This window comes from Euleptes europaea, chromosome 5 (assembly GCF_029931775.1).
Source record: "Euleptes europaea isolate rEulEur1 chromosome 5, rEulEur1.hap1, whole genome shotgun sequence".
Taxonomy (NCBI): Eukaryota; Metazoa; Chordata; class Lepidosauria; order Squamata; family Sphaerodactylidae; genus Euleptes; species Euleptes europaea.
In genome coordinates, this window is record NC_079316.1 from 91,767,241 (window position 1) to 91,828,188 (window position 60,948).

A 60,948-nucleotide genomic window follows, 5' to 3' on the forward strand; every position below is an offset into this window, starting at 1 on the left:
CTTGCACCAAATGAATTCTACCACGGTTTCCCTTTAGACTGCAGCTTACTGGCATGCTACTGAAGGAGCTAGAAAAGATTCTTGAATGTAAGGATGTGTCACTGGCAACCAAGATCAGGTTAATTCATGCCACTGTATTCCCTATTACTATGTATGGGTGTGACAGCTGGACAATGAAGAAGGTTGATAGGAAGAAAGTAGATTCTTTTGAAATGTGGTGTTGGAGGAGAGTGTTGAGGATACCCTGGACTGCCAAAAAAACAAACCAGTGGGTTTTAGATCAAATCAAGCCTGAACTGACCCTAGAAGCTAAAATGATTAAACTCAGGCTATCATACTTTGGACATATTATGAGAAGACAAGAGTCACTGGAAAAGACAATCATGCTAGGAAAAGTTGAAGGCAGCAGGAAAAGAGGAAGATCCAACAAGAGATGGATTGACTCTATAAAGGAAGTCGCGACCCTCAATTTGCAAGATCTGAGCAAGGCTGTTAAGGATAGGACACTTTCACAAGTTCACAAGGTTGGAAGAGACCACAAGGGCCACCCAGTCCAACCCCCTGCCATGCAGGATCCCACAATCAAAGCATGGCCATCCAGCCTCTGCTTAAAACCTCCAAAGACGGGGAATCCACCACCCTCTGAGGCATCGCATTCCACCGTCGAACACCCCTCACCGTCAGAAAGTTCTTCCTAATGTTTAGGTGGAATCGCTTTTCTCTTAGTTTAAATCCATTACTCTGTGTCCTAGTCTCTAGAGCAACAGAGAACAAGCTAGTTCCCTCAGGAGGACACTGATTCATAGGGTCGCCATGAGTCGGAAACGACTTGACGGCACTTAACACGCACAAATACGCACACACAAAATGGGACTGGTGCACTATCGGAAAACATTTTAAATGAGACAATGGGCCTGTGAAGCCCCATGCCGTGCATCTTGCATAAATAAAACTAGCTTTTGGAGTACTGCATCCAGAATCCATTCACCAAGCTAGGAGTCAAGATCTATTCTTCCTAATGTAGGAAAGCTATTTTGCAATATTAAGTAACGATCTAGCTTAATAAACTGGATGGGATGTAGAGGACCCTGGCCCAAGATTCTAAGTTCCATTTAATTATTTTGCTACATCTCTCGAGCTCTACGAGAGTTGACTTTACAAAACTGCTCTGCATCGACGTGTCTCGCTTACTGCCTAATTTGCAAAGGCACTTTAATAGCCCACTGTCAGGACCTTGGGGTTGGTAAACATAGTTAGGCCTTAGGCGTTTGCTTCCCAAGTTTTTTTTTTTAAACTCTTTTCTTTTTAGATCCAATCACCTTCCCCTCCCCACAACAGACACCCCGTGAGGTTGGTGAGGCTGAGAGAGCATGACTTGCCCAAGGTCACCCAGCTGGCTCCGTGTGTAGGAGTGGGGAAACAAATCCAGTTCACTAGATTAGCCTCCGCGGCTCATGTGGAGGAGTGGGGAAATCAAACCCTGCTCTCCAGATCAGACTCCGCCGCTCCAAACCACCTCTTTTAACCACTACACCACACTGGCTCTTTAAGATCAATAGAAACCTGAAGAAAAACGGAGTTTCACTTGCCTGTAACTGTTGTTCATCTGATGGATCTTCTATGCAGTAACACATTGGGACTGCGCAGACCAGCCACGGATAAGATTTGTTAGCTTCTAGCAAATTCTAAAGAGAGTGCTCCCCCTCCCCTCGGGGCATGCAATCTCCCCACCCCTCGGTCACATGTCCCAAGGGGGAGGGGGCACTCTTCCCTCCAGTTCTCCAACCGGTCGCCATGGAACCATAACTAGGACTAGCCTAACGGTCCCACAGCGGGGAAGGAGGGAGGGAATGTGTTACTGCATAGAAGATCCATCAGATGAACAACAGTTACAGGTAAGTGAAACTCTGTTTTTCAACTGAATGGCTTCTATGCGGTCCCACAGTGGGAGAGTAGCGAGCTCGGTTACCAGGACGGTGGGTGTGGGACAATCACCGAACAATGACCGTAATACGGCACGTCCCACTACTGCCTCTCTCGCTGAATCCACATCGACCGCATAGTTAATGAAAGTAGAAGGGGTCAACGACGACAGCGTTGAGCAGCTGTCTCAGGGATCAATATTAGACGAAAAGACGACGGAGGCAGTGTAAGCTCTTGTGGAGTGCGCCGAGATCATGTCCAGGCCATCCACGCATGCCCTCCTTAAGACAGTTAAATGGTTGAGGTAATTCACCTGGACAGGGTCTACTGGGAGGCTCGGTGGCCCTTATGGTGGTCATTACAGCAATAACATATTAACGTTTTTCCTGCAAACAAGGTTCTTTGTGATAAGAAGGGAGGGCCCTCCATACATTAAAAGTATAGAGTCCTCTCCGCATCAGAAGAAGAGGTCGGCAATAACACTGTTAAAACGATACCTTGTGTAGAAGAAAGCTCAGGTTTCAACACCACTTAACAGCGTGAAACTTAGTAAATGGTGAGGAACGAAAAAGAGCCGCTAAATCTCTGACATGACTGGCCGATGTGATTGTGACCAGACAGACAGTCTCATAGGTATAGCAAAGAGAGGCCCAAAGTGGCCAAAGGCTCAACGGTGTTTCGTGAGTCGGGACAACATGAAGGGAAAGCTCCACTGAGGAACAGGTGGAGATATCCTGGGATAGAGGTTGATATGTCCCCGTAAAAAAAGTTCTGTGAGTCTGGGTGTGAAAAAAAGAACACAGAAAGAGAGTCCAACTCAGCATGAAGGGCCGAATTGTAGTTGAGGTAGCCAAAAGTGACAACAGGAAAGAAGTAGCTCTGGACAAACCATTGCCAGTAGCCCACAGAGACAAATGTCTCCGTTAGTCCTCAATAAAAAAACGCCTCATGGACAACTTAATGGGGTGCAGCAGCACTTGAGTCACCCTATCTGACTATAGATTACATAGAATTCTCCATGCTGCCAGCTTAATTCTGGAAGGAATGTGAGAAAAATCTTGGGGAGGAACAGTACTCCCTTGAGTCAGGGGCATTAGAATCGTGGACTGGGATATCCTGAGCCAGATGGTGCTACCAGGACATCATTTGTCTTTTCCGACCAAATCTTGACCAGAACCTTGGTCAGCAAGGGGAAAAAAGGGGGGCGGCCAAGTACTTGGAAGCATCCCCCATGGAGCGTAGGCTCACCCCCGCTCGGGAGCACCATGAGGAAACACTGAATTGTGCTGAGTCTCAAGAGATACATTTGCGTGGTGCCCCAGATTAGAACTAGATAATGGAGACAACGAGAGTCTACAAGTGAGCTTGCGACAATCGTCAGGGTGATAACTTACGAAGTGTACAAGAACGTAACTCGTGCCTGTGAATGGTAGTGACAGTGGAGCCGCGTGTTATGGCCAGTCCCAGACTGCAGTGGCTTCTGTGCACAGCAAAAGGACCTTATGCCGCCCAGTTATTGCTGGGTGGTGCTGTCCATTGTGACCTGAACACTTCGATACTGGAGGACCCTTGTAAAGGAACAGAGAGCAAGCCTAATAGAATAAGGCTTAAGAAAGTTAATGTACAGGGTAAATTCTAGAGCAGGCCATACACCATGGGCCTTAAGAGCCTACAATGAGCTCTCCATCCTGATAAGGAGGCGTCAGGAACAATGGGCTTGTGGAGAAAGCCATGATCCTCAAGTAATGAATTTAGTGGTCGTTTGGAACCTTTCCTAGAACAGGTTAACTAATTGACAAATGGAGCGTATTTCCTGTATTAGAAGGTAAGTTCTAGCTGTGGCCAAGTGCAGGTGGATACCATGAATCTATGACCTTAGAAGAGGTCAATGGAGACTTTTATAGTTGACCAGGAGACCAGGTCGGTTAGGACAGAAATTAAGAACCTCCACCTGACAAGCAAAGGCAGGCTCTGAGTAACCGACTATCGACCCATCATATAGATATGGAAAATGACACATCCCTGCAGGGTCATGTGTGTAAGTCCTACAGATAAGCATGACATGAAGGTGCGAGGTGCCGCCGCACCAGGGGCAAAGTGCATATCCATAGTTCCTGCCCTTGCAGAGAAAACGCGACAGAGTCCACAGTCTTTGAGGATTGCAATGTGCAATATGCATCACGCAAGCCCAACGGCAAATGCGCTCATTTGGGAGTGGCAGGACCTTGGGTATTTAACATATAAGCAACATATGAATTTGTGGAACTTGACTGTGTCGTCCAGTCCCCAGGTCTAGAGAGGGGTACTCCCCCTCTCTTTGTTAACTAGGTAGAAACGGGAATAGTACCCATAGACTCGATCCTCAGAGGGGAACACCCAGATGGCCCTTTTCCGTGGAAGTTCCCGTGGGCGGGAGCCGGCGACGTAGAGCAAGCCGGAAAGAGGTAGGGAAGCAGCATCTCGAACTCAATAAAGCATCCGGGCTTATCATTTTGAGAATCCAATTATCATCCGTGATGGACATCATATACTGCAACAATCAGACAACCGGTCTGTGAAACGCACTTGAGCGTTTAGGCACGCCTGCTTGGGCTTGAGAGATGGGCTAGGACCCTTGCTGTGTCTAGGAGTGCCCAAAAAAACTCCCTATCCTGCTGGGCAGAAATGAGATTGGGGGTGGAAGGTACCCTGGTACCTGTATAGGCGAGATGTTTGGATTCCATGGCTAGAGCACTAGCTAACACGTTCTCTGTCCGTGGAGGCAGAAAGAGAACTGGAGGGAAGAGTGCCCTCTCCCCCTTGGGACATGTGACCGAGGGGCGGGGAGATTGCATGTCCCAAGGGGAGGGGGAGCACTCTCTTTAGAATTTGCTAGAAGCGAACAAATCTTATCCGTGGCTGGCCTGCGCCTGCACAGTCCCCAATGTGGGACTGCATAGAAGCCATTCAGATGAACTGTCCTTGTTAATTCAGCCTTACAATATTCTGAGGCTTTTCTGCCAGCATTGTCAAGGCGAGGGGAATCTCATCTTCCCTGCACTCCAATGTAGCAACTCCCTTTGTGGACTCCACTGAGACTTTTAGCAATGAGACTGTTAAAAGGTCAGGCTGCTGGGACCTAGCTACCTCCACAGCTATTCTGCCCACCCTGGTCTATAGCGTCCTCAACTCTCAGGCACCTTCCAAGTCCTAAGGGATTTCTTTGCTGCAGGTATCTGGATTTCTGGTCTGTCCCTGTTTTCTCAAGTCCTGTAGAGTTCTTCCTCTGTCTCCTCTTCTGAGTCTCTCTGCCATTTATTCATGGAAGGTTTTGCATTGGATTTGCCACTCTTTAGATGCACTTTTCCCCCCGTTCATATTCTCAAAACTCAACAATAAGTTGCCATGCAGAGTTTTGAAAATTCAGATGGGGAAAATGTGCATCTATAGAGAGGCAAATCCAATGCAAAACCTTCCATGAATAAATGTCCTCTGTGTTTTTTGTATCTGAGTGCTCAGTTTACTTGTACATTGAAGGGGGACTGAAACCTCTACCTTTGGATTGGCTCTTATCCAAGTCTGCTAAAAGGTCCAATAAGCTTGCTACATTGTCCTTGCTGCCTGATTGGTTCTCTTCTTACCCAGCTAAGGACCAATACCACAGCTCTATTTTTCCCTCCTTCTTTGATAGGTTAACTTTACAAGCCCTGATTAGCATGATTGTGCAAGCTTCCCACTATACAGAAAGACCTTACATTCATTCTAATACACCTACATGGCTATTTACAACTACAAATTTACAAATATATGCATGGGATTTTTGATTTCCCCCCACCCACCTTGCAAAATAACTGCAAAATTACCGCCACAGTTGTTTCCTGGACAGTTACTGCAGATGGAGATACTGGATGGCTATGTATAGTTGTCAGGCTCTGATAGAGTGTCTAAGGTATGGGGTGGGGTTTCCCAGATCCTAGTCTGACGCCTTAACCACTACACCATGCCGGCTCTCACTGTGGTCCACTTACCAATCCTAAATCCTGGCAGAGAAGAGTACAAGACCAGTGGGTTCCTTGTACTTTTCGAATGCTCTTTTTCCTATCTCTTCCAGCGCTGTAAAATCCCTTGAGCCTTGTTTTTCTGTGTCAATAGCAGGTAGATACCATTCAAAGTGCTTTGGGCTGCCGGTGGTGCGGAAATAAACAAGCTCAAACCTGCACCCAGTTATCGGGATGCTGCAGAAGACGTTTGGCTGCTGGGCAATCACTGGCTAGCAAGAATGGCAAGTATAGGCAAGTATATGCCTCCAGTTTCAGCCCACTCTTTTTTCTCCCACAGAAAGTCAGTAGTTGCCATTGACGTTCACTCCCTTTAACTTCCACTGACTCCATCATTGTACAGTGCAAGTATTCAACAGGGTCAGAATTTTTTTTCCTGGCCCTGTAAGTTGCAGTACTGCAGTCCAAGCTCTGCTCACGACCTGAGTTCTACCCCAATGGAAGTTGGTTTCAGGTAGCCGGCTCAAGGTTGACTCAGCTTTCCATCCTTCCGAGGTTGGTAAAATAAGTACCCAGTTTGCTGGGGGTAACGGGAAGATGACTGGGGAAGGCACTGGCAAACCACCCTGTAAAAAACAGAGTCTGCCTAGGAAAAGTCGAGATGGGATGTCACCCCATGGGTCAGGAATGACCTGGTGCTTGCACAGGGTACCTTTACCTTTTATTCTGGGCAGCAGCTTGAGTTACAGAAATTAAACAGGTGATGCTTGTCCTACTATGTAGCAGTAATTTCTGTTGTGATATTAATACTAAAACATTCCATCAAATCTCATTTACATTTCTGTATTACATCATCTTGTAATAATAGAGAATCATTTAATCTCCATCTTCTTTCTTTCTTAATTCTGTTTCCCCATCTTATTTCTATTGAGTTATGATCTGCCAACATCTTTGGCAAGATTTCTGCTTTTTCAACTGTAGTCATTAGTTTTTTGCGAGATCCAGCACATGTCTAGTCTTGAATATGACTGATGTATATCCAACAAAATACGTGCAGTCTTTCCCATCTGGATGAAGGGCTCGCCAAACATCTTCCAATTCCAGGATTCCCATGTACTTAAACACATGTTTAGGAAGTTTTCTTCCAAAATGCCTCCATCTATCTTAAAAAAAAACACAACTCTATTCATATCACCCAAGATTAAAATCTCTCCTTGAAAATCCAGTGAAAATTGCACTTGAAAAAAAAACTTTTCAAAAAAATTCAGTTTTGGTGTCATTTGGTGCATATTCCGGTAGTCTTATCTGCAAACCAAATATCTTCCATTTTGATCTTTAAATTCTTGAAATACTTCCAAGCTTGGATTATTGGAACATATTGTGATCTTTTTTGTTTTAGTCTGTGCTGAAGCTGTATATATATTTCCCCTTTTTTTTTTTTTGCAATTTAACATATATTCTTGTTTTCTTTTGATATGGGTTTCTTGAACATATATCAATGCTTTGTTTCTTTAGTAGAAAAGGGCAAGAGTCCAGTAGCACCTTAAAGACTAACAAAAATATTTTCTGGTAGGGTATGAGCTTTCGTGAGCCACCGCTCACTTCTTCAGATTCAGATCTGAAGAAGTGAGCTGCGGCTCACGAAAGCTCACACTCTACCAGAAAATATTTTTGTTAGTCTTTAAGGTGCTACTGGACTCTTGCCCTTTTCTACTACTGCAGACAGACTAACATGGCTACCCACTGTGAATTATCCACAATAGCCATGCGGATTAGCCTTGGATTCCACGTTAACAGATCACGTTAACAGATCACAGCTCACGCTGCGGCTCACGAAAGCTCATACCCTGCCAGAAAATATTTTTGTTAGTCTTTAAGGTGCTACTGGACTCTTGCCCTTTTCTACTACTGCAGACAGACTAACACGGCTACCCACTGTGAATTATCCACAATAGCCATGCGGATTAGCCTTGGATTCCACATGTTAACAGATCACGTTAACAGATCACAGCTCACGCTGCGGCTCACGAAAGCTCATACCCTACCAGAAAATATTTTTGTTAGTCTTTAAGGTGCTACTGGACTCTTGCCCTTTTCTACTAAGGTGCTACTTTAAGGTGCTACTGGACTCTTGCCCTTTTCTACTACTGCAGACAGACTAACACGGCTACCCACTGTGAATTATCCACAATAGCCATGCGGATTAGCCTTGGATTCCACGTTAACAGATCACAGCTCACGCTGCGGCTCACGAAAGCTCATACCCTAGCACAAAATATTTTTGTTAGTCTTTAAGGTGCTACTTGGCTCTTGCCCTTTTCTACTAAGGTGCTACTTTAAGGTGCTCCTGGACTCTTGCCCTTTTCTACTACCGCAGACAGACTAACACGGCTACCCACTGTGAATTTTGTTTCTTTAACTGACTAAAGCGCCTTGAACAATTTAGAAGGTGAATTTAATCCATTCGAATCTGCAGAAGTTATCCCGAACCCCTCCATTGTCAATCGGGCACAAACCCAACGGAGATCTGCCAAGAAAGCCAAACAGAAACGAGCGCCCACCAAGCGCACCCGCCTCTTCAGGGGGTCGATCTCGACCTCCTCCGGTTCCCACGCCCCGGGCCGCCTGCGCCTTTCCCGAGGCGTCGCTAGGTGGCAGCCGAGAGCAGAGGCGAAGCGCGTTCCTCGTCCTTTTGCAACGAAGTTTCCGGGGCGTTAAATCCCTTGCAAACTTCTTCTTGCTGAGTCATTGGTGGCGAGCAAGTCCCGGGCAGGCGGATCGAGTTAAGGCTGTTGACGGTGTGGAAAGACCCAGGATCGATCCCGCGCCCTGTTATCGGGAAGTTGCAGAAGAGCGTGGCCTTTGGCCGCCGTGCAGCCGCCAGCTAGCGAGGAGGACGGCGAGCCGCCCACTGCAGGCGAGGTGAACATTTTGGATTTCAGCTCCTTTTATAGGCAGCAGCCTTTTGGGGTCTGGGTGTTTGCAAACCCCTGCCCACTTTCCGGTGCCAGCTTCGGTTCTGGGGGTGGACAATCGTGTGCTTTGTTTCCAGGGGGAAGGAGCTGCGGATTAATCCCTGGAGTTTGCAAACTTTAAAAAGGTAAAGGTCCCCTGTGCAAACGCCGGGTCATTCCTGACCCATGGGGGGACGCCCCATCCTGATTTTTCCTAGGCAGACTTTGTTTGCGGGGTGGTTTGCCAGTGCCTTCCCCAGTCATCTCCCCTTTACCCCCAGCAAGCTGGGTGCTACTAGGCTCTGATTTAGTTAGGGCGAGACAGTTTGTGCAGGGTATTTGTGCAGTATACTATGCAATATTCTAACATCTGTGTACATGAATCCTTCACATAATATTAAGCCCTGGAACGGAAATAAGTGTTCCGGTGTTGAACCCTGGCTCAAATTAAGCCCCATTAAAAAAAGGTAAAGGTCCTCTGTGCAAGCACCGGGTCATTCCTGACCCATGGGGTGACGGCACATCCTGACATTTCCAAGGCAGACTTTGTTTGCGGGGTGGTTTGCCAGTGCCTTCCCCAGTCATCTTCCCTTTAACCCAGCAAGATGGGTACTCATTTGACTGGCCTCGGAAGGATGGAAGGCTGAGTCAACCTTGAGCTGGCTACCTGAAACCGACTTCCGTCAGGATCGAACTCAGGTCGTGAGCAGAGTTTGGATTGCAGTACTGCAGCTTTACCACCCTGCGCCACAGGGCTCCTTTACAAACTTAACCGCAGTATTTTAAGCAGCAACTGCGGGAAGAATCGCGGCAGGCACATTCCTCTGCTTTTTGAAGGCTTGCTGTTAGCATGATGGGTTGGTGCGACCCACTTGTTAGAAGCTTAATTACGGTAGACTGTGTAACCTATCCTAAGTGTGTGTGTGTAAAGTGCCCTCAAGTCGCAGCCAACTTATGGTGACCCCTTATGGGGTTTTCATGGCAAGAGACGAACAGAGGTGGTTTGCCAGTGCCTTCCTCTGCACAGCAACCCTGGTATTCCTTGGTGGTCTCCCATCCAAATACTAACCAGGGCCGACCCTGCTTAGCTTCTGAGATCTGACGAGATCAGGCTAGCCTGGGCCATCCAGGTCATAAGTAGCCAGTACCAAATAATTCCAGTTTCTCCTCCAGTTGAACAAGTCACAGCATTCATTATTTTCCTCTTTCTCCTCAGCTGTGGTTTGCTGAAGAAGCTTTGCAGTTTGCAATGGGATCCAAGCTGTCAGTAGATGATTCGATTCGCGTTGTGATAGTTGGAGGGGGTTTTGGTGGCGTGGCAGCTGCCAATCATCTGAAATCTTGGGGGGTCCCATTTATTCTCGTGGACATGAGAGATGCTTTCCACCACAATGTCGCTGCCCTCCGGGCCGCCGTTGACAGCGGTAATTTCTCACCTGATCTTCCTTCATCCTATCTGGTCGCTGTTTTAGTCTTTGTTAGGCTTGGGCTGGCAAGCTGAGATGGGGTGGGTGTGGGGGAAAGAGGAATGCAAAATCCCATTGGCCCAATTTGCCTTGGAGGCCTGGGGGACCAAGCCAGGTGTTGCTGGGAGAAGATAGCAGCATAGCTGTTCTGAATAAGCATCTCCAGTGTGTTTCTGAATGAAACCTTGACTGCTCTCCGCAGCCGTGCTGGGAGGTCACAGATTTAGAATGAATAGTATACAAATGGAGTTCCTGGTTCCTGCCTTGCAAGCCCAGTTTTGTCATTTAAAGGACAGACATGCATGCTAACAAAATAAATGCTGGCTCCATTGTCCCCTTCCCACATCCTTTGAAAACACCGTACAATTTTTTGTATATATCTCTTCATGTGCTGTCCATTTTTAAAAGGGATTTTTTTAAAAAAAGTATAAACTGTTTTCAAGAATTGGGGAGTTCTTTGGTGAAATCATGCAGGATGGCCAATAACAGCTATGCATAACCTGTTTGTCCTTAAGACTTGTAATAATAGTAATAATAATAATTGGCCATTACTATTACTATTATTACAAGTTAATAATAATTACTATTATTATTATTATTTACGGTCATAGACCATCAAATAAAACAGAATTACAGAATTGCTTGATGAATAGTAGAGCATGTAGACAAAATATGGCTAAAATTACAATACTTAAAATGACACAAACATTACAAAAATAATCCAGTCATATATATTCATAAGATTGATATAAAACTAGTCTGAAAGGTTCCGGGCAACTTGAGACTTGTAGAATCCCCCCCCCCCCAAAGCCTACCCCTGGAAAGGAATAACTATGTTTGGCTTGAACATGGTAAGAGCATCAGTTCTTGTAGGTTATCCGGGCTGTGTGACCGTGGTCTTGGTATTTTCTTTCCTGACGTTTCGCCAGCAGCTGCCACAGCTGCTGGCGAAACGTCAGGAAAGAAAATACCAAGACCACGGTCACACAGCCCGGATAACCTACAAGAACTGATGAACTCTGACCGTGAAAGCCTTCGACAATACTATGATAAGAGCAGTTCCAGATTGGCCTCACCGTTCTAAAAGCGTGCCTTTGCCCACAACCAAGGTCAATTTTTGGGGAGGGGACCCCTTTCTGTGTCACAAAGGCCCCCCTTCATTCTTGAACTCTTCTCAGCCACAGTTATTTCTCTCCAGTCAAAGGGCATGCTGTTCCACCTCACCAGTATCCATTGTTCAGGTAGGTAAATCTTGAGTCACTGAGACCTCCCCTGATAGTAGAATAACTTCAGCCATTTTGTATTAAACTAGCTCAGTACACTGGGGTATAACATCTGAGAAATCCAAGCAGATAAACAGCACCTTCTTCCCCAACAGTACGAATTCTTTTCAGTTAAGATGTGGTTTTGTGAACCTGAATGTGGGCTTATTGTTATAACTATAATTTACACATGTATTCAGTTCTTGACATGTAACTCCCTGTATTCTTACCAATAGGTACCATTAATTGTTTAAATGTTTTATTTTTCAGGGTTTGCACCAAAAACATTCATCTCCTATTCAGTAACGTTTGGAGACAGTTTCCGGCAAGCCAAAGTGCTTAGCATTGACTTGGCAAAACAGCACGTACTGCTGCATGATGGTGAAGTGAGTTGGTGATAACGTGGAAGCACCCTTTGCTTGAGAGAGAAACTGTAATCCTAAGTAAAGTTATACTCTTTCTTTTTCTCTCTGCTCCTCTGAGTAGTATTGATCAATCCCAACTAGGAATAAGAGGAAGAAAGGAAGAATTCAAGCCAGAGAGGGCAGGACATACCATATTAGAGAAGATGTCTTGTCACAGGCTGCCCAAACTCTCATGGCCTGAACAAGGAATTTAGCAGAAAAAGGAGTATTTCCTGGGCTAGAATCCATGAAAAATGTAGTAACTAACGTATCTGGGGAAAGCTCATTTCACTGGCACAAAAGTGGTTTGATCCAGTCCTATGTAGGCTGCTTATACCATGGACATACAAACAAAACATGCTTCACAGATTCTATGATACCTAAACCACAACTGCAATATTTTGGGATTGTAAAAGAACAGAGGAATACCCATATGGAGAGTAGAGCAAACACGCCTAGCCTGGCAAATGGTACTATAGTCTTACCTAATGGTACCTAGTCTTACAGGCTAGGGGGCACCCTAGTGCAGAAATGTCTTTCTCTGGGCATTTTATTATATTCAGTTTTTCTGTTACAGCCAGATTCCATGAACTGGAGAAATTATCTTGTTTCATGTAATATAATAAGCTATTATCCTCAGATAACATTATTTTAAGTTTCAGATTTAATGCCTGTGTCCGAGCTCTAGGTTCAACAGAATGCTGGCCAAGTTCCAGTCCATGGGCAGCACCAGCCACATATTTTGGGATCCCACAAATTTGACATTAAAAAACTGTATTAGCGGCTGATCTATAGTCTGATTTATCTTGTGAACCCAGATTGCTGCTCCATATAGTAATTGAGACCGTACCTTAGCGTTGAAAACTGTGATCGCTGCAGGAAGGTATTGCCCACCTTTCCTGTAGAAAAAGCGCTTTGTTGCGTAGAAGAATGTACACGCTACTTGGGATTGCGCTGAAAGCATCTGAGTCCTTTTTTTTAATACTCTCTTTAGGAACTCTCCTTTTCTCATCTTATCCTTGCCACGGGGAGTGACGGACCTTTCCCTGGGAAATTTAACCATATTGTTGACAGGCAATCAGCTATTCAGACCTACGAGGACATGGTCAAGGAGGTAAATTGCTTTGCTTCTGCTTTTGTATCATGAATGTGGTCTTAGATAGGTCCAATAAAGGGCTACAGGATGTCTGCAGCAAAAGAGAACCAGCATGATTGAACAGTCAGCCTTGAAGCTCACTGGGTGTTTTTAGGCTAGTTACCCTCTCTCAGCCTAAGCTACCTCGCAGGATTGCTGTAAGGTAAAATGGAACACGAGGGCATTATGTATGCTGTTCTGAACTCAATGGAAGAAATGTAATATATACTTAGGCCTTGAAACCACTTGAATTGTAGGTAAAATGTCTCGATGAGAATCTTTATCATTCCAGAAGGATGGTCTTTGTATTATTAAACACAGTATAGAAGATATACTAGCTGGTCCAAATGCCTTGCTTTCTTTAGGTATCAGTCCTCAATTTAGGGAAAAACAGTGTTGCTTACCTGTAAGTGTTGTTCATCGAGTGGTTCTCCTTGCGGGCACCCATGGGAATTGCGCCCCGAAGATGAAGAATGGGTTACTGCCTTGGGACACTTTTAGTAGGGAAGCTAGTTCCCCTCAGAGATGTGAACATTGGGCTGCTGAAGACTGAAATTCTTTGTCTCCATCTGAAGCCTCTGAATTTATGAAGGAAAGTTTACAAGTTTGCAAGGTTGGAAGAGACCACAATGGCCATCCAGTCCAACCCCCCGCCATGCAGGATCCCACAATCAAAGCACTCCGGACAGATGGCCATCCAGCCTCTGCTTAAAGACCTCCAAAGACGGGGACTCCACCACCCTCCAAGGCAACACATTCCACCGTCGAACAGCCCTCACCGTCAGAAAGTTCTTCCTAATGTTTAGGTGGATGCATAAGTCCTATGCATCAGTGCCAGAATTCTAATCTTGTTTCTCCCTTTGATCATGAAAGATTCAGAAAGCTCCTCGCTTAGTCGTTGTGGGTGGTGGTTCAGCTGGTGTCGAGATGGCAGCAGAGATTAAGACGGAGTATCCCGCCAAAGAGGTACAAGGCTCGAGTCGCGTGACAGTCTGTCCACGCATTAATTGTTCTTAAATTCATAGTTGATCCCAAAGGAGGGACTAAAGTGACTGCATTTTTAGGAGTATGTACACTACACAGTTGAGTCTATTTTATACTGGTATAACTGTCATAGCTTCCCCCAAAGAATCCTGAGAGTATTCATTTATTTGGGATTCTGTTAGCTCCCCTCACCAAACAATAGTTCTGTAGGGAGGGACCATGTCAGTTGATAGTGTAGACATGCCCTTTTATTCTCATGACCTTGGTTCTCTCCCCCCCCCCGCCCCCAGTGACTCACAACAAGTGAATCAGTTCAGTTCTCATAGCTCATGGTTTCCTTCTATTCATTTGGATGGCACAGCTTTGCCTAATTTCTTCTTCTTCTTCTCCTTCTCCTCCTCCTTCCCCCTTATTAATTGGAGAGAAAATGGAACTTACCTTGCTTTCATGAACAGATTTTGATCTAACTATCCTAAGGCCAGTTCACATGTAATGCATCATCAGGCTGGACTCCATTCTCTCTGTGACTCCAGGGAATCCCACTCGAGAGCATTTATTAGTTCTAAGGCCTTATGGTTTCTCGGGGACATCTGGATATAATCTCCAGAGAGAAAGCTCTTTTTCCACTCTGGTCACTTTCATTTAACTTAATGCACTGGTGGAGCCAACATTAATCTGAAAAGTTGCATGATTTCTGAACTATAGAGATGTACAGGTCTCCATGTTGTAATAAATGCATAGTTATTTTTATTAAGGGCTGCTAATATGGAAGGACCCTGATCTGGATGGCCCAAGCTAACCTGATCTCATCAGGCCTCAGAAGCTAAGCAGGGTCGGCCCTGGTCAGTATTTGGATGGGAGACCGCCAAGGAAGTCCAGGGTCGCTACAGAGAGGCAGGCCGTGGCAAATCACCTCTGAACATTTCTTGCCTTGAAAACCCTCTGGGGTCACCATAAGTTGGTTGTGACTTGATAGGACTTCACAGACACAATATGGAAAGTCTTAACTGATGCTTTTTCACAAGCTGAACTTATTTTGCTTGGTATTCGTGCTTTCAGGTCACACTCATTCATTCAAAAATTGCATTGGCGGATGTAGAACTCCTCCCCAGCGTTCGGCAGAAGGTGAAGGAGATTCTTATCCAGAAGGGAGTACATATCTTGTTGAGTAGGTACATAGCTAGGTTTGTTATACATATGTAGGATTCTGCTGGGTATCTTGGGTTCTCCTCTCGCTGAAGGGAGCTTTTCTAGGGCATTTTCATGTATTTATTTTTAGAGTGGCAGACTCTAATCTGGAGAACTGGGTTTGACTCCCCACTCCTCCACATGAAGCCTGCTGGGTGACCTTGGGCCAATCACAGTTCTCTCAGCCCCACCTGCTTTACAAGGTGCCTGTTGTGGGGAGACCAAAGACCACTAAGCAGACTTCATAGTCATGGGATAAGAGGACAAGCCCTTTTATGGATTGAGAGCTGGCTGAAAAATAGGAAGTAGAGGGTAGGAATAAATGGTCAGTTCTCACTGTGGAAGGATGTGAGCTGTGGGGTCCCTCAGGGATCTGTGTTGGGATCGGTGCTTTTCAAACTGTGCTTCAATGACCTGGAGCTGGGGTGAACAGTGAGATCGCCAGGTTTACAGCTGATACCAAATTATTTAGGGTGGTTAAAACAAAAACGGGCTGTGAAGAGCTCCAAAAGGATCTCCCCAAACTGGAGGAGTGGGCATTACAATGGCAAATGTGATTCAATGTGAGCAAGTGTAAAGTGATGCATATTGGGGCAAAAAATCCCAACTTCACATTTACACTGATGGGATCTGTGCTGGCAGTGACAGACCAAGAAAGGGATCTTGGGGTGATAGTGGATGGCTCAATGAAGACTCAACCCAGTGTGCGGTTGCTGTGAAAAATTCCGTGCTGGCCATAATTAGACGAATAGAGAAGAAAACTGCTGCTATCATACTGCCCTTGTACAAATCTGTGGTGAGACCACACTTGGCATACTGTGTACAGTACTGGTCACCACACCTAAAAATGGATATTGCAGAGCTTGAGAAGGTGCAGAAAAGAGCAACCAAAATGATCAAGGGGCTAGAGCAACTGCCCTATGAGGAGTGGTTAAAACTATTAGGGCAGTTCAGCTTTGAAAGAAGGCTGTTAAGGGGAGACATGATAGAGGTCTATAAAATTATGTGTGGTATGGACAGGGAGAAGCTTTTCTCCCTCTCTCATAATACTAGGACATGGGGTCATCTGCTGAAGCTGGAGGGTGAGAGATTCAAAACATGTAAAAGGAAGTATTTCTTCACATAACACATTGTTAAATTGTGGAACTCCCTGCCCCAGGATGTGGTGGTGGCTACCAACTTGGAAGGCTTTAAACGAGAATGGACATAGAATCATAGAGTTGGAAGGGACCACCAGGGTCATCTAGTTCAACCCCCTGCACAATGCAGGAAATTCACAACTACCTCCCCCATGTTCATGGAGGATAGGCTATCCATGGCTACTAGTCAAAATGAATACTAGTCATGATGCATGCCTATTCTCTCCAGGATCAGAGGAGCATGCCTGTTATTAATTAGGTGCTGTGGAGCACAGGCAGGATGGTGCTGCTGCAGTCATCTCGTTTGTCGGCTTCCTTGAGGCACCTGGTTGGCCACTGTGTGAACAGACTGCTGGACTTGATGGGCCTTGGTGTGATCCAGCATGACGCTTTTTATGTTCTTATGTCTCTTTAAAATACATGTGAATAATGACTGGAAAAGGATTGAGGTGCAGCTGGCATGTATTTTAATGTAATGTGCCTAAAAATGCATGTTGAGATATACACACTTCAAACTGAAACATACAATGTGTGTAATTTTCCTGTATTTTGGAATGATAGAATACAAAAAAAGTCCTCTTTGGAGCTGCCTTTTGTGGAAGAGGTTAGATGTAATGGGAAGTTCAATTCATCCTGCTTTTCTCTTTATTTCCAGTTGTTCAGCAAGAGAGCAGTGTATTTATTTTGACAGAATGTTTTCTCAAGAGCTGTGCACTGTGTATGTAGCCCTCCTCTTGGCTACAGGAAACCCCACCCAACTTTACTTTCTAAATTTTAATCCCATATGCTCACTTAAGATATTTTCAAAATATTCCATTTAACTTGGATAACTAGTAATAATCACGCCCCATTACTGAAGTGGAAGCTGAGTTTTTCAACAGGATAACCAGAGTGTTGCAAGTGCACTCCTACGCAGACTTACACCCTTTGAGGTCCACTGAAGTCAGTGCCCTTAGAAGGATGCAACTTTGTTTAGAGTTGCACTTGCACTTTCATTGTGTTAAAAATAACATCTCAATTAGACTCAGTGGGTATCCTTCGGCGTAGTGTCTGAAAATACCAGAACCTAGTGGTATCATGGCCTCAGAGGTTCAATGAAGTGTGAAGTTTGGTTTTGTGTATTTGACTATAACAGGTGAGAGAGTTTCCAATCTGCCTTTGCTGACTTTAAACCAATTCAGGGAGAATATGACCGTGAAGACTGATAAAGGGACAGAGATTGCTACTGACATGGTGATTCTCTGCACTGGAATAAAGGTCAATTCATCAGCATACAGCAGCGTATTCCGTAAGTGATTTTCCCACCTTGCTTTTTAGCTTGGGGAATCAAACCTATTTCCTGTAGCTCAGTACTGGAATTTGGAATCTTACTTGTATAGTTTCTGCAGTGCTTTTTAAAAAGAGAGGTAGATTATTGGTTCTTGAGGGTTATCCGGGCTGTGTGACCGTGGTCTTGGTATTTTCTTTCCTGACGTTTCGCCGGCAGCTGTGGCAGGCATCTTCAGAGGAGTAACACTGAAGGACAGTGTCTCTCAGTGTCAAGTGTGTAGGAAGAGTAATATATAGTCAGAAAGGGGTTGGGTTGAGCTGAATCATTGTCCTGCAAAAAGTATCACAGGTAATGTGCTAATCATTGTCCTGTAAGTATCAAGATAATGTGCTAATGAGGGTGTGGTATGTTAATATGGAACCATTGTATCCTGAAGTGATCTGTATGTGTGAAATCCAAAGCTAATCTGCATGGCTATTGTTGATACATTTACTATTTGGAGCCATGGTGAAGAAAAATTAATGGACTTTCTAAACCATCTTAATAATATCCATCCAAACATTCAGTTTACCATGGAAAAGGAAATTGAGGGTAAACTCCCATTTCTTGATACTCTTGTCATCCGTAAAACAAACTTTCAGTTAGGTCACAAGGTCTACTGGAAACCAACTCACACAGATCGCTACTTACACAAAAACTCCAACCACCACCCCGGGCATAAAAGAGGAATAATCAAAACATTAATGGACCGTGCAAGACGGATCTGTGAACCACAGTTTCTCAAGGAAGAACGGAGCCTTGTTTACTCACCGTGAAGGCTCCTTCTTTTCTGGATTGGAGGTCATCTTGAAACTCGCGGGTATTACCATCACGTGCCCAGGGTAGGCAGGACCAAAAAATCTTTACTCTACTTCCTGCCGCCTGGGCGGGAACTTCCAGTTTACGGACTCGCCGAGCTAAGGAGACAGGTAAGTACAAAAGGCTAACCAGGCAACAACAGTGTACCTTATAAACAAAGAACATGAACTCCTATAAACACTTAACATACTGGGGGAAAAACAGGTAAGTAGAATATACTTGATTCAGGTAAGATGGTGAACATAAAGACCACTCTTTATTATGCCTCTAATATTAGGTAACAACACCCCTTAGGTACTGCAATGAACAATAGGAGCTAAGTCTTGGATAACTTGATACCCTTATGATTTTGGGCGGGCAAGATGTCCTCCAATCCAGAAAAGAAGGAGCCTTCACGGTGAGTAAACAAGGCTCCGTTCTCGTTCTGGTTGGAGGTCATCTTGAAACTCGCGGGATATCCAAGAGCTGTTTGACCGGGTGGGACTATGGTGTATCCAAGACGTGCTGCAGGACCCTTCTACCGAAGGCTGCATCAGCAGAGCCCCTGGCATCAATCTTGTAATGTTTTATGAATGTAGATGCCGTAAACCAAGTGGCCGCCCTACGTATCTCGTCTGAGGAGGAGTGCCTATCAAAGGTCGCCTAGGCGGCTGTACTGCGTACCAAATGTGCGGTGATGCCGGCAGAAGGAGGCATCTTACTGGCCTTATACGCCTCAGTAATGTACTGTCTCACCACGCAACTGATGGCGGCGTTAGACATTTTCTGACCTTTAGATGGATTGGTTAATGAGATAAATAAGGCATCTGAATGTCTGTTAGGTTCTGTACGACTAAGGTAAACCTTGAGTAGTCGTCTCACGTCTAAATGATGCCACTCTTTTTTCCTGGGATGAACCGGATTGGGGGCAGAATGACGGCAAAAGAATCCTCTGTGAACGGTGAAAGATGGAATTCACCTTTGGCATGAAGGTGGGGTCCGGTCTGAGGACCACCTTGTCACTGTGAAAGATAGAGTCCTTCATGCGCTGAGAGCGCCCTAAGCTCGGAGATACGCCAGGCTGAAGACACTGCTATGAGGAAGGTGGTTTTCATCCTCAGCATCCTTAGGGGATACCCTTAATGGGATCAAAGGGAGTGCGCATCAATGCTGTGGGAACCGCATTGAGGCACCACGTGGGGAAGCGATGGACTACTGGAGGCTTCATTTGAACCACTCCCTTTAGAAATGTCAGAATGTGGGGATGCCTGGAAGGAGGGAAAACCTTCAAAGACCGTAAGAACGGTGGATATGGCTGCCCCCTGTCTGCGCAATGTGGAAGCCTTGAGACCCTGTTCAACTCCATAATGGAAGAACTCTAGGATCTTGGGAATCCCTGGTAACAGTGGATCGATGTGCTTGCGCCTACACCACAGAACAAAGACTCTCCAGGACGTGTTAAAAATCCTTCTAGTGGAAAGTCTCCTCGCTTCTATCATGTTAGCAACCACCACCTTGCTGTATCCCTCCTCTGAGAGGGACTTCTTTTCATTTTCCAGGTGGTTAAGTGAAGCCATTGGGGTTCTGGGTGAAATAAGGGACCCTGATGAAGCAGGTCTGGGATCTGGACGGATAACTCCTTCAGGCTGGGAAACCTGGGTCTTCTCGGCCAACAAGGAGCAATGAGAATGACGTTTGCATCCTCCTTCCTGATCTTATTACCCTTGGTAGAATGGGAATGGGCGGAAAGGTGAACAGTAGTTCCTTCTGCCATGGGGACAGGAGGGCATCCATGTTCTCTGCCTCTTGGTGGAAATAACGCGTAAAGAATCGCGGGAGAAGGTGAATGCTCGCCGAGGCAAACAGGTACACCTTGGGCTAGCCGAATCTCTCAGCGATCTGATTGAAAACTATCCAGTTGAGAGACCATTTCCCTTCGTCCAGAACCTGACGGCTCAGCCAGTCGGCCTGGAGATTGATAACACCCCTGACATGTTCCGTTGAAAGGGACAGAAGATACATTTCTGCCCAGGAGAGAATGATCTCGGCTTCCTGATGGAGCCTGGGAGACTTTGACCCCTCCTGTTTGTTAAGGTACGTTTTCGCGGACACATTGTCCGTGCGGATCAGAATGTGTCTGCAACGTAGGAGGCTCCTAAAGTGCTGTAGAGGCAGTTGAGTGGCTCTTAGTTGTAGTATGCTTATGTGTAATCTCTTTCCCTTAGAGACCACTGGCCCTGAGCCATTTGGTCCTGGCAGGTAGCTCCCGTACCCTCTAGACTGGTGTCTGTGTATACCTGTATCTGGACCCCTATGACGAAATGTACCCCTCTGTTGAGATTGCTGTTTTGGTACCACCACAGGAGGGATTGGCACAATTCCGGGGTAGGGGGAAGGACTTGACCCCGCTGTGTGTGATCAAATCCTGATAGGGTTATAGGATTCCCTGCAGCAGTCTCGAGTGGAACCTGGCCCACGGGACTCAGGTGAGACAGGCTACCGTCTTCCCCAGCAATTTGGCAAGGAACATGATCCTGCAGTGGCTGAAGCTGATTACTGACTGAGTCATGGAATGGATTTTGATGATCTTGTCCTGTGGAAGACATATCAGGTTCCTGTGAGTGTCTATGATGACCCCCAGGTGTTCTAATCTCTGTGTTGGCCTCAGTAGATTCTTTTCTAGATTGACAAGAGACCCGTGGTCGTCTAGATGTGGGAATATTGTAATTCACTCCTGTCGGAGTAACGCCACCAGCATCACAAGTATTTTGGTGAGGAAGTGGGGAGCAGAAGCCAGACAGAAGGGAAGTGCCCTGAATTGGTAGTGTCTCTTGGCATAGCAAAATCTGAGAACCTCCTGTGGAAGGGGGAATAGAGACGTGAAGGTATGCCTTCTTCAGGTCCAAGGAGGTTAGGACCTGGCCCACCTGTAGGTCTTCCATAGTGGAACGGAGGGTCTCCATATGGAATTTCCTGTATCTGACCCTTTGTTTAGATGATTCATGTCCAAGATAGCCCTCCAGTCCCCATTTTTCTTGGGGACTGTAGAGAAGATGGAATATACCCCGTTGCCAATTTTGGGGTGAGGAACTAGTTCTACGGCTTGAATTTGATGTAGGTGGGATATGGCGTTCAGGGTTCATTGATGCTTTGTCCCTGCTGAGAGATTTTGGGGAGTTCACAAATTTGTCTCTTGGGAGAGACGTGAATTCCTGTTGATAACACCTGAGAAACCCATGCATCTGTGTAAGACCTTTCCCACTTGTGGCGGAATCGTAGGGGTCTTCCCCCACACACACCGGCTGTGACTAGGCGTCACTGTTTAGGGGCTATGGAGAACTTGTCTCCATTGTTGCCCGAGAATTGATGTTGTCCCTGGGGGAAACGACAAAATTTGTTTCCCCTTCTGCGAAAGGAGCCCTTATTATTATTATTCCAGGAACCCCTGCATTGTTCTGGCCTGAAGGGGGCCAGAGAGTGGAAAGTTCTGAAACTGGAGTAGGCAGAGGACTGTCTTCCCTCCTTGTTGTAGGATATTGGAAGAACCTTTTTCTTATCCTTGTTCTCCACAAGGATTTTATCTAGTCTTTCCCCGAAGAGTCTTCCCCAGTGTAGGGGTATGACATGGTCAGTGTTTCGGTTTTTGAGTTCATTTGCCAGGGACGAACCCATAGTGCTCCTCCGATAGCAATGTTGGAAGAAGTGGCTTGAGCTGTGAGGGACATGGCATCAAGAGATGCGTCTGCCATGAATGCGGATGCCTTCAGAAGTCTCTTAAGGTCTTCCGCAATCTAACGATTTTCTCCTGCACAGAGCTGAATAATTTACCTGAGCCACACGATGGAGGCTCTGGTCATAACGGAGGCTGCTGCCGAGGTTTGTATTGCCAGGGCGGAGGCCTCATGAACCTTTTTGGAAAGAATCTCCGCTTTCCTATCTAGTGGGTCTCTAACTGACCCCATTCCATCTTCAGATGGTAAATCAGGTGAGTGAACTGCCGCTACCGGGGCGTCAATCAGGGGAAGTTGAAAGAGACATGGCCTGTGGAACCATGGTGTACAGTCTCTTGTATTGGTAGGGGATTGTCTATTGGCCAAGGGTTTGTCAAATTCAGCTTGTACCTGGGTTTCAAAAAATTCTGGGAATGGGATCTCCCAGATGCGAGGTTTGGTACTTGGGAAGAACTCCTTGGCTCCCTTTTTCCTGGGTTTAGGAATGGAGTCGGCTACAGGGTTTGGATTCTCATTGAGGTCTAGGGCTACCAGAGCCTTGCTTAAGAGTCCCTGAAAATCCTCCGCTGAAAATAGACGGGGATGTTGTTCTTTAAGGAGAATGAGAGTGTCCTCATCGGAATCAATCCCCTTTTTTCTCTGCCTTCTAAATGTGGGGCCACTGAAGAGGTATCCTCCAGGGCTTGAAGGGATTGAGAGTGGGGGAAGGGGCCTTGAGTGCAGCTTTAGTGCACCACTGCGGATTAGATTGGTCTCCCTGTCCCTGATGGGAGCGTTGTGAGGTGATTAGAGCAGGATCTGAACCCGTGCCCTGCATGAGAGGGGAAATGGATTCCTTGAGGGCCATCATCACTTGAGCCTGCGTATCCAAACACCCCGTTAAACAAATCCACAATTTCCCGCCGAGTTAGAGAAGTCTCTGCCTCGGTACGCATTACATTACCCCCTGGTGGAGACTTCGGAATGAGTTGAGAGCTTTCTTCTAAGGCGCTCCTAGCTGCAGTCTCTCTCCTCTCACTGTGATTCGCGCCATTTTGAGGCGGCTCAACAGAGCGCGCCTCTTTGGGGGCAGTCGGCCCTTCCGCACCTTTCACGGCGTCGCCGCCGCGGCTGTTAGAATGCTCTCTGTGACATTGCCCTGTCGAAGCGACGAGGGCTGAGTCATGGACCCCCTCAGACAGGAGGTCTGAGTCAGAGTCTCTCTTAGCGTCCGCCATCTTGCCCAACGGGGCGAAGTGGGGAGCGGGAGGAGGGGGAAATCGAAAGTAGCGGGGGAAAGGGACGTTTGCGGCTAAAGCCGACGAACGGTAAAGGAGGTGAGGGAAGGAAAACAGACTCACTGAAAACTAGACAAAGGTTAAAACGAATGGAGTACACACGAAGGAAAAGTCTTTGAAAACGAGTCGGAGTTCAAGAACGAAGCTGCTACCCTGATCAAGGCAGGACGGAAACTGGAAGTTCCCGCCCAGGCGGCAGGAAGTAGAATAAAGATTTTTTGGTCCTGCCTACCCTGGGCACGTGATGGTAATACCCGCGAGTTTCAAGATGACCTCCAACCAGAACGAGAAACTAATCATCTAAATCACGCACTGCTAGCAAACAGCTATTCCAGAAATGAAATCAGAAGGGCCATTAAACCAAACAAAGCTCAGAAAACTCAGGAAAAACAGTCTCCCATAGGAAAGGTATTCTTGCCATTTATTAAAGGAGTCACTGATAGGATGGAGAAACATAACCTACAAACAGTGTTTAAACCCACCAAGAAAATACAGATGCTACGATCAGCAAAAGACAAAAGAGATCCCCTCACCTCTGCAGGAGTATATCGTATACCTTGCAGCTGTGGACATCGGGACAACAAAACACAGCATACAAACAAGGATAAAAGAACATGAAAGATACTGCAGACTTGGCCAACCTGAGAAATCAGCAGTGGCTGAACATGGACTGACACAAACAGGACACAGGGTCTTATTCCAAGACACTGAAAGACTGGACAATTCTACCAACTATTTTGTCAGATTGCACAGAGAAGCCATTGAAATTCATAAACATCAGCACAACTTTAACAGAAAAGAGGAGAGTTTAAGAATGAATAAGGCTTGGCTTCCTGTCCTGAAAACCTCCAGACTAACAAAGACTACAGTCAACAATAGCCATGCGGATTAGCTTTGGATTTCACACATTAACAGATCACTTCAGGATACATTGGTTCCATATTAACATACCACACCCTCATTAGCACATTATCTTGATACTTACAGGGCAATGATTAGCACATTTCTTTTGCAGGACAGTACTCAGCTCAAACCCAAGCTCTTTCTGACTATATGTTACTCTTCCTACACACTTGACACTGAGAGACACTGTCCTTCAGTGTTACTACTCTGAAGATGCCTGCCACAGCTGCTGGCGAAACGTCAGGAAAGAAAATACCAAGACCACGGTTACACAGCCCGGATAACCCACAAGAACCAATGAACTCTGACCGTGAAAGCCTTCGACAATATAGAGGTAGATTAGTTGGTTAATGGTGATTGCCTTTCGTGAGAGAATTATGTTGATCACAGGGCTGGCCCCTTCTTGGGATGTGCTGAAGTGGTCCTGGGATGTGTTCAACTTAAATGCATTGTCAGTAAGTTTTTGTAATTTCTTTTGTAAGTCAAGCTTTGCTGTGAAAGTGGAGGAAAGACCATGTGCTCTTTTTTGATATTTTTCTTTACAAAATGAAATTGCTGAAACTGGCACACCTTAACGTATCATTATAGCTCGTACATTAACTTCTTGTTTGGGGGTGTGTGAGTCAAATTGCCCCCTTGTGCCCAGGGTTTTGTAACACGGGAAAAGTTGGTCCTTTCTTTTGCGATTGTCAACATTGTTGTTAGCATTGTTCAGAACAGATAGCAGATAGACTTTTTTTCAGGGCCAAGATGCAATTTAAACAAGGATACTGTGAGGATATAATGAAAATACCCCATGTGCTTTCTTGAAGTGCTTTGGTCTACAGTGGTAGATCAAAAAGGAGGGGCAGTGGCTCAGTGGTAGAGCATCTGCTTTGCATGCAGAAGGTCCCAGGTTCAATCCCCGACATCTCCAGTTAAAGTAACTAGGCAGGTAGTTGATGTGAAAGACCCCTGGAGAGCTGCTGCACCAAAGAGGTCTGCCTTTCAGATGGACATCAACAACTAAAGCCACCAACGCCATCTCCATCCCATAGCCCTGCCTGAAACCAGACTGTAAAGGCTCCATTGCAGATGAGTTATTCAGGACCCAGAGTTGGTCCTCTACTTCTTTCTCAATCACCTTGCCCACAGAGAGCAGATTAGAGACTGGACAAAAATTGGCCACGTTATTTTTCTGGAGGGATGGTTTTTTAAGTAGTGAACAGATAACTGCCTCTTTCAGTGGCAAAAGGAAGGTGCCTGGAATGAGCAATTGATTCATGATGGACATCAAGGACTCATTAACATGGTCCTTCCATGGTGTCATCCACATTTACAGGACCATTTTATGTGCATCCCACATACCACCACTTGGCTTTTGTCAAAGTCTCAAGTAATGTAATTACTTGTTCCACAAATTAAGCATAGAAGGCTATCACAGATAACAGACAACAGTGCTTTGCTTCCCCCCCCCCCTTGTGGCATTCTCATTGCCTTGGCTATTAATTGCTGGTCAGTTCATTGGACCACTAAATTATTCCTTGTTTTCCTTCTCAGATGACAAGCTGGCAAGTGATGGAGCTTTGGAAGTTAATGAACACCTCCAGGTGAAAGGATATGATAACATCTATGCCATTGGTGACTGTGCTCATGTCAGGGAACCAAAGTTGGCATACCATGCTGGGCTTCATGCAAACATTGTGGTGACCAACATCATCAACAGCCTGACACAAAAACCTCTGAAAACCTACAAGCCAGGTAAAATGAGCTGCAAAGGCATGTGATAAATCTCTGTTTTTCTTTTTAGTAGTTACTAGGTGCAAAGAATAAATGGACATGATTTTGATGTGACCATGTTTAGCTTCTTTAAGGAATCCTTACCCAATTTGCACTTGACCCTATAAACTTTGCAGTATTTTCCAAAATTACATCAGAGTTGTTTTGGGGCTGCTATAATTGCAAGGATTTCCCAGGAGTCATACTATACTTTTGTACTGCTGCTTCAAACAGTACTTTCTTGACATGATCCCTTATGTGGTGATAGGTCAGTTGCCTGGGAAAAAAGCCATAACTATGTGTACATCCTAGATTGGTCATATATGCAGGAAATATGAGCTTGGAATGAAACGTGTTTCATCTAATACCCTGAGCTTTTTTTTTTATCAAAGCCAGATCATAGTTCTAGTGGGTTTTGTAAATAATCTTTCTTCACATTTCCCATTTAGGATCACTTACCTTCCTGCTTTCAATGGGAAGGAATGATGGAGTGGGTCAGATTAATGGCTACTACGTGGGATGTTTCATAGTGACTGTCATCAAAAGCAGGGATCTTTTCGTCTCAAAGAGTTGGAAGGAGATGGGACAAAGAATGCCTTGCTAAGATGCAAACGATGAAATGCTGTGGCGAGAAAAATGAGAGGTGCCAATATTCTTGAAGAATTAATAGAACACCGAAGGGATGAGGTTGTGGTATTGTTGGCTGTTTAGTAGGTCTCTGTTATTTGTTTGATTGGTCTTAGAAGTTGCATTTTCTTTGAGGCTCTGGGTTTTATTTTTACAATGGAGTTAATGAGGCAACAGGAATTTTGTAAAAGTGGGTTGAAATCTTTTAGTGATTTAAAAGCAGCAGCAAGCGATGTGCTACATGGGAATGATACGCATCCAACACAGGGTTTGTATTGTTGAATATTTTGTGACACATTTGTACTGTGTTCCCTTTTTCTTGTGTTGGCCTGAATCTAGCTTTACTCAATGGAAATGGTTTGCCATGATATAATGCACTTCTATCATTAGCCCTTCATCTCTGGGGCACCCCCAAAACATGCTGATTTCTATAATGCATGAAACCATCCATTCTTTTAAAACTGTCTTGTTTTTCCTTTCTGTGATGTTAAGAACTTGTAGCTGTTGGTAACTTTCTCCCTAAAAAGAAAGTAATTACTGAAAAAGTTTTAAACCCTGAGGTAAGAGATTATCATTCCTGTTTGTTTAAAAACAAAAAGGGAATCATGATGAAATATTCCCAGAAATCATGGGGTAGGGCAGTCTAGTGAGTTCACTTTGACATGTTAAGATGAACCGTGGGCACAGATTTAGTGTTCTACCCATCAGCATAAGAATCTTCTTTTGCACCCTTTATACTTGTCCTTATTCTTGTTTTAGACATTTAGCAGAACAATGCTAAACTTCTAGGTTCAATTGCCTGAAAGCACACGTTGCAGACTTTAGCCTAAAATGAGACACATTATGCTTGTAATGGTGCTGACAAATTCTTACTTGAATGTGAATTCCCTAAAAAAACAATGGCTCCAATCCAGCTAAACTTGGCCACCTGAAATAATTGTTGGTTGTAACCAACTTGTTGTATTGGTTTCATTGGGAGGTAGTCATGACTGGTTTTAGCCAGATTGGGCCAATGTTTCTTACTTCCAAGGGGATGTAGGTAGTGCGATGTTTTGTACTCAGGGCTCTCCATCATAAAAGTTTGTATTCTCCCGTTTCGCCAAAATGCAAAAATTGAAAACCAAAACATTGCCTTTTGTGAGCAATGCCTTCTGTGTATGGGACTAAGTGTCCCAGTTTTGTGTTGTGCATGTAAGGGGAGGAATGGGCTATTTTGTCTAAATTTTTAAGAAAGGGTGAGGAGAATGATGATTGCCAAGGGACAGCCATATTAGAAGAATGAGCCTGTGGTAGACTAATTTCCAGTGGAACATCTACAGCTTGTTGGTTGCTGAGAATGTTGTGAAGAATGCTGAACTATGAAGACTTTGGCTTGATCCAACAAGGTCTTGAGCAAGAGTTGAGCATGTAGCAGATTAATTCTTAGTAGATTCCTGCTTTGTAAATTTAAAACACTTCTGTGGACCACAGATACTAGCTTTTTTTCTTCAAGTAGATCAGGGGTAGGGAACCTTTTTTCCGCCAAGGGCCATTTGGATATTTAGAACATCATTTGCGGACCATACAAAATTATCAACTTAAAAATTAGCCGACCAAGCCCCAAGCAGGCACCTGCCCCAGATGCCCTCCCCGGTGCGGGCAAGCAGGCAGGCATCCAACTGGTGGCGCACTCGCCCACCTAGTGGCCCAGGATGGTCTATTGCACCAGCCGGGCGTAACTGTCCAGCTACACGCCGGAGTTGCTCCTGCGCCTCATGGTTGGGGCTGGATTCTACAGCCGGCTCCTGCTACCTCCACCTGCAGGGATGAAATGAGGACACACTGGCTAAGAACTCCCCCCCCATGCATTCTGGCCCTGCCCCCTTTAACCCCTCCATTGTTGCCACTTCCGCCCCCAGCCCTCTTGTATTACAGAATGTTTCTCCACGGCCCGTGTGGGAAAGGGTTAATAGTTTCTTGGGCGGTCCTAGCAGCTTCATAGCTAATGACTCTTCCGCAAGGGGGAAAAAGGTTCCTTTTCTCGGCAAAACAAACTCACATCCGCCTTGAATAGAGGCTATTCTTGTCTGCGGGAGGGGGCGGATCGCCAATCTTAGATCCTTCTGAGCTAGAGATCTGCCAGGACACATGAAGGGCCAGACCAATTGATTTTGTGGGCCTTAAACAGTCTGCGGGCTTGACGTGCCCCACCCCTGTTCTACAGTATGAGAAAGTGGCAGAAGGTGCTGGTGCTCTTGTCAGATTAGCAACCCGCTCTCTCATTTTATAAGGAAAACAGTCCATTGACTGATGAAATGTGCAGAAGCTCACTGTATTTTCATTGCTTCTCCACTCCCTAACAAACTGATGTGGGTCTTTTATGTACTTACTAGTCCTTTTGTAAAGCTAGTAATAAAGATCTCTTAACACTTGCCTTGTCATTAGTCACCATGGAAAGCTGGTAACATAGTATCTTTTTTGAGATGGAAATGAGGTAAACATTTACCTCAGGTAAAAAAAAAAAAATCTAAGCTAGCCCTCAAAACTTGTCTGATGAAATTTCAGAAAAGGATCATTATCTAAATGCTCCTTGTTCACTAACTTTATGTGGAAGTAATGGCTATCACAATACCCGTTAAGTATTTGAAGCAGCAGAGAACTGCTAGCTAAAGTTTCAAATGGTTTCAGCATCGTTTGATAATACAAGAGCTACACTCCATTGAGAGACAGTGTTTCACAGGAGGGATGGCACATATTAGTTAATCCTTTTAAGAAGGATTTAGATGAGTGAAAACTGACTTTCCTTTGAAGGGTATTTACAATACAGCAGCAGCTGCTAGGTGCTCCTTGCTAATGAAATACAGTTTTGTCATGAAAGATTTCCTAGCTTCTGTTATCTTTTGGATGGATTCAAAGATTCCTTTGCTTCTGAATATGCTACACTGACAAATGCTTTGGCACTGTGGCAACCTGCTGGCCTATCTCAGCAAGCCTTCTGTTTGGGAACTAGCAGCATCAGTGTGGTGAACCAATACGGGGCTGAGAATACAACGGGCCTCTTCCTTCCACATCTTGAAATAGCAGCAATGGCCTGGGGGGTGGGATAACTGCTGCTGAAGGACTGTGGCAGGGAAACTGGGGAAATGTGCCATGTGGAAGAAATGATGAAAATAAAGCAGGAAATACCGCATGTTAGCAATGCTGAGCAGCAACCTGCAAGGAATAGGGCAGAGGCAACACTTACAGCAAAAGGTATGACCGTTTCACTGGCCAAAATTTTAAGCACCCTTACTAGAAAGTAAATCCCACAGAACTCAGTGAAACTTAAGTTAGAGTAAATGTACTTAGGACTTGCTGAATTTTTTTAATCATGGAAGGGAATGGGAAGATATACAACAGTGCATTACAACAAACACAATCCTGAATATTTGTGGACTGTATTGCTCTAGCAACTCGGGAGGAAAAAACTCATTTTGTGCCCTTATTCATATAAAGACAGCAGAGGCCAGCAGGAAAGCAGGGGTAAAAAAAAATCAATGACGTTTTGCATCATTCTTCGTGGACTGCTGTGAAAACACAGCAATTTACAAGAGAGGATTACGCTTTCAAAACAGCAGAAGGATGTCCATCGCCGTGCTCTGTCCATTATGATTACCACACCTTTTCTCAAAGTGTGCCCCAGAGGGCAGAATACCCTTGCTTCATTCTCAATTCAATTCTGTAAATCTTCCAAAGGCAAATGACAACATCAGTTGAATTTGACACCACTAAGTGGAGCAACCTTTTGATTTCCAGTGACTTCTCTCTGCTCTACATTTTACATCTGAAGTCAGGTATATATGGAAATGTGCATTAGTGAAATAAAGGTAAAGTTTAAAGTTTTTAAAAAAGCACGATGCCATTTTTTAATAAAAACAAATAAGATGAAATATTCTCAGCAATTACAGTTCATTCTGGGATAAAACAGTAAAGCACCAAGTGAGCTGTCTGAAATTACGTTCTCCAATACGGAATGTAGACACAACATAATGATTTCTACCTACCACTGGGAAAAGAAAGGGAAGCAAACAATTCATTTTCAATATTTGTATGCATTGAATTGTTTGCTACTCTAAATTGAAATTCATTTTCAAATGGCCTAAACTAAAATAACATGAGACGTATTAAACAGTAAAGGGAGAGCTGGCAACTTAGTCTCTTAGGGATGAAACAAAATGTTAGGTTGTCTAAAGCATGATAAAATTGCAGGTCAAACATTTTTCTTCTTTTCCCCATAACAAAAGCCCTCCACCATTCACAGAATTTGAAGCTACTCACATACTCCTTCCTCACAATATTGTAAAAATAAAACCCACTTCTAATTCTGAATCCTACTCAAATTTATGTTGAAAAATAAAATTTCATTTTGGCTTCTGCTGCTACTTGACATCTAGTTTTGCCATCTCTTGCACATAGATGCCAATGCTCTCACTGTCAAAGAGCAGGAAGTAAATGTTCTTCAGGGATGAAGGGCTGGAGTCATCAAAATGGGAAGAAATGGCTTTGAGAGTCACCTGGGCAGCAGTCTGTTTTGGAAAGCAATTTCTAGACATAAGAAAAAGATGAATGTCAAAGCTTGTAGATAAAGCATCAACCTGAAATGCGAGTTAATACTATGCCATCTAGTACTGAAATAATATATTAACTGAAGCTGACATTTGCAGGCTTCTGTGCCTTACCACAAGGCAACCCCTTTTGCAGCAACACTTAGTTGTATCTGCACTTTCTTGAAGCACAGATGAAAGAAGTTTCCCCTGCTATCTAGGAACATCAGTACATGGTGGACAGACAAACTACAGTGGATTCTGGGCCAAGACATATAACTAAGAGGCAAGGGGTCTAGGCCAAAGAGACGAAGTAGATAGATACAGTTGGTCACAGCTAGATAAGAATGGCTGGATCAGCAACTGCATCCAATTCCAAAACAGAGATACTAGATCTTATTAAAGGTCATGGAAATGAGAGGGAAGGCCAAGGGCCAGCTAGCTGGCACTGTTGTGAAAGTAAAATGAAGGTCAAATCAATCAGGGCCAGGCAAATAAATGAGGAAGGACTACCAGATCCTAGAGCTCCACACTGGTGAATCAAGTATTTTAATATTTCACCAGGAATGCTACAGTCCTTGAAGGCAGTCTTGATAATTTCATACCAATTGAGCTCGTAAATCAGCCACAGAAGTCACTAGATCACGATGGGTAGCCGTGTTAGTCTGTCAGTAGCAGTAGGAAAGAGCAAGAATCCAGTAGCACCTTAAAGACTAACATCATTTCTGGCAGGGTATGAGCATTTGTGAGTCACAGTTCACTTTTTCGGAAGTCACTAGGGTAGTCAATTTTTTCTGGCAGAGCTTTTATTGTTAATAAAATTCAAACTAAACTATGATCAGAATATAACAACTTGCACAATGGAGATACAATGACAGGGAAAACGACTGTTGTTAATAGTGCTACATGTCATGCAGCTTGTTCATCCTTTATTATTAAGCTCATATGACCAATTGATCTTGAGCATGAAGAATACATAAAGCAGCTTGTTAATGACACAAATCCTGTCAGAGAAAAAATACTGGCAATCCTTCTTAAATTTGTCACACAATGAAACTGCCCTACTACTTATTTATGTGCAGAATGTTGAAACATTCATAGTTTGTGATATTTTGTACAAATGACTTAAATGAGAGGACTTAACAAAGGAAACAACACATACCTGCCACTGGGGAGAGGTGGAAATGCCACCGACTTCAGCTTCTTGTCTTCAGCTGCAGTTAAACAGTTCTTTATAGACTCCTCCAATTGTTCTTCACATTTATCTGAACCCCACTGCGGGATGTGACAGTGAATGACAAATTTTGCTGCTAGACCAGCAGACTGGCTGAGAGCAGCTATGGTAAACAAAGAGCAAAAGGGAAGAAGGTAGTACTTCATTATTGAAAAGGAAAACAAAAATCACAAGTATGATGAAAACCAGACATGAGTATGTTTAGACATCACATGTAAAGAACAAATGTGCACAAAGATCACTCCCTTCTTGTGTGGAGAAACACAGTTTGAAACTCGGTCCAGTTACCCTTGGCAGATAAATGCAGGTGCCCAGGTCAACTGGAGCCAGTCCTCCTTCCACTAATCTGGATTCTAAACCAGGGTTTAATCAAAGCTTAGAATCCCAGTTCGTGAGAGAAAACCAACTCCAGCCAACACTTGTAGGTACACTTGCGTGCCTCTATTAACTTTACATACAGTCTTAAGGATAGCATTTAATTTTGTCACACTGCAGTCACCTGCGGGATGGAATACCACAGAAGACCTGCAATTTATTTAAAGTAATTTCACATTTTATATTTATATGAAATATGAAAGTGTTCATTTCATGGAGCTGCCCGCTATCTTTGCAAATGATTTTATGGAGGATGGTACTATCTCTAGGTAGGATCTTCCTTCTGTCTATCTTGAATAGGTTTTGTCAGAGGCCTGGTCTAGACATGCGGCAGAATAAAGGGGTAATTGGGTAACTGAGTGCTAATGTGCTATACCTCAGTCCTGTACTGCTGCATGGAAGGGGTTACTTTTTCCAACATTCCCCTTCATGAACAATTCCCTGTAAGTGGAGAACTAGTACAGCACGTGAAGAGCTTAAGCTAGAACCTTTCTCCCTGATGTATTCAATTTTAATTTGCAGAGAGTTTTTACACAGGGACACATTAAGAATGTGACTTCTCCAATTGGACCGTGGAAGTACAAAAATTATACTTCTTTCTGCTGCATATGTAGAACATGCAAAAGTTATACATAAACAGGAATCTGCAGAAGAGGTCACAAAAATTAAGTTTTGGTTTGTACTCAGGACACAAAATAGTTCTTGCATTGTTTTTATCATCCCTGAACACATACAGTCTAGTGATCCCTATTTCCTTAAGATACTTTTAATCTTAAAAATGCTAATAAAATTAATTCAAGGATAAGCTAGAGAGTGTCAGAAGAAAGGTCTGAATATTTGGGAGGAAGAAATATGTGATTAATAAAAACTCTAACAAAAAATACAAGATGTTACCTTCTGTGACTTCCAGAGGTCCTTGCGACTTGCGTAGTTCCTTTACTGTTTCTAAGAACTCTTTACCTCCAGCCTTTTCCAGAGCTTTACCTGAAAAAGTGACACAAGGCCTCGAACTGAAATGCTGAGTAGAGCTTTCAAATAAAAGTACACATCCAGCCTTTTATGGAAAACAGTCATGTCTCAACAACTTTTCTGCGCCATGACTTTTCTTTACCACTGATAATAGTAATAGTAGTAAAATTTTATTGTATATAGCCATTTGGCCATCAGTTTACTAAAACAAATAAATAATAACACAAGTACAATGGATTAACAAATAGAATATTAAAATAGATAATGGAATGTACTAAAACAACTCAATTTGATAGAAGTGGAACTGATCTTACTTCTAGTTCCTCAGTTTTCCACTTAAAATATGGATGATAATGGTGTCATTGTGTCTTAAAACAGTGGTTAAAAGGCATGAGCCGTATTTTTCACTCCATAAGATACACCTGACCATAAGACGCCCCCCCCCCCAGCTGGCCGTCGGATCGGGGAACGCCAGCTCGCGCTGTCCCGATGCACCCAGCGGGCTCTGTGCGGCTCGCCCACCTCCCAGCTGGCTGTCGGGGCGGGGAACGCCGGCTTGCACCATCCCGACGCGCCCAGCTCTGTGCGCCCCGCCCGCCTCCCAGCTGGCTGTTGGGGCGGGGAATGCCGGCTTGCGCCGTCCCCACGCGCCCAGCTCTGTGCGCCCTGCCTGCCTCCCAGCTGGCTGTTGGGGCGGGGAATGCCTGCTCACGCTGTCCCAACGTGCCCAGCTCTGTGTGCCCCGCCTGCCTCCCAGCTGGCTGTCGGGACAGGGAATGCTGGCTCGCGTTGTTCCGGCGCGCCCAGCCGGCTGGCAGGAGGGGCGGGGGTCCCTCCGCCCGGCTCTGGGAGTCCCGGATGGACCGGGCTAGGGTCCATAAGATGCACATTCACTCCATAAGACGCACAGACATTTCCCCTCACTTTTGAGGAGGAAAAAAGTGCGTCTTTTGGAGCGAAAAATACGGTATTTTTGGACAGTGTAATGAAAGGCATTGGGAGGGAAGGTGGCATGGTACAGCCCAATCTCAGAAGCTAAGCAGGGTTGGTACTTGGCTGGGAGACTCTGCAGAGGAAGGCAACAGCAAACCACCTCTGCTGCTCACTCGCCTTGGAAGCCCCTTGCTGGGGTCGCCAGAAGTCGGCTGCGACTTGACAGTACTTCACACACACACACACACACACACTGAAGGGCATTAGCGGTGTTGAGTTAACATACTTTTTTGGTGTTTTAAAGGACATTTGTAGACCTTCAAAAATTGAAGTGGGCAGTGGAATCAACGGTTTTACAACTACATACAACTATATTTAATCACCTATGATGGAAGGCGAGCCACTGGAAGCACAAAGAGTCTTTACAGCGACTGACTCTGCCACCACACCTCAGCATTTAAATAGGAAACTTAAGATTAGGGGTGAGCATACTGAAAGATATACATAGACATCGCTGGTTTGGGTCAGTACAGTGGTTGCCCAGAAAGGTAATACAAATCTGTGGTTGTTGGTATAACAAAACTTCCTTCCCCGAAACAATCCATGTTGCTGTTGTTTTAGTTTAGGTGCTTACCAGCAATGCAGCATGAGCTTACCAGCAATGCAGCCACCCCCCACCCCGTTTAAATTGTACAAAATAAAAAAATGCCAGGGACTAAAGATACAAACTTTATAGAAGACACATACAAAGTCAATTAATGATATTTTTTCTTCAATTTTTCCTTAAAATTCAAGCATACGTAAAACAACAACATGACTGTTAAACAAAAGAAAATACTGTAAGAATGTTATTGTTCTTAGCTTGTTTGTGTTTTAAGTTTAAAAAAATCATTAATTGACTTTGCCTGTGTCTTTTATAAAGTTTGTATCTCCAGTAACTGACATTACATTTTATGGTATTTATTTATTTATTTGGTACACATGGCCTGGCCCGACCAAGTGACATTTATGTCATATCTGGCCCTCCTAACAAATGAGTTCGACACCCCTGCCTTAGTCCAATTCACTTGAAACTTGGGAGATATTTATATAGGGAGGAGTACGTTCTGTGCAAATTTGGTGCTGTTATCTTTATAACAACTGTCCCAGACCCTACAGTAGATTCCCTGATGAAAGTAATGGTCCGAAAGCTCTGAAATCCGAAAAAACCACACAGATTTGAATCCTGAGCTAGTAATGTCCTACACAAACAAACAGTTACAGTTACTGGTTTTTCAGCTTGGAACACAAGTTCAGCCATGCTAGCTGGCTTCTTAGAGAGCATCAAGCATCCCTAGTCAACCAGCTTACTCACAGTTCTATCATCACCCTAGTTCTTGCCTGCAAGAAAGCCAAATTTATATTTCAGGAAGATTAAACTCCTATATTTTGGGAGGCTAGTAATGAGAACAAGTTCAAATAATGAAGGGGGGTTAAGAAGCTGATCACAAAGAATAAGTCTAACAAAGCATCTGTGAATGATGTAAACATCAGTTTGATGGGGTACAGCTGGGTCCCCAATGGGGTACTCAAGTGTTTTTGGGAAGTGGGTGGAGCCAGGTGGGGCTCCTTCCCAGCAGTGTTCTTGATTCGCCATGCAGCTAATACTATGGTGTTGGTTTTATTTTCTCTTCCTGCTTTTTCCCAGTGTATTTTAAAAAATTACTCCTCTTGTCTCCTGTACTTGGGCTTTCTTTGTACAGCTCTGCCTCTCATGGTGGCCATTTTGCGGTTGGCTATACCTCCTGCAGCAGCCATTTTCCATTAATCCAGACTAAGCTTTCCACTCATGCAAGGAACGTTTGTCAGAGGAACAGAATGTTCTTGCCTCCCACCTCAGCCCACTGATCTCCCCAAAAATGCTGCTTCTGGGGGTCAGGGGACCCATAGGAACAACATGACAGGCAAATCAGGGATCTGCTGCAGGAAGAGGGAATCGGAAATTAACCCACCCCTGCTGTTACTGCAAAATTTAGTTGGTATCCAACCTGAACTCCGTAAGCCATTAATTAAACTAAGGAAGGAAAGCCAGGCCACTGCTGAGTGTGTTAGGCATGAGGAAATTCAACATGCAAATATCAGGGGACAGGATACGACAAAGGAAGACAGAAAAGGCTTTGGAAGGGGCTAACTTTAAAATGAGGTTTTGAAACAACATGACCAAACTTAAAACGGCAATGTAAGAGAGTAGTATAAAATAAAGCGAATATTTCTGTATTTAAATTTCAGTTTCTGACACTACCACCTAGTTATAGCTACACTACCACGCTTCTTTATAGCTGCCCTGCAGCCAAGTAAAAACTTACTTCTTTCAACAGGCCTTAATGTCCTCATCTTTAATTGTAGTTCTTCTCTTTCTTTCTTTTTTTTTGCTTTCTCAAGGTTTTGATTTTATTGTATTATTGTTGTTTGCATCTTTGGAACATTGTTAAAAGCACCATGTAAATGTTTGTAAATAAAATAGTTGTTATAATATATAAATGCTGCCTAGCGAAAAGCTTTTATTACATACAACTCAATCTCACCCTACCTACTTCAGTAAAGTCTTACCAACTTCCTCCTTGAGATCTATTTCACCAGTAGTTGGGTGCACAATGCCTTCTACTTTCATGGAACCAATATGGCTGATGTCACTCTGTGTCAGAGATAGCTGCAAGGTACCAATGTGGGAAGAGAAAGAATTCATGAATACATAAGAATACTGCTGAATCAGACTGACAGTCCATCCAGCTCAGCATCTTGTTTTCAAAAATGTCCACCTGATGTCCACAGGAAGCCTACATGCAGAGCACACAAAGGCAACAGCACTCCTCAACAGTACATCCCCAGCACCTGGAACTGTTTAGTTTTTATGAATAGCAGCCATTGATATTCTCCATTAATTCATGTAACTCGTTGAAAATGCCATTTTAAGTTTGTAGCCATCACATCATCTTGTAACTGTGAATTCTATGTTAATTTTGGGCTACATGAAATCGTTCTGCTCTGCTAGCCCATTTTATTGAGTGATCCCCTAAAGTTTAGTATTATGATAGGGGGAACATCTTTCCTATTCCCTTCATTTTCTCTCTATTCACGATTTTACAAGCCTCTACCAGGTCTCCGCTCAGTTATCGTTTTGTCTAAACCGAATATACTTTTCTCACAGAGAAGGTGCTTCAATCCCCAATAATTGGGGGGGGGGGGGTTGGTACCTTTTCAGCTAATATGATACCTTTTGATATGGGATGATATAAAGGCATTACGGTAGCGCCAATTTCATTTTCAGTCCTTTCTTAACAATTCAGAATCTCACACTTGTGTTTTTTTTCCCTCGGCGTGCATTGAGTTGATGTTTTCAATAATCTGACCACCACACCCAGGAGATCCCTGTCTTGGGTAGTCATAACCAGTTCAGAACCCATCAGTATATATAAGAGGTTAGGATTTTTAAATCCATATATACCCTGCAGCTACTTAGTTATTCAATATCTCTTTGGAATTGTCCTCATATTAAACTATTAAACCAGATAAACCTCATTTGCTTTTTATTGCTACTAAATCGCTATCAGGCTGCTAGGATCTTTTTTCACATTAGGAGCTCACTTTTAAAATTTCACACAAAGTTTAAACGATGACAACATGCTCCTCCTTTCCCCTTCAGAAACCCCATCTCATTTATTCCATGAAATGAAAAAGGTGACAGAATTCAATCTGAGTGAAGAATCTGATGTCGTTTGAGTGCCCGTCTTTGTTATTGTACCCCCCACATCCAGCTTCACATGTGCACAGTTTCTATGTGAACAGCCAGATAACTGGTTGTAGCACTAATCAGATCCAGACCCCTACACCCTCTCCGTCAACAGACTGGCACTACTACCAATTTTCTCTTTGGGGTTATGCACAAGCAGCCCTGGACCAGCCCTGAATCAGGGAGGAGCTGCATGTGCACTTGCTCATCCAAGTAGGGATACACGTAAAGAAGACAGCTTCTGCATCTATATGCTTGAGTTTTGTATTTCTTGTACACTAATACGTGCTTAGATTCTACCAGAGTAAGGGCACATTTTTTTCTCTAGAATACCCCCAACTGCTTCCAACTTCCACAAACACCAAGTCTTCATCTCCCTATACAATAAAATCACAACACAACGCCAGGAGATTTCAAGATTACTTTTGTCAATGCTATTGTACTTGAAAACGTTTGGAACCCATGCCTAATTCATGAAACACTTTCTCTCATACAAACCTTTGTTTTTGAATATACAGTAAACAAACAACCATTCTAAAATACTTGTTGAGCAAGTTACCAAACTGGGTAATAAAAAATTAATGTATGTTACCTTAGCTGTTGTTGTGAAGATAAAAATGCTTACTGAATCTTTATAAAATATTGATTAAGATACAAAGCATTTTACTCTGAGATGGGCATTTTTGCTGACTAGTAAAGACATTAAAATTTTATTGTACCCTCTTCTCTTCTCTGACTTACTACCTTCTGTCCTGGAACAAGACTCTTGGAGGAAAGTATGGTAAATCCATCTCCAGGTCCGTCGTCAGTTGCTGAATTTGATGCTCCTTCTTTTTCACTGTCCTTCTGTTTGTTCTATTGGAAAACAAAAACATTCAGAAAAGCTGAATATATTAGCCTTTCACTAGATCAAATATACTATTTATAAATTCTTTAGAATGTGCACACAAATACTGTCCTATCATAATATGGCTTTCTCTGACCATATTTTATGTAGCTGAGGAATGTTCTGTAAATACCTCATGAGGGCCACAATCAAGGCCAGTTCCTTTATTTTTTAAGAAGGAAGGTCCTCATGCAGTGACTTTACTTCACCTTGTTTTCATATGTTGAGAAATGGTTTTGTATAAAATAATTGCTGTGTGGAAACTGAACAGGAAACAAAAACCTCTTTGCAGCTAGTGTTTTCTTTGATTGAGTAACTTCTTAGTTTTCCACATGAGACTATTTGATATAATGGTCTTAACAGGTGAAAATAAAGCATTGAAGTCACTGTGTGAACACTTTACCACCCATGACATGTGATTAAGTTCTCAAATGGTCACTACAAAGATTAATGCTTTGCCTGAACATTTCTGCTTGAAGGGCTTGGTGTGGACTGTGCACATACATGAAGTTAATCTTGTGATGAAAATGGTAATGTTTTCTCTATTTTTTCATCTTGTGCTATGAACATGTGAAAATGGCTACATATAAAGATGTACATCTTTATATGTAGCCATTTTCACATGTTCATAGTACAAGATGAAAAAATAGAGAAAACATTACCATATAAAGATGTACATCTTTATAAAGATGTACGTCTTTATAATGCAGAAATAGCCACATGAAATCTGAGACATGTCTCTGCCTAGAGCAGGGGTCCCCAATCTTTTTGGGCCTGTGGGCACCTTTGAAATTCTAACAGGATGGTGGGTGCAACCAGAAAATGTCAAGGGGTAACTAATAGCAACTCTTCAACTTTTAAATGAACTTATTGTTTAAATATAAAAAGGTAAAGGTCCCCTGTGCAAGCACCAGGTCATTCCTGAGCCATGGGGTGACATCACATCCTGATGTTTTCTAGGCAGACTTTGTTTACGGGGTGGTTTGCCAGTGCCTTCCCCAGTCATCTTCCCTTTACCCCCAGCAAGCTGGGTACTCATTTTACCGACCTCGGAAGGATGGAAGGCTGAGTCAACCTTGAGCCGGCTACCTGAAACCAACTTCCGTTGGGATTGAACTCAGGTTGTGAGCAGAGCTTGGACTGCAGTACTGCAGCTTACCACTCTATGCCACGGGGCTCTTTGTTTAAATATACACAGCCAATAATATCTCCAATGGCCAATTGGAAGACCCACCTGCTCCCTCCCACTTTCTAAAAACACTTGGCAGGCATTAGGAAAGGTGTAGGAAGGAGCCACAGTTACCACAGGCACCACACTTGGGATCCCTGACTGAGATACATTTCAGTGATAGACCATCCCCACATTTTGGAAACAAACATCTGTGGCCATTTTCTGACCTAAAATATTACATCAAAATGGCCTTTATACCAGTATCTATTTGCAAGACAGCTGGGGTGTTCTGAGAACATTCAAACTGAACTGACAGATCTATGTAAAGCTCAAGAACATAATTTCTAACAATTTTGATCTTAGAAGTGATACATAATCTTCCTGTCAAAAGCCAATGCATATATTGAAAGCTCCGAAGGCTGGCCTCATCTTGGAAACTATGTTGAGTTGGCCCTGGTTAGTACTTGGATGGGTGACCACCAAGTAAGTCCAGGGTTGCTACATAGAGGCAGACAATGGCTAACCACCTCTGTTCATCTCTTGCCTTGACAACCTTGTTGTGAGGGTCTCTGTCTTTGTGTCTCTGCTTTCCATCACCTGCGGTGTTATCAGTGAACTCGTAAAAGCAGTTCACACCTTCTGGTCTCAGGCGCCAGGCCTGATGGCCCATGTATCTTCCCCCCCGCTGTTCTTCCTGCCGGTACTCCCTCAGGCCGGTGCGGCCTTGGAAGTGTGATAGCCGCACCAGACTTCCTGGGATCCGTCTGATGTTTTGTATTATGCCAAGCTTGTAACTTCCCATAACAATAAGTGTGAACCCCAGTGCCCCAGTGCCCTGGAGTCAATATATTCTGTAAACCCGTATAGCCCCTCACTTGCAACTTTCTACCTGTGCCTGTCTCATCTCCTGAAGGCTTCAATAAATCTATTGTTTCTGTATCAACGTCTGAGCAACTGATTTGGAGAAGCAAACTCAGAGAGGGGGATCTCTCACATTAAGTTGCAAGTCCTTGCCTCTCGGACTGCAGCTGTACCGCTTTGGACAGAATGTCAGCCGACGAGGACACCACCCCTAACCCCGATGCCCCCAAGGAACCGGACGAGCCGGAGAAACCGGACCCGAAGGAGGAGGGAGCCAAGCCAAAGAAACCGAAGGGTCGCGCCCCCGACCAAGATCGGGACGGACGTCCCCGGGGGCTTACTTATTGGCTGGACTCTCCCAAGGGCTGGTCGCTCTCGCGGACTGCGGCGAAGGATCGCCGGTTGGCCTTCCCCAGCACGGGACTCGAAGGGGACCCGGCCCGCAAAGAGGCCCTCATGGAGGAAGAACGAAAGCAGTGGCAGGAAGACCGCCGGGCTATGCGGGAGCAGATGGAGATCATGCAACGCGTAATGGGTGAGATGGCCACGACCCTAGATGCGCTGAAGTTGCAACCTCCAGCCGGTGCTCCCCCAGACGGGGCGCCGGTAGTTCCGCCCGCAACCCCTGCCCCCCCGGCCCGTCGGGACCTGAAAGTCACGTATGACGGGTCGGGAGACCAGTTGACCTTTTTTATGGTCCAAGTAGATATTTTTATGCGGGAACAAGGCCGAACCTTCGTTTCTGAGGAGTCCCGGGTGCAGTACGTGGCTTCCTTACTGCAAGGGGAGGCGGCTGCCTGGATGGTGTTGCAGTATGAACTCCGCTCGCCGGTGCTGCGAACCCTGGACGAGTTCATGGTAGCACTCCGAAACCGTTTTGAGGACCCGACTCTGGGTGAGCGGGCTAAAGCCTCCCTGATGCAACTGCGCCAAGGGACTAAGTCGGTGGCGCAGTATGCAAGTGAGTTCCAGTCACTGGCTAGCCGAATTCTGGACTGGAGTGAAGCTACCTTGGTACAATGTTTCAGGGAGGGTCTCAACCCAGACCTCCAACATTGGGCCTTCATGCAAGGGAACCCCCCGGATGTGGAAGGTTGGGTTCGCCATGCTGCTGACATCGAGAATCGCAAACAACTCCTGAACTTGTCCAAGCAACGGCTTGGGCGAGACCCCAGGCCCCGAGGTGACCGTGGCCGGGAACTCCGGCAAGGGGGTGGCGGGGGTCTCTCGGCCGCGGAACGCCGCAAGCGGTTCGAGGCCGGCGTCTGCCTGATCTGCGGGGGAAAGGGTCACTTTGCATCGCAATGCCCCTCTCGCTCAGGCCGTCCGACCCCCCCCCGCCAAACCCAGGCCGAGCCGACGAAACCGGCCGCCGACAGCCAGCCTCGCCGCAGAAGTGGACCACTGAGCCGGCGCTCCGGCGCACCCTCCGCTCTCCACGCGCGCCCCCAGGATGGGGCATCCGACTCTACGGTCCCATCGGGGTCCCGGATTACAAATACCGTCTTTGATTCGGACGGCTCCCCGGAAGCCACCACCCCGTCCCCCTCTTCCAGCGAGGAGGAAGAGTGGGAACAGCCGGCAAAAAACGCCGTCGGTCTGCTGTAGAGGGGGCTCCGCAGCAGACCGTCCCTATCGTTGTGCAAGGAGCTCCACCGATGGTAAGCGCCCAAGAGGACAATGTATTTGTGCGTGTTCATCTGTCCCTACCCAAAGGGGGTCCCCCGTTAGAGGTCCCCGCGTTGGTCGACTCGGGGTGTGCCCGCACCATGATAAATGAGGAAACTGCCAAGAAGTTGGGTGTCCGGCGCAAGCGGCTTCCGGGACCCCTCCGTTTTTCCCAAATGGACGGGAGTGACTTTAAACGGGGCCCTGTGACCCACAGAACTGCAGCCGTGATTATGTCCGTGGGGGAACATTGGGAACGGTTGTATTTCACCATCGCCCCTATTGTAACCCCTGTGGTGTTAGGGATGAACTGGTTAAGGGGACACAATCCCTCCATTGATTGGGTTAAACGGGTGCTTTCCTTCCCCGAAAACCCCTGTGGGTTGCATGACAAGGAACGGGTACTCAGAACTCCAGCCGCCGCACTGGTAGGGTCCCCCGCCCCAGTCTCTCCTCAATTACCCTCTGAGTACTCGCAGTTTACTGATGTTTTCGATGTTAGAGAGTGCGACGAACTGCCTCCCCACAGAGAAACGGACTGTGCCATCGAGATTGTAGGGGAAGGCAAACTGTCTAAGGGAAAGGTTTACCCCATGAGCCCTAGTGAAAAGACTGTATTGCGAGACTATCTGGATGTCAATCTGGCGAGGGGTTTCATACGCCCCTCCAAGGCTCCTTATTCAGCCCCAGCTTTCTTTGTAAAGAAAAAGACGGGAGATTTAAGACTGTGTATTGACTTTCGCAGACTGAACGCAGTCACCCAGTCTAATGCTTACCCCCTCCCTCTTATTCCTGACCTTCTAGCACAATTAAAGGAGGGCCGAATCTTCACCAAACTGGACTTGGTAGAAGCCTACCACCGCATTCGCATCAAAGAAGGAGACGAACCCAAAACGGCCTTTTCCAGTTGTTTTGGGATGTTTGAGTACCTGGTCATGCCGTTCGGACTTTCGGGGGCTCCGAGTGTCTTTATGCAATTAATTAATGAAGTTTTGCATGATTTACTGTTTCGGGGGGTGGTGGTATTTCTCGATGACATTCTTATTTACTCTGAGACCATGGAAGAACATGTGCGCCTAGTGCGAGAAGTGCTCCAGCGGCTGCGGGAGCACAAACTGTATGCTAAGGTGTCCAAGTGTGAATTCCACCAACCTTCTATTACATTTCTGGGGTATGTGATTTCCCACCAAGGGTTGGAAATGGACCCCGCCAAGGTCCAGGCGGTGCGGGACTGGGAAACCCCCACTACCCGCCGCCAACTTCAACAGTTTTTGGGGTTTGCCAACTTTTACCGGAATTTCATTCCCAACTTTGCCCAAGTTGCGCTTCCCCTCACTGCCCTGTTGCGTACCAAGGACAGGGGGGCTAGCGCCGCACTCCCCTCAGCCCGTCTGCAATGGTCTCCCCAGTGCCAGCAAGCTTTTGAACGTTTAAAGCTACTTTTTTCATCCGAACCCGTTTTGGCTCACCCGGATTGCACCAAGCCCTTCGTGGTGCAGGTGGATGCCTCGGATGTAGCCATGGGCGGGGCCCTATTGCAGAGGGATGAGGGGGGACGGTTGAGGCCATGCGCCTACTTCTCCAAGAAGTTTTCCCAGTCCGAAATCAACTGGGCCATTTGGGAGAAGGAGGCAGCAGCGGTCAAACATGCCCTTACCGTATGGAGACACTTCTTAGAGGGGGCCGAGCTGCCGTTCGAAGTGTGCACAGATCACAAGAATCTTGAGGCTCTCAAGGGAGCTAGAAAACTCAATGCCAAACAAATTCGGTGGGCCCAATTTTTTGCAAAATTCCGGTTCACCCTCAAACATGTCCCTGGCAAAGAAAATGCCCTAGCTGATGCTTTGTCACGACTTCCCCAGTATCGCAACGATTTCGATCGCCCCGTCGACTCCCTGTTCACTCCCGAACAGCGAGGGGAAGTCCCTGGCTTGGCCGTCACCACCCGATCCCAAGCCCGCCAACCGGAGACCCCCCCTACGCTCAAAGGTATCCCGGAAGCATTCCAACAGCGACTCCGGGACGCCTCCTTACAGGAGGAGGAGCACCATCTCCTCCCCACTGGCTTGGAACGAACCAACACTTGGTGGGTGCAAGGGGGGAAACTATATGTCCCATCTTCCCTTCGCAAAGAAGTATTGGGACTTGTACATGGGGCCAGGCTAGCGGGTCATTTTGGTTTCATAAAAACGCTTCACCTGGTTCGAAGGCAATTCTGGTGGCCCGGTATGAGATCTGATGTAGAGTTGTATGTGCGCAGCTGCCCCACCTGCGCCACAGCCAAGAAACGGATGGGAAAACCCCCGGGGCTTCTCAAACCGCTTGAGAACCCCTCCCGTCCCTGGGAAGTCATCGCCATGGATTTTATCACCGACCTACCTCCAAGTCGGGGGAAAACGGTTCTCTGGGTTATCACAGACCTCTTTTCCAAACAGGTTCATTTCGTTCCATGTGCAGGTCTTCCTTCAGCCCAGGGCTTAGCTAAACTGTTCATCACGCACGTCCTCAGGCTACACTCGATCCCGAGGAAGGTCCTCTCCGACCGGGGGGTCCAGTTTGTTGCCAAATTCTGGCGGGCTTTCCTAAAGTTAATGGGAGTGGAGGAACAGGGCCTTTCTTCCGCCTATCACCCCCAAACGGATGGTCAAACGGAACGAGTAAATGCGGTAGTAGAATGTTATTTGCGTTGCTATGTAAATTTCCACCAGGACGACTGGGTCGACCTGCTGCCATTTGCCGAATATGCGTACAACAATGCGCCTCATTCCTCTACCGGCTTTAGTCCCTTCCAAGTTATATACGGGACGGATTTTGGCCCTTTCGGTTCTGCCCCCGTCTCGCCAGAGCTCCAGTCTACCCCTGATCTTCAGGAGTGGATTCAGGTGGTTAAATCCACCTGGCCATGGTTGCTCAAAAATCTGGAAAGGGCAAAAAGCAAGTACAAGGAACAAGCAGACAAACACCGGTCTCCGGGATGGGAACTCAAGGTGGGGGAGCAAGTCTATCTGTCCACCAAAAACCTCCGCTCTCTTCGCCCCTGCAAAAAACTGAGCGACCGTTATGTAGGACCTTTCCCCATTACCAGAGTAATCAACGAGGTTACCGTGGAACTGAGTCTCCCTAAGACTCTCAAGGGAGTTCATCCAGTCTTCCATATAAGCCTCCTCAAACCTTATGTAGCAGCTCCCCAGTTCCACCCCCCTCCCGCTCATGAGATTCCTACCGTAGTAGGAGGGGATACCCATTTGGAAATATCCAAGGTTTTAGATTCCAAATGGAAGAAAGGGAAACTGTTTTACTTTGTTCGCTGGAAAAACCTTGGCTCCGCTCATGACGAATGGGTGGCCGCACCCCACATGGCAGCTCCTCGCTTGGTCCGAGAATTCCACCTCGCTTATCCCGATAAGCCTCGTCCTCTCGGAGGGGGGCCTTAAGGGGGGCAGAATGTGAGGGTCTCTGTCTTTGTGTCTCTGCTTTCCATCACCTGCGGTGTTATCAGTGAACTCGTAAAAGCAGTTCACACCTTCTGGTCTCAGGCGCCAGGCCTGATGGCCCATGTATCTTCCCCCCCGCTGTTCTTCCTGCCGGTACTCCCTCAGGCCGGTGCGGCCTTGGAAGTGTGATAGCCGCACCAGACTTCCTGGGATCCGTCTGATGTTTTGTATTATGCCAAGCTTGTAACTTCCCATAACAATAAGTGTGAACCCCAGTGCCCCAGTGCCCTGGAGTCAATATATTCTGTAAACCCGTATAGCCCCTCACTTGCAACTTTCTACCTGTGCCTGTCTCATCTCCTGAAGGCTTCAATAAATCTATTGTTTCTGTATCAACGTCTGAGCAACTGATTTGGAGAAGCAAACTCAGAGAGGGGGATCTCTCACACTTGTGGGGTTGTCATAAATTGGCTGTGATGTGATAGCACTTTACACACACATATATTGACAGCAGAATCAACTAATTCACTTCTTGAAATCTATGTTAAAACAACAAAAACTAAGGCTGTAGTTCTAATCATAACTACTTGGAAAAAAGGTTTGTCAAAATCAGTGGGACTAGAATCACAGAGTTAGAAGGGACCACCAGGGTCATCTTGTCCAACCCCCTGCACAATGCAGGAAACCCAAAAGCACCTCCCTCCCACACCCCAGCGATCCCTACTCTACGCCCAAAGTGGCAATCGGCACTACCCTGGACATGCAAGAAAGGGCCACGAGAGCCAAACACTGATGCAAACCTTCCTGCCCTCCCTCTCATGATCTGCCTAAGATCATAGAATCAGCATTGCTGACAGATGGCCATCTAGCCTCTGCTTAAAAACCTCCAGGGAAGGAGAGCCCACCACCTCCCAAGGAAGCCTGTTCCACAGAGGAACCGCTCTAACTGTTAGAAAGTTCTTCCCAATGTTTAGCCACATGAAAAAGCGGAAACGCTTTTGATTTAATTTCAACCTGTTGGTTCTGGTCCGATCTTCTGGAGCAACAAAAAACAACTCGGCACCATCCTCTATATGACAGCCCTTCAAGTACTTGAAAATGATTATCATATCACCTCCAGGCTAAACATACCCAGCTCTTTCAACTTTTCCTCATAGGACCTGGTCTCCAGACCCCTCCCCATCTTTGTTGCCCTCCTCTGGCCACGTTTCAGCTTGTCTACATCCTTCTTAAATTGTGGTGCCCAAAACTGAACACAATACTCTAGGTCAGGGGCCTACAAACTGCGGCTCCCAAGCCGCATGCGGCTCTTTGGCCCGTTGAGTGCGGCTCTCTGAACTTGGTTCGGAGCCCCTGCTCTTGTGCCCGCTCGTGCCGGCAGCCAGGCTGCGGAGTCGGTACGCCTAAGAGAGAAAGAGCGGGCGCGCTGTCTCTCCCCTCCCCCCGCCGTGGAGAACGGCCGGGTCCCCCTTTCCCTTGCCCTCAATGGTTGGGAGGCTAAAGCCTCCCCTCCCCTCTAGCCGCGCGATTGCTGGGCGGGCGGCTCGGCGGTTCCTGCCCCCCCACCTATCAGCTGTTGGGCGGGGCGGGCTTCCTTTGGTAGACCTGGCCTCCGGCTGAGTCCCATTGGGAGGCCATGTCTACCCACTGGCTTTCTTGGCGGTAGACCTGGACTCCGAGGAGGGGGAAAAGTCCCCCTTCAGAGGCCAGGTCTACCAATTGGCTTCTATGGGCCTCCGGAGGCCAGGTCTACTGCCAAGAAAGCCAATGGGTAGACCTGGCCTCCCAATGAGACTCAGACGGAGGCCAGGTCTACCAATTGGCTTTTATGGCGGTAGACCAGGCCTCCAGACGAGGACTCTGGACGGGGAGGGGGAAATGGCAGGGACTTACAATTTAATTTTTATCAATAAATAAGATCACTATTAAGTATGATATCAAGTTTTATTCAGTGTACCTATAGTTTAATTAAGTTAAAACTTTAATTAAAGCTTATTAAGTTAATAAACAGTGTACCTACCTATATAGTTTAAGTTTAAGAAATTTGGCTCTCAAAAGAAATCTCAATCGTTGTACTGTTGATATTTGGCTCTTTTGACTAATGGGTTTGCCGACCCCTGCTCTAGGTGAAGCCTAACCAGAGCAGAGTAAAGCAATACCATCACTTCACTATACTTCTGTTGATACAGCCCAAGAGTGCATTTGCCTTTTTAACTATCGTATCACACTGACTCATGTTCAGCGTTTGGTCTACTAATACCCAAGATCCTTTTCGCATACACTACTCTTAAGAACAACACAGGGCCCAGGACAGATCCCTGAGGCACTCTGCTAGTCACTCCTCTCCAAGTGGATGAGGAACCATTAACAAGCACTCTTTGGGTGCGATCTGTCAACCAGTTACGGATCCACCTAACAGTAACAGGATCTAAATCAATTTGTCAACAAGAATATTATGTGGAACCTTATCAAAAGCCTTACTAAAATCAAGATAAACCATGTCTATAGCATCCCCCTAATCTAGCAAGGTAGTAACTTTCTCAAAAAAAGGAGATAAGGTTAGTCTGACATGACTTGTTCTTGAGAAACCCATGCTGGCTCTTAGTAATCAGATCCATCTTTTCTAAATGCTCAAGGACTGACTGTTTGATGATTTGTTCTAAAACTTTTCCAGGTATAGATGTCAAGCTAATGTTTCTAATTTTTTGTTTAAATAGCTGAAGTGTAAAACTCTTTTATATGCCAAATAGGATGATATTAGATTTAAGTCTTTTTCTGCTGTTGAATATTACAGTAGCTGAAGTAAACCTTGGATGGCTCATTTGAATTAATTTGAAGAGGAACTGACCTCTTGCAAGAAGTTCTGGTTCTTGCACAGAGTATCTTGCCTGCTAATAACATTACATAGGATTCCTCCGTAATGAAATGGATATAACATCCCAAAGTGAAACTGACCACTAACAAACAAACAAACAAAACCATTATGAGAAAATTCAAGTGAACAAACTACATTAATCTTAAAAGGGATAGCTTATTTTTCAAATAGGTAGACTAAATCTGAGCTCTATTTACCTTTTTGGGTGTCCGAGCTTTAGAAGCTTTTGCCTTCTTTCCACTCTTCTTGATCCCTCCCAAAGACTTCCTCCCTCTCTTCTCTGGGGAAGGTGAAAGGATAGTATCAGATTTACTTTTGATGCCTCGTTTTTTGGCAAGAAGCTCAGGGTGAATTCTAGGCAGAACACCTCCACTTGCAATGGTTACTCCTTTTAATAACTGCAGAAAGAGGCAATATATGAAGAAACAACATATGTGAACACAGACTCTCTTCAGGTTATTCATTTAGACTGACTTATTTTTATTTATTTATTTACATTAATCATACTGTGCCTTTCTCACTGAGAATCAAGGCGGATTACACAATGTAAATCAATGCAATCTATAGGATGATACATCTAATAAGTAATGAATAAGATTAGAATTGCAGAATTTTTTTTAAAAGGGCTATCTCCTGAACAAATCATATGACATGTAAATACAGAACAATGCATTTTCCTAGGCCAGTTTGTTCTGATGTAGTCTTATTTCCTTTATAAAAACGCCCTCCTGAACAATTCTGTTTTACAGTGTGTGAAATGCCAGGAGCATGGGAGCCTTCCTGATGTCCTCAGGTAGGCCATTCCACAGAGTAGAGGTCACTACAGAGCAGGCACGTGTATGGGCAGTTGTTGATCTTGCCCATTTGCAGGGTGGCCACTACAGAAAGCCCTGCTCAGATGAGTGAAGTTGTGGTGGGGTGGGTCATAGGTGAAGAGACTTGACGTGTTCACTGCCTGTGTAAGCAACTCACTGTACAATAAGGGATAATGTACATATGCTGCCTGGAGGTCTTTGAAGGAAGGGTGGAATACAAACATAAACGATACGTTTTATTCTTACTTGTCTTTATACTTAATTCTTACCGAAATAATTTCTATGCACTTGAATAAATTATTCAAAGAATAATCTAAAAAAAAGAATAACAGTAATACTTCTCCTATTCAATTGCTGAAGGAAAGGCACAAATTATGACTCAAGTTACTGATACAGGTAACATTTGTTCCAATATTCCTGCCTACAGCAGCATCATATTGTTTATTACAAATTGAGTCTGAGCACAACCATGTTTCGTTATATTTCTGTCCCTCTGTTGACAGCTGGCAACTAAAATGTCTTTGAATACTACATGGATAGCAAACTAGATGACTGCAAGCCATGGGCACCTTGTTTAGCAAAATTGTAACAAAGGAAAACAAAAACAGAGTTGCATTTACCTGTAACTGTTGTTCATTGAAGTCTTCAGTGCAGAAACACATATGGGACTGCGCGTGTGCAGGCCTGCCTTTTGGTAGAAGATTTTTCTAGCCTCCCAGATACAACAGGGGCACCTGTTCCCCTTGGAACAATCGTGACAATTCCTTCCTGCCAAAACTGTCACGTGACCAAGGGAGGCATCCCCTTTCCCCTCAGTTCCTGATTACCAACATAGATCCTTAAAAAAAGCAAAAATAGCCTACAGCGGGATAGGAAGGAGGAGATATGTGTCTGCACTGAAGACTTCAATGAACAACAGTTACTGTTTTCATTTTCAGTCTTCTGTGCAGCGCCACATATGGGATTTTATATTAAGCTACTCACAACTGGAGGTGGGGAGGCTTATTGTTCTTATTGGAACAGTGACTGCAACACTTCTTTCCCCACGTCTGCCTCTCTCCTCGCTTACAGGTCCAGAGTGTAGTGTTTTATGAAGGTATCCCCATCCAATCAGGATGCTGCTTTACAGATGTTGGTAAGAGGAACCCTGCGATGGAAGGCCGCTAACGAACTCTGGGCACGTGTAGAATGGGCCTTGATCGTCAACACACACTTCTCTCCCGTAGCTCGGTATGCTGATCTAATGGCAGCCATCACCCATCTATAAATAGTCTGGGAAGAAGCAGACTTACCTTTTTTGGGGCTCGAGTTACAGATAAATATTTATCTATCCGAAATGCTCTAGTTCTGTCTTAATAATACAGTAGTGTCGATCTAATGTTGAGGATATACAAGGTACACTCAGCCTCGCTAGAGGGGTGTGGAAAAAATACAGCCCAATTAACATCCTGGGCCAACAGAACTTAGAAACTACCTGTGGAATGAACTCTACGCTGGGGTGAAGGACCACCCTTTCAGGAAATACCTTCAGAAAAAAGGGATCTGATCTAAGGGCCAGCTCGCTAACTCTTCTGGCTGAGGTGACTGCCACCAGGAAGGCGAACTTCCTAGAGAGCATAGCCAGGGAACAGTCCCTTATTGGTTCAAAGGGCCTTCCCATAAGTTTCAGTAGTACCAGCTGAAGAGACCACTGAGGGACCAGAGTTGGTACCGGGGGAAAAAGAAGTTAGTTTTGTATGACGACTTTCTCTACCACTTAAGGAAGAATCAAGCCTGCTTACAATCACCTTCCCTTCCCACCCCCCACAACAACCTGTGAGGTAGGTGGGGCTGAGAGAGCTCTAAGAGTGCTGTGACTAGCCCAAGGTCACCCAGCTGGCTTCATGTGTAGAAGTGGGGAAACCAACCCGGTTCACCAGATTAGCATCTGTCGCTCATGTGGAGAAGTGGGGAATCAAACCCTGTTTTCCAGATTAGAGTCCACCGCTCCAAACCCCCGCTCTTAACCACTACACCACTGGCTCAACAGACCCTTTATGAACCTCTAGGAAAGGCTACAAGAAAAGACAGATATTCCTTCTGCAGGGTCACAGGGGTCCGAAATAGCTGCTAGGTATACTTTAACTGAAGACACTGCTAACCCTTTTCGGGCCAGAGAAAGCAAAAACTCCAACACAAAGAATAATAGACAAGTGAATGGAGAAGCCCCACGACTAGTAGCCCAATTTTCAAATTGCTCCCATTTCTTAGAATACCAAGTGGAAGGCTTTCTAGTCTGTATCAGAATTTCCTGTACTTCCCGAGACATCTTCAATCTTGGGGGCGAATGAACCACGCTGTCAAATGTAATCTGTGAATGTCATGGTGAGATAGCTCCCCACAAGTAAGAAGATCTGGCTCTAGGGGGAGATGGATATAATTTGAGCCTGCAAACCTGAGGAGCTCTGGAAACAAAATCTGGCAGGGCCAGAATGTTGCTATTAGGATACATGTGGCGTGATCAGCTACCATCTTGCCTAACACCCTGGAGAGAAGCAAGAAGGGGGGGGGAAGCATAGAGAAGATGGTGCAACCATGAAATCTGAAAGGCGTCTCCCAGGGATCTGTTGCTGTTTCCCACCAGGGAGAAGAAACTCAGAACCTTTGCTGAGTCTCTGGTGGCAAACAGAACCATATGGGGAACCCTCACTGGTTGAAGACTGGCCAAAGGTACTTGGGTTGGAACAACCACTTGTGGTTCATGGTATATTCCCTGGTCAGGTTGTCTGCTAAAGTATTCAGAACCCCAGCTATATATAGTGCTCTAAGTGAGATGCCATTGTTTATGGCGAAGTCCCACACCCTCATGGCCTTTGAGCACAGGGATCTGGAGTCTGTCCCTCCCTGCTTGCTGATGTAGTAAACAACACTCATGATGTCCGATTGGATGAGCATCTGAGAATCATGAAGAACATCTGCAAAAGAGGTAAGGGCAAACTTCACTGCAAGGAGTCCCATGTTTATGTGCAGGCCTCTCTGTTCTTGAGTGCAGAGTCCTCGCACTGATCTATTCCCACAGTGAGCACCCCAGTCTAGTAGGGAGGCATCCAAGGATAACACACAGTCATGTGACCAGTACCTGAATGTAATTTCAGCAAAGAGATTATAATCTAGTATCCACCATTCCAGAGAACCTAAAACTGATCTAGGGACTGAGAAACAGTGAAGAGGTATGTGCCAAAGAACTGAAACAATTTATAAACCACAGCATGAGTGTACGCATGTGCAACTGTGCATTCGGCACCACCACTGTGGTGGAAGCCACGAGGCTCAGGAGCTGCTGAATGGCTCTAACCATTTGCCGTCTCATCCTCTAAAAGGATTTGACTGATGCCTTTTTAGCAATAGTCCTCTCCTATGGGAGATAGGCTCTGGCACTGGTGGCATCTAATAAAGAACCCACAAAGGAGGTCCTTGGGGCTGGTACGAAATGTGACTTCTCCCAGTTAATCAGTAGTCTCAACCTCAAACAGATGGACAGTAGTAGATGAACATGTACCTCTAAAACCTCTGATGACCTGGCCATTAAAAGTCAGTCGTCTAAATAGTCGTCTAAATAGGGAAAAATGGAACATTCCAATATTATGAGGTGGGCTATCACTGTAGCTATACACTTAGTGAATACCCTTGGGGCTGTGGTGAGGCCAAAAGGTAAAGAGGCATATTGGTATCTATCCACCAAAAAGAACTTGGAACAAAAGCTCCACTTTTGAGAACTAGGAGGGACCTTCTGAATCACCCCCTTCTGCAAAAGTTCCCCCAGCTGAATAGACAGCTCCTCTATAGGGTTGCCGACAGCTCTGGACTGGGGAAAACACGAGGGTAACTCCTTAAACTCTAAAAGGTGACCAAAACGTATAATACGTAACACCAAACTGTCACTACAGATCTTTTCCCACTCAAGGGAAAAATGATTCAGCCTGGCCAGGAGAAAAACAGAGCCGGACAGTCAGAATTTACAGCCTTGACGGTGTTGATTCTTTGGGGATGGAGGTGCTGATCCAGGTCTAGACCTTATGTTGGACCTTCTTTTGCCCTCTTGATTGATATTGCTGATATTACTGAGGATATGATTGTGGTTGTTGCTGCTGTTGAGGATAGCTGTAAGGCCTGTAGTAAGAAGAGAAGCCTTGTCTTCTCTGTGGGAAGCGGTCTCTATTAGTAGACGTGGTTGGAAGGAAGTCATGGATTTAGCTGTCTGTCTATCCACTTTCTTTTCTTTCAAAGTCATTGGTGCCTGCAGCAAACAAGGTTGAACCTTCAAAGGGAAGGTCTTCGACCCTGGCCCTTATTTCGATGGGCTAGGCCTTATTTCTCAGCCATGAGTATCTTTGGAGTGTTATAGTGGAGGACAGAACTCTAGCTGACATGTCTGCATCATGCTTACTAGCAGCTATCTCCTGTAAGGACACTTTGATGGCCTCTGCCTGCACTAATAGAATGGCTGCCCAAGACTCCTCTGGGAGGTTGTCCATGTGGAGTAAAAGTTTTTCTCATGTGAATAGTTGATAACCCCCAAATATCGTCTGGTAATTTGCAATCTGGAAGTTCAGGGCATCAGAGGAGTAAATCTTCCTCCCAAGTGCATCCAGTCTGAGTCTCCTTGTCAGAAGGAGCAGAGTGCTGTATCTCCTCTGTTACAACAGAAGAAGGAGGAGGGTGAGTTGAGAGAAAAGCGCATATGTCAGGCTTAACCCTATAAAGGTTCTCCATCGTTCATGTTGTTGCTGGTGTGGATGCAGACTTCTTGAATAGAGGAGCCTGGATGTCCTGAAGCCCCTCAAGCATGGGGAAAGATATAATGCCTAGGGAGTCTGCAAAGAGCCTACTTAGGATCTTGTCTTTAGGTTTATTGTCCATTGCAGATACATCCAAATCCAGGGCTTTGGTAATCCTTAGTATCTGCTCTGAGTGCAGACGTGTGTCTTCATTAGGGGAATTGGGCTCTTGGTCCCCAACTTTCTCATCCAGAAATGTCTCAGATGCTGCTTCCAAACTATAACCCAATGCAGAAATGTCCTCTCCACCCGGATCAGAGGCTACATAAGAGGCTAACTGCTGAAAGGACTGCTGAGGCATGGTAGGTATTGTTGAATGGACTCGTTGCAGAGGTCTGCCAGTAAGGTCTAGATCCCTTAGTTGACAAAATTTGATCCAACTAGGGATATGAGATGGGGTGAGCAAAACCTCTGGTGACTGATGTTGGTGCTGCCATCCCTGTGGAGGTAAAGGACTTGGAGCATGTTTGAAAACCTCCAGAATGGAACTGTCCAACTCTAGATCCGAAAGGGAGCGAGATGGTGACCCCGAGTGGAACGAAGGTGTGCAAGGTGGAATGACAATCGGATCCGACGTCGAGCTATTTTCATGACGGAGTCTTTTTTTCTTCTTGGATTGCTTGTCCTTCTCTCTGTGTTTGTTTCTTATCTGACGGCTCTGAGACCTGAAGTGCTGATGGAGAGCCTTGCTGCTTAGTAGGAGACAACCGTATCCCCTTAGGGGCATGGAAGGCGCCATCTTTGGATCTGACGGAAGCAATCTCTCAGATCTGGAGCCTGTTGGAACCAACAGTCTTTCTGGAACCAACGAAACAGCGACAGGATTGAAAGACAAGTCAGGCATCGATGTTATGGATGTGAACTCTGTCCGAGGCTCGTTTGGGAAGCAGATTGGCATTGACTGCACAGAGACAGGTTTCTGAGCCGTTCCAATACGAGCCGATTTGAGGGTATTCTCCCATAGGGCTGCCATTAGTCTGAAGCATCAGAAACAAACTAATAAATTGGCGTGCTAGGTCAGCGAAAACTACCTCAGGCTGCCAAGGAGTGAAATTTTTTAGAAAATCAGTAGAAAAAAACTCACTGAATGACTGGAAAGAACACTGGAAGGCAACAGAGAAAAAACGCTTCTACTCACAACAGCAGAAGAAAAGGAACTGAGGGGAAAGGGGGCATCCTCATTGTATCCAGGAGGCTAGAAAAATCTTCTACTGAAAGGCAGGCCTGCGCACGCGCAGTCCCATATGTGAGGCTGCACAGAAGAATGAAAATGAACCATAGTTTACAAATGCCCTAATACTGCTTTAGGGGCTTCAGTTTTAAACATTTTTTCCCTTGTGGCAACGAACAGCATCACCTCCTACGTATCCAAAGAAATAAGCCATCTATTTGCAGAAGGAAGCACATACCTGGTTCAGCTCCTCATCATTTGCAACTGCCAGAAGAATGTGTCTTGGGGCAATTCTTCCCTTTTTGTTATCCCTTGCTGCATTGCCAGCCAATTCCAATATTTCTGCTACAAATACAATGAAATACAATTCAGTAACAAGAAATATATAATGTATGATTTCAGGCCAAGATCTCCTTTGTGAGTAACCAAGTCCAAGAGTATACATTGTTCTATATTCAAATTAGATCAACAGCATCATAAAGGGATCCATCCAGGTTAGTAGCATCATAAAGGGATCCATCCAGTTTCACATTCTCAGGTAAAAATAATGACATATCTGAAAAGCAGCAAAAAGTAGCAAACAAAATACAAATTTAAAACAGGCAGACTGGTAGACTGTTACAAAAAAAGTTTAGTGATCTCTCTAACAGCCATGAGGAGTGGACCAAGTGAACCTTCCTAGGTAACAAAAGCTCTACTGAACTGGGTCACCATTGAAAAGGTACACCTCATACTCTCCAGCCTCACTTCTGAAGTCCCAGACAGAAAACCCCCTCCACTATAAACTGGGTGCAGTAAAGTGATTCTTCAACTAAGACAAAGCCTGGCTCTCATATTATTCAAAAGCTATGCTACAGCACATCTATTTTCAACTCTTAGCTTAATGTGTCCATAGGACAGCATTCTACCAAAAATATCCTATACCGTGGAATAAAATTTCTTGAGGATATCAGCAAATATTTAACTATCACATCTTTACAGAAATGGAAACGAATGCCTGCTACCATGAAGTCTTGTGTACACCTGAGCAGGTTTTCAAAACCGCTAGGGGTAATGCCCTGACCTGGACAGGCCAGGCTAGCCTGGTCTCATCAAATTTCAGAAGCTAAGCAGGGTTGGCCCTGGTCAGTATTTGGACGGGAGACTGCCAAGGAAGTCCAGGGTTGCTACGCAGCAGAGTCAGGCTATGACAAACCACCTCTGAATGTCTTTTGCCTTGCAAACCCTACAGCGTCGCCATAAGTCTGCCATGACTTGGTGGCAAAAGGGGAAAAAAGCAAGCTGTGATGATTGATTGTTGACATATGCAGAACTTTCCCATTCCTATAAAGATGCAGCTTTTACCAAAATTAAAATAATTTTATCTCCCCCTCTTCTTTGCATTTTGTTTTCCCTTTTTATGATACTCTAAGGCACCAGAATTAATTTTTGAAATATTTACTAGAACATTAAAGGAAACTTACGTCAAAGGGCTTTTCAGCAGCTTGAATATTGATTTTATGAGGTCAAATACTGTGGGCTGTCTCCTCAGAAATATGATCCATTCACTATGAAAAAGGGTGGGACAACCTGCACAAGTGAGGCTTACTTGCAGGTACTTAAAGTATGCCTTAGTTCTCTTTAAAGGTGATGTGTACTGTAGGGGAAGGCATGTGGGAACTAAACTGGGACCAGCTAGTCAGCTGACTATGGCTCGGCAGCTAATTTGCAGGTAATTGGAAGCAGAGGACCAGCTTGTCCAACTCTTGTCAGGGGTACAAGCCTTGGCTTTAGAGCCAAAGGCCCATGGTTCGCATTTGGTGACCCTTGGGAACTAACAGATCTCCAGATTATATCATTCTGTTATGGGAGGGAGGCCAGAGGCTAGCAACAGACAGACTGCTGTATCTCCCCATGCTGTATCATCCCCAAGGGATTTTGTATCATGTGTCTGGGTGAAATGTGCATCAGGGAGGGGAAGATTCTGTCCACCCAGGCTTTTAATTAAAAGTTTTTTGTTTGTTTTTTAAATACTGTTTCAGTCTGGAAATTGCTATTTTAAGCTGTCAGTGGTCTGTTTTTTTCTATGTTGGGCTGGGTATTTTAATTAATACCTTTTGTTTTGTTTTTATTATTTTTATTCTGTAAGTTATCATAGATAGGTTCCTGAAGCAGTGGCATAAACATTCTAAATAAAATAATAATAATTTGAGGTCCATAGTTGCACCCATGTAGAGATGTGAGCCAACACATTTTACAGTGCTTTATTTTTCAGGGGAGGAGGTTCATTTTTAAGGATTCACCGTTTAATTCAATTAATAATTATGCATAACAGTGCCAATATAATATAAGACGAAACTGGCAGTTTCAAAATTGTAGTTAAAAAGTTTTTCAGATGATTATTTCTAGGAATTGGTTGAGAAGGTACGTGTATTTTTTATTGATTTGTAAACAGGGTGATGTGGGGAAATAAAACTATAAACACAGATAATAATCCAAATAAAAATGAAGTTATGAATTTACCTGATTTTTGTGCAGGTCAAAGCAAAATGAAAACTAAATTCTTACTTGTATGTTTCATTTTGCGTGTTATAAGGGATATTGTAATCTCCAGTCTGATATGGAGCTAACAAGTAATGCAAACAGAGATGAAAAATTTCTAGAATTTTTGAAGCCATAGGGACCCCCCCAAAGAAAAAGCAGAAATCTGGGGGAAAACAGAAACATATGCGATATTTTCTTATTGAGCCTAAATGTATTTTACTGTTTCAACATCATAAAATCTATCATTACAACTTAATTACCATAAAATTGTACTATTTGGCATATTTATAAAATTTGAAAGTATAAATACCTTAGTTTTCTACTAGAAGAAAACTGAGTATACCCAATACTAAAGAGGGAGACAGCTACAAACTGCTTCCCTCTATGCTGCCTTAGCATATCCTCTGTCATCTGAGAGGTAGGAAGAAGTCATGTTGAAAACAGAACAGACATATTTTTAGTAAAGAAAAGAAAGCGTGCTATCTGTACAGAAACAGTCTGATGTGGTTATAATACAGTCTGCAGCATATTTGAATATCAAGTTAAACTTAATGACACTGAAAACATTGAACTTTTCAATAGTGTATTATCAATTTATCAGTTGATAGCCCATCAACTCATAGGATATTGGTGGAAAAATTAATCACAGTTAAACAATAAATATATGCTTGAAAATATGTTGTATTTGCCTGCAGTACATACAGGAATTTATCTAATGTCATAAATTGTTTTACATGCAAATCTTCAAACTGTTCATTCAGAGTAACTAAAACTGCCTTAAAAAGTATTGTACTCATTTCAAAAGAGAGAAAAAATGCATAGGATTTTGTTTGAACTGCTACTCAAAAATGTTGATGTTTCCACTGGAAAAACTAAAAAACAATAATCAGTTGGGGGAAAAAAAACATTTTTCCTGAATGTTTCCAGGCCTTCACATCTCTAATGCAAGTGATGCTATGAAAAGTGACAATACATAATTTTGACTTCATTTTAATACAACATTGAAGTCACACCTAATTTTTTTCCTAATCAATTATTTCAGTTTGAGTATTTGTTGCTACTGGGACATGAAATTAACATGAGGAGGGTACTCTTTATTTTGTATACTAAATATAAATCAAAATAAATCAAAATCATGCTCATTTTAGGATATCAAATGCTCATGTTTTAGGAAAATTTTCCAATTTCAATTCATGTCCTAGGAAAATTTTCCTGTTTTGTTTGGGAAAACCCAATATCGCTGCACCCACTACTTGACACGTATAATCTACACACTGTGGCTGTACATAAACTGGCTCATTACAGACATCAGTCCAAAATTTCTGGGCCCTTTCTCTGGGTAAAAAATGCTGGAGGGGATCTCCATTAAAACTAAAAGATCAATTTTCTTGCTTGCGATAAAGTAGACTGGATTGGATTTCCACTATTCACACTTTCCTCTGCATTAGTGTCAGACTTCAAAATATCTGACCAGTAGGTGATTTTTATGAATGCTTGACCATTATAATCCCTACATTTTGAAGGTGCTGTGCCTTTCTACTTTGGTGTTTTAATTTTTTAAAATGTCATTACCTGCTAAGTATTCTATGACAGCTGCCATGTAGACAGGAGCTCCCACTCCTATTCGATACTTGTATGTTCCTTTCTTCAAGTATCGCATCATTCTTCCCACTGGAAAAATAACACCTGCTCTGCTGGAGCGTGACATTTTGGTCATTTTTTTCTTTCCACCTCTGGCCGACATGTTGCTGTTTTGTTTTTTTCAGTCTTCTAGCAGATTATTCTTACTTGCTTGCCCTACACAAAATCTACAAAAAGCAAAACCAGGGATTTGATGTTGGATATGAAATATAACAGGCTCTCTGTTCAACAGAATGTAAGTATCATTACAAACAAAACTGTTTCTGGGCAAAATGACTGACATTACAATAAAATACAGTTCATAGTACCAGTTGAACTACAACGTGAAGAAGTTCATGATGTAAGAGAGAACATTAACTACATATTTACGGTAATAGGAAGTATGAAAGCCCAATTTTCTAATTAATAT

General features: G+C 44.7%; 2 protein-coding genes across 2 annotated transcripts; one reads left to right on the forward strand and one right to left on the reverse strand.

Annotated features, from left to right (window-relative positions):
- The first annotated feature begins 10,089 nt into the window (after window positions 1-10,089).
- AIFM2 (apoptosis inducing factor mitochondria associated 2) lies at window positions 10,090-26,819 on the forward strand. Its single transcript, XM_056849973.1, has 8 exons — window positions 10,090-10,278; window positions 11,853-11,968; window positions 12,981-13,100; window positions 13,995-14,087; window positions 15,165-15,273; window positions 17,568-17,720; window positions 25,990-26,190; window positions 26,658-26,819. Exons 1-8 carry the CDS (start codon window positions 10,104-10,106, stop codon window positions 26,810-26,812), a joined length of 1,122 nt encoding a protein of 373 aa, XP_056705951.1. The 5' UTR covers window positions 10,090-10,103; the 3' UTR covers window positions 26,813-26,819.
- A 3,867-nt stretch (window positions 26,820-30,686) lies between these two features.
- On the reverse strand, window positions 30,687-60,715 carry LOC130477572 (core histone macro-H2A.2). Its single transcript, XM_056849579.1, has 8 exons — window positions 60,471-60,715; window positions 56,614-56,720; window positions 49,770-49,970; window positions 39,422-39,532; window positions 37,498-37,597; window positions 33,901-33,990; window positions 32,560-32,734; window positions 30,687-31,398 (listed from the first exon to the last, which is right to left on the reverse strand). Exons 1-8 carry the CDS (start codon window positions 60,640-60,642, stop codon window positions 31,233-31,235), a joined length of 1,122 nt encoding a protein of 373 aa, XP_056705557.1. The 5' UTR covers window positions 60,643-60,715; the 3' UTR covers window positions 30,687-31,232.
- Window positions 60,716-60,948: the final 233 nt, after the last annotated feature.

What these genes read in the sequence shown, in the direction of transcription:
- LOC130477572 (XM_056849579.1), bottom strand. Translation starts at nt 60,642, where the DNA reads ATGTCGGCCAGAGGTGGAAAGAAAAAAATGACCAAAATGTCACGCTCC. An exon ending in TGTCATAGAATACTTAGCAG is followed by an intron (nt 56,721 to 60,470) that starts GTAATGACATTT and finishes TTGTATTTGTAG; the next exon opens with CAGAAATATTGGAATTGGCT. An exon ending in AGATCTCAAGGAGGAAGTTG is followed by an intron (nt 33,991 to 37,497) that starts GTAAGACTTTAC and finishes TCACTTTTTCAG; the next exon opens with GTAAAGCTCTGGAAAAGGCT.
- AIFM2 (XM_056849973.1), top strand. Translation starts at nt 10,104, where the DNA reads ATGGGATCCAAGCTGTCAGTAGATGATTCGATTCGCGTTGTGATAGTT. An exon ending in TACTGCTGCATGATGGTGAA is followed by an intron (nt 11,969 to 12,980) that starts GTGAGTTGGTGA and finishes TACTCTCTTTAG; the next exon opens with GAACTCTCCTTTTCTCATCT. An exon ending in GGGAGTACATATCTTGTTGA is followed by an intron (nt 15,274 to 17,567) that starts GTAGGTACATAG and finishes TGACTATAACAG; the next exon opens with GTGAGAGAGTTTCCAATCTG.